Source organism: Eubalaena glacialis, chromosome 14 (genome assembly GCF_028564815.1).
Source record: "Eubalaena glacialis isolate mEubGla1 chromosome 14, mEubGla1.1.hap2.+ XY, whole genome shotgun sequence".
Lineage (NCBI taxonomy): Eukaryota > Metazoa > Chordata > Mammalia > Artiodactyla > Balaenidae > Eubalaena > Eubalaena glacialis.
Genome location: NC_083729.1, coordinates 17826923 through 17899011, shown reverse-complemented (window position 1 = coordinate 17899011; position 72089 = coordinate 17826923).

Below are 72089 nucleotides of genomic sequence, written 5' to 3'. Positions count from 1 at the left end.
CAAGATAGTGCTTAAAAGCTAATTTACAGAGGTATTATTTATCGTCCCCATTTTACATTTAGGGAACTGAGTCACATTAGGGTTAGATCATTTACCCAAGCTCATCTAATTATTACCTAGAAGGCCCTAGGGTTAGAACACAAAAATCTGATTCACTGATGGATGTGCTTCCAGTTCAGTACCTTACACATAGGGAGGTTTAATAAATGCTTCCGTGAATCACACTACCCAGTCAGAAGCCTGGGTTTCCCACTCTGTGGCCTCATTTAGAGGTGTGGCTCTTCCTCTTCTCATACAAGACCATGATGTATCAGTGTGCCAGAGCGGGTGCTGGACCCAGAGGAAGTGCCTTCTCACTCCAGTTCTCAATGAAGGCAGTCTTTCCATCTGCTTTCATTACAGGGATTACAGACACATAATATGGTTTGAAGAGGCAGCACATAAGAAAAAGACAGCAGATACGGAGGCCAAGGTGGCAGCCTTCCAGGGGATGGCAATAATTAAAGCTGGTGCATGAAGCTTTCCCAGACTAGATTTCCCTAGCACAAGGGTTAGCCTAAAACTTCAATGCCATCCTTTTAAAGGGTACATGCATAGATAGAACCATCACATTCAATGATGCCTAAGAGTCTCAAGAACTAAATGGTGCTCCCCATCACACATTTTCCAAGCAATGCTGTTCAAGGCAAGCCTGCGAACTGCTGAATTCAGCTTTCTGGGGAACAGCAAATTACCAGGAGTTAGCATGTTGTGGTGTGTAGGCCATGTGAATACCAAGGCCTATTTGCAAACACTATAGAAAAGCTAAATTGAGTTAATTTCAATTTCTTGAATTGAAACACTGAATTAAAAAACAATTTAAATGTGTTGCTCTTTTAGAAAAATATCAATGCTTTAAAATTAATTTCATTTTTTAAATGTACCATTAACTTAATAAAGCCTTTTGGGCTTTTTAAGCTAATTGTCTTTGAACTCATTTTAAATTCAAAAGTCTTTATAATTTTGATAATATTTTAAAAACTATCCTCACTATAGCAGTTCATATTATAAACTTAAAAGGATACAGAAAAAACTAATGAGGGCCTTGTGCAAGAATGATACACATATTTTTGAACCATTTGTATTATTTTTGTAGAACAGTAGGAGTTATCCCACTTTGTTTAATGAAATCATATGTGTGTATGTATCTATATGTATATATGGACAGAGTAAAATTTCTAAATTCATGGAAAAAATTCCAAAGACTCTACACTAGAATGTTATCTCTAGGGAATAGACAACATGAGGATTTTTCTATAATTTTTATACTTTTATTATTTTAACTTGATTAGTGCTAGCAAGTTGTTACAATTTCTATAACTGACAAAACATATAATTTAAAACATATTTTAAGCTCCAAAGCCAACAATTTGTTTGAATGTGATCAGTTCATTTTGCCCACATGGGAACAGGATTTAAGGCTCTTCTTAACAGTTTGGCCACATATTATGAACATTTTCCATGCCATGAGTCTTCCACAACAACAATATTTTAAATAGTTTCATAATATCCCACTTTATAAATGTATAATCACTCACTGTCAAATTTCAATGCGGACACATGTTCATTGAGAATAATACAGAAGTGAGGTTGGAAAGTAAATGGATTCTCTTCTCACTTTCCACTCCTTTAGAGGAACACATTTTTAAAAGTTTAACGTATGTTTTTCTAGACCTTTTACTATTTACATACAAATTCAAACAGTATAAGAGAGTATCCAATGAAAAGAAAAAAATTCTTTCCCTGTCCCACACCTTCTTTTAACTGTTCTATTTTTAATGCTTCTAATACTAATTCAGATATGATTTACCAACTTAAAATACCGTTTGTTGATTTGCTTAGTGTATGAGACATACCTGTCACATACACGACTTCCTTTTCCTTTCAACTGTCAATCGTCTTGTTTTAGTTTTAAGTCTATTGTTTTATTTTCTAGTTGTGAAATTATATTAAAATATCTATTTCTTGACCCATCTACATACAATTACATTTTCCTTGCTCCTTGAGGGCTAGGGCTGGTCAAGGGTTAGGGACCTGGATTCCACGTGTTTTGCACGGCATCTGCACAAATGTACCAGGATTCTAGCTCATTCAATGGCCCAACTCTTCCTTCTAGAGCAGCTCTAGATCCTAGTCTCACAGACAGCGGACTCTGCATTCTGACTGGTAAAAAACCCACAGAGAAAGGATAGGTAGGGAAGATGTGTAGCCAGTGTTCCTGGTTTGTCTTCTTCCACTGTCTTGAATCCATTAGGACCCAGATCTGACTTCTTTGCATGTATGGGTACAAGGCCCACGGAGGCTTTAAGACAGTGAATAAAGAATGGATTTATCCTTTTCTTTAGACGCGCTCATGAGCAAGAAGGAGGATGAGGTCAGATCTGTCACCAAATACTCTTCAATATTCCCCAAATTAATAACTGTCTTCAAAAGGGTAAGGTTACCAAGCAAAGGGCTGGGATTTTCTGGAAATAGTTTTTCAGAGAAGCATTATTTCAGTGGCTTGATCTGTCAGCCTGGGATCACGCACAGGTTGACAGATTTTTCAGACAGAATGGTGTTCCAATACTCCCGCTAGTTCTGGGCAGGAAGGCAGGGAGGATTTGGGGAAACAGCAACTATTGTGATGGAGAAAGAGCTGTCCTGCTCGCCCTTTTAGAAATAATCCTCATATCTGTACAGCACTTCTCAAACCATTCTCAAATCCATCCTTAGGTGGATTACACAGGAGGTTCACATCAGTCATACCTAACCTACCCATTCTTCAGCCAGTACAAGCAAGGTTAGGATCACTTACACTGCTTGTTTAATCATCAAGGATTTCCCCCACCTCGTTTCCACTGTGTTCCAGTTCTGCCGTTTCTTAACTGTAGCTAATTTCCCACTATTGGCTCCACGTCTGCTTTTCGGCAAAATCCTTGGAGATTTTTATGATTGCATTTCCTCTCTCTTACAGTTGTTTTACCATCTAATTGCCTGCCTCTTCCTTTTTTTGAAATGACTCATCTATATCAAGTCTTTCCAAGGCATTCTACTTGGTGTGCATAAAAAAACAACTCTCTTTTCATGTTCGTCTTCCATTGGCTTATGTGACATTTAATTAAACTACATCATTACAAGAGCATATATACAGGCATAAATGGTTGGGGTACAATCACAGCTGACATGGCTGAGCATCCCACTCAATTGGTGGAAGTGACAGTGTTAATATATATCAGAAATTAGCCAACTAGCAGAGAGCCTTCAGCATGCCGTGCCGTCAGTCAGTATGATTTACCAAAGACATGGAAAGGATTCATTAAATAGTTGGTTAAGGGAGAGCAGTTCAGAGAGCTTGCACTTCCATGAATTCTACAAAGATTAGTCATGAGAGCTCTTTCTGCATCACAGAGGGCACTGCTCTAGCTGGTATCCCTGGGACCTGAGTCTTGATTAGCCTGTATGTGGCTAGCACCTCGGCAGACCCATTTTGCACGTGGGAGGCTGGGAGGATGTGGGGATGGTTCAGACTCCCCTGAAATTGTCTTCCAAATTTCAGAGTTCAATGAAATTGAACTAAATCAGGATCACTAACTTGTGAGCTGAGCGTAGCTCCAATGATATCTATTGTGGTGGGTAGAGTAGTGCCTCCCCCTAAGATGTCAATATCCTAATCCTTAGAATTTGTGAATAAATTAGCTTAAATGGCAAAGGGAAATTAAGGTTGCAGATGAAATTAATGTTGCTCATCACCGTACCTTAAAATACGGAGATTATCCTGGCAGGCCCAATGCAATAAGAAGGGTCCTTACAAGTGGGAGAGAGTGAGTTGGAGGGAGATGTGACCCTGGAGAAGCCCGGAATAGTTCAGTGTCAGGAGGATTCAACCTACCGTTGTTGGCTCTGAAGATGGAAAGGACCACAAGTGAAGGACTGTGAGTACCCTCTAGAAGCCGGGAAAGGCAAGAAAAACAAATTCTCCCCATAAAGGAATGTAGCCCTGCCAACACCTTGATTTTAGCGTCCTGAGACATGCCTCAGACTTCTGACCTCCAGAACTGTAAGATAATAGGGTTGTGTTTTTTAAGCCACTAAGTTTGTCATAGTTTGTTATAGCAGCATAGGCAACTAGTACATCTACCTTCTTATTTCTGTGACATCTTCCGCTTTCCTAATAAAGGAAATTACATTTATAGGATTTATTTAATGTAAGCTCTGAATTTTACAACCCCTTCCTACTCCCCACTGTGTTTAAAAGTAGTTTTAAAGCTGCTGCTTGTGACTAGAGGAATGTAAAATAAAGGGCCAAACCTCTTTAAAGCATTTCAAACATTTTGTTGTAACTATCCAAGGAAAGCTTTGAAACAGCAGTTCTCTCGTGGATGGAAAAAGAGCAAGGAGCATGAAGTGCTCTGTGACGTGCCATGATTGATAAGCCAAGGTCCTGGGTGAGCAAGTGTCAGGCCTTGTTTAGAGATGGGAGGGCCTCTCAGGGCAGCTGGCATCATCCCCTGCTGTGCTCAGCTGGACTGGTCCCCAGAGTGACCTTGCAAACACCAGTCACCGCCAGGTTTATCTTGGTCGGTGTTGTCTATCAGCACAGAACCTCTTCCATTTAGACGGCAAGACCCCAGGGAGTTGCAAGAAGAAGCAACGCCAAAGAGAACGCACAATGTTAAGTCACTGGGGCTTTGCACAAACCACCAGAGGAACCAGAAGAAGGGAGCAAAACATCCCGCGACAGGTACAAGGCCTGTTGTGATGGGAAGATAGAGGACTGTGAAGAAGTGCAACTTTCCCCAACTCAAAATCCAACATAAAGATAAGATACATGTGCAGACAAATAACTTACCAGTGGTGGTGATTAAATCCTGAGTGAGCGCCCAGGTGGTCCATGTTTTGGAGTCAAAGAAGGGACTTTCACCCTCAGCTCGGGTGTGTGTGTGTTGGGGGCCCAGTCGTAAGGAAGGAGATAAGCAGAAGAGGAAGATGCTCAGAGTTCTGGATGGGTGTCAGAGTGTCAGCACATACACTTGCTCAGGTGACCCCTGGTTGACCAAGAGGAATGATCGGGAGATTCTGTTATGGGACTTGTCCTGAGTGAGGAGTTTGGGTAAGCAGGCTCTCAGCAAATTGTAGCAGTTCTCTAATTTTGAACTAAGAAAATATACTTGGTCTCATTAATAGAGATTCTGTGAGATTCATGAGAATAGGGGTGACATATATCAGCATTTCTGAAATATTAAGAATTTAGAGATGGGAGAGAAGGTTGCCCAGGATGGATGTGTGGCTTGGGACAAGGCATCTCACCTGAGACTTGATTTTTCTTGTATAACATGGGGTCAAGGGGTTTCCCCTGTAACCTCAGACTTAAGAATAAAGTGAGATATACATAGACTATTTGGTAACTTTGAAGTACTTTGCTTAAGTTATGATTAATATTTTCATTGCTGTAAATAGATTGACTTTAATTCATACCAATTTATCAGAATTACCAAAGTTTATAACAATTTTTCTGCCAAGGTATTTTATGGTCAGAGAACGAATTGGTTCCTTTTTGACCCTGTGACCTTCTTTAGTTGCTATCTCATATCTATTCTCCTTCTCTTGACCAAATCCCATGTTTCCACTTTCTCACCACCCCATTCACTCATCTGTCCCCATCACACTGGTTTATATATCCCCGTTGGTTTATCGAAATTACTTTGGACAAGGTCACTAATAATCTTCTAATTGTCAGATTCTATAATAATAGTAACAATATTAATCATGGGGATAGCTAATGTTTATTGAGCTTTCATTATGTCAGGCATGTTTCTAAGTGATTTACATGTATTAACTAACTTAACTTTATCCTGTGAAGTAGGTAATATTATCAATCAGATCAAGAAGGAAACTGTGGCACAGAGAGGTGTCTCTTGCCTAGGTCAGAGTTTGCAAGCAGCAGAGACAAGACACAAACCTAGGCAATCATACTCCACTGCCACACTTGCAACCATCATGCTATGCTACCTCTTACATTTAGATAGTGAGACCTTCTAAATGTGAATATTGCTTTCAGTGACAATCCTTGGTTGGGAATGGGGGATTGAAAAGCAGAGTGGGTGTGGGTGTATTAAAACAGTGGAGCTGCACTTAAGTCTAGGGATGCTCCTGTTCTTGGTATTGAGAGGTCTACAGATGAGCCAAGGTTGGCAGCCTTTCTGAGAGTTCTTGGTCTGGGGCTGTGACTGGGCAAGTGCGGAAGGGCAGGCTGAAGAGGCTGTAATGGGGGGCCAAGGAGATCCTCACTGGGCATTTGGATGAGTCACCAGCAGGGAGGAGCAGGCAGGGTCAGCAGGGTAGTTCATGGGAAACCAGGGGGACTTTCAAAACCTCTTTGTGGCACCCTGGGGGCTTCAGGATCTGTGGTTTCCTAGAGCATGAGTGTCCCTGTCTTCAGGCTTCGTGATGATGATAAACAACTTACGTTCCTTGGTGGTCCTCACATCTTCAGGACTTGGGTTAAAATGGCAAACTGGCACTTCTAATAGAGCAGACAGTATCCTCCTGTACCCTTGTTAACTTCCTCTTTGCCTCCCTAGGGGTACAGTGAAGCTGGACAGAAAAAGCAGAGCCCATTGCAGTCTGCCCGTGTACATGTCTGCATCCTACAGAGATGTGAGAGAAAAGGAAGGAAGAGACATTTTGAAATGCTATTTTGAGGGAAAAGCCTCAAAAATGAAATAGAGCTTTAATCAACTAGAATACAGATGTGTTAGCTTGCCTGTTCTGGGATAAGTTATTTTTTCAGATGTACATAAAGCAATTTAGCCACTCATAAATTTGATGAGTCAAGACATAATCCCTTAAAAAGCAATGTTGGGTAATTTGCCTGTTATTTTATGGAAACCATTTAGTAACCACATAATGTAAGTGAGAGTCGACAGTGTAAATATACCTCACACTCCCAATCAATGGGGAGTCACTGAGAGGATTCAGGGAGCACCCTGGGGCAACTTCACGTACCATGTCTGTGAGTGTACAAATCTGTGTGCGTGTGCACGTGGATGTGAATGTAGGCATGGATGAAGGCCACTCTGTTTGTGTAAAGACATTTTATTTTGTCAACAGAATGAAAATAATTTGACATGGCAATTCTGACTCTTCATGACTGGGAAAATGTTGGTTTTTGTCTCCAGAATAAAGTACCTCGGGTCTGGAAATCTTACAGCTAATTAAATAATTTTTTCAAATGGACACCAAACAGGACAGTGTCTATTTTGGGAGCCCAATTTCTTCCATGAATTTCCTACCTCCTCCCAAAACCCACACCCCTGTTGGAAACATGACTGAGATGCTCTGCTAGTCCTATGGAAGTCCCCCCAATGTCTGTTCTCTGGGCAGAGGATCAAATTACCTACCATGATCCCTTCTCACTCTCTTCCTCTTAAGAATAGAACATTACCCCCACCCTGAGATTTAGCTGGGAACATGTACACATCTACAGAGATGGAGGTTGATTACTCAGCCTCCTTATGGTCTAGCTGTGGCATGTGATTAAATTTTGACCAAGAAAGTGATAATAGAAGTGATATAGGTAAACTTCTGGACTGAGTTTTCTAATGAAGCTATGTGTCTTTCTCTCTTTCTTTCCCCCTCCCCTCTGACTAGGAAATGGTAATTGAAGCTGCTCCCTTGGACCCAGAGATGGAAGCTTCAGATTGAGGATGGCAGAGCTGCTCAAACTTCCTGAACTGTTGGATGAGACAGAAATGAACTTCTCTTTTATTTAAGCCTCTGGATTTTGGGTCTCTTTGTTATACCAACTTTCCTGTAACCTAACTAAAGGATTTATATGCAGGGCCAATTTGTGCCCTAAAATATTCTGGTTGACATCTCCCCCCAAAGCCTAGATCTACTCCCTGAAGACTAGAGAGAGCTGCATGAGAGCAGAGCTCAAGACATTGTGGTTTGTTTAAACTATGACTCCTTGGAAAGTTAAGAAATGGAGTTCATCGCAGTAGCTGGGAGAACATCACCAAGAAATTCACCATCAAATGTTTTGTTGTTGCTGATTGTGTAACTTCTTATTTTGAAATAATTTCAAAATTATACAAAACTTACAGATAGGTTGCAAGAGTAGTGCAGGAACATTTGCAAACCCCCTTTTTGGATTTACCAACTGTTGTGTCCATTTTACTTTCTCATTCTCTATTGTGTGTGTGTCTACTAATATATTCTTTTTTTCTGAATTACTTGAGAGTGAGGAGACTGTCTTTATGATTTTTTACTTTTTGGAAAAACATAGCCCAGTTATTTGTAGAATGTTCCTCAAACATGATTAGATTTAGGTTGTATATTTTGAGCAGGAATGTCATAGAAGTGATGCTGTACCTTCTCAGTGCCTCATATCAGAAGTCAAGTGATACCCATTTGTCACTTTGATCATCAGGTAAAGGTATTATCCACCAGGTTTTTCCATTGTAAGGTTACTCTTCTTCTCTGTTTATTTAGTAAATAATGTGTGGGCAGATACTTTGGGGCCATGTAAATATCCTGTTACTCATCACACTTTTACTACCAGTTTTAACATCCACTGTTACATTTTATATACTAGGAATTTTTAACAAAGACTTACTTGAAGAAAGTGCATTGTCCCAAAAAGGTGCTTAGGACCATCTACCTTGGAAGAAAGAGACCTGGAGTCTAGTTTCAGCCCATCAACCCCAGACTCTGATTTCCTTTTTTGTAAAATGGATGGTCATGTTCTTGGGTGAAATGACTTCTATCTGGTTCTCTGAATCCAAGGATCTGGCGTTTATAGACAGGGGTACTCCTGGCGTCTTCAGAAGGAGAGTTCCTTGAGGTGCAAAACTGCCACATGCTTTGTAGGATCCTTGGCATCCCTGGCTGTTGTTTACTAAAATTCCAGAAGTTTTCTGCCCTGGAGAGGTTTTAAAATATGGCTGTTCATTGTTTGACACCTCTCCTGTCAAGAGGTGAGGCCCATATTACCCTTCCCTGAATCTGGGTGTGCCTGTGCTCAATTTGGCTAATACAGTACAGCAAAAGTGACACTGTGTGACTTCTGAGCTTTGGTCCTAAAATGCCATGTAACTTCCCCCTTGTTTGCAGGAAGTGTTAATCTTGGAGGCTTGAGACAGCATGTAAGATGTTGGCTTCCCTGAGGGTGCTATGGTATATACAGTTGCTCTGGTCAACAGTCCCAGCTAAGCCCAACTTTGAGTCATCTTGGCCCAGGTACCGAACATGAATGAAGAAGTCTCTACATGATTCCGGCCTACGGTTATTTGAGAACTTCTCAGCTATTTGAATTGTCCTAGCTGAGATCCTGGGTTGCTGTGGAGTAGAGGCAACTATACCCCTTCTGAATTTTTGACCCACAAAAATGTGAGCATAATAAAATGGTGGTTGTTTTATGCCATTTTAATTTGGAGGGCATTGCTATGCAGTGATACCTGGGACATCCATACCTTTCCAAGTCCCCCTGAAGGACTGTACCACCCTCAAGTGGGAGCCACTGTGGATTCTAGCCTAATGCTTTCACTTTCTACTACTTGTCGACAAAATATATTTTAAGTCAAAATATTATGATACAGTGAGTGTTGTCTGTCTCTCCTATGTGTCCTCTGAGGGAACAAGGTCATGACTTCTTTGTGTTTTTTGGTAATGTCAGCAACCCTTGTTTACTCTCTAAAGTTTTTTAGGAACCATGGCATGTTTATGGGACACTGATTACTTCCAAATAATAAGTACTTATAATAAGCAATATCAGTTGTACTGTGCTTTTGGAATAGCTGTGCTCCTGAAAGGGTGGTAATAAAATGAATTCTATAGAGGGAATCCTATTTCTCTAGAGGCTTGACTTACATATTTGAAGATGTATTCCAGAATCTTCTGTCTCACTGCCTTGACATTAAAGACTGGGTAAGTGAGGACAGTGAGAGCTTTGAGTGATCCCTGTCTGGACTTGACATAGGTACTGTAACTGCCTTCTCTTGACATCTAATGGCTGCCAAACCTGAGAGGGAGGTGGAACCCTAAACATTCCCCATTCATTCATTCATTCATTCATTCAACAAACCAGGAATTGTATTAGGTTTTGGTGATAGAGCACTGAAGAAGGCAGGCACAGTTCCTTCCCTCATGGAGCTTACATTCAACCTAGCAGGATGGACAATAAGTGGGTAGTTTACAAGTTCAGTGATTACAGTAACACTGTGCCTCTCACTGTCTGTAGCAAAGGACCTGTTTGTTCTTCCTATCTATGGGTCATCTATCTAGCATTTCTGATTTCTCACCTGTCACAGGTAGATATATCCTATTACACACGACTGAATACAATTTGAGCCACTGTGATTTACCACTAAGTCTGACAACACCCAGACTAGTCTGTATGCTGTTCAAAAAAGATGAATCCACAGATTACTGGCTGGATGTTGTGGAATGTCAAATTGCTATCCAAGTATTGACATATTTGCTTTTAATGTCTCTGTTCATCTCATTGCAGATCACTGACAAATAGTTCATACTCTAGCCCTGGTCCACAGACCACACTTTGAGTAGCACAACTGTAGAGAAGTAGTATAGGAGGGTATCATGTTGTCAGTTGCCCTTCTTCACATATTTCTCAACAAAAATTAGAAAATTGGAGGGAGTTTTCTCACAATGTGACTGTCTTATGTTCCATCTTATTTTTTAATTCCAGCTTGATATGGGAGAATTAATGAGCAGAGGCTGGGAGTCATCACCTTACCTCTTAGAATCCACCTGTTGCTACAAGGACATGCAGGTTCCTTTCACGTTGTTCCCAGGATCATTCAGTTCAGGGCCTGGCAGGGATGATGCAGACAGAGTTAACTTTCGGTATTCCAAGTTCCTACGTACCTAATACTGATATCATGATTCTCTAATGCTGGGTACCCTCTCAGGAGGGTACAAGGAAGAAAGTGACTCAAAACAGCTTTACATCATTCCACTTATGAAATTCTCAGTGATATCATCTGAATTTTACAGGTAAAGAAATGGTAACATACTAAGTAAGGAACTCTCTTGGGTGAAAAGATAAGAAAAGGAACACTCAAATTTTGAATAATTTTTTTTCCAGGATTAAAAAAACTGGAAAACAAAACCAATTTCAAAGTGTGGAGGAGGGTAGCTTTTCATGAGCTAGAATTTCTTAATAATTCCAATTATAAATATTTTTCTTATGAATAATTTCTCCTTAAAATTAAATAATCCAAAATGCAATGAATTATGCAGCAGCTAGGCAGAATATTACACTTACACCCTAGCTTGCTTTGTGCAAAATGAGAAAAAGAGTCTGTTCTATCCCAGATTCTATCTACCAGCCTGAGGTGAGAGGGCCGGCCTTGGGAGTATTCATGGGGTGAGGCCTCTGGGGAAGATCATGTAGCCCCTCTATTTCTCATGTCTAATCTGGCCACAGGGCAGAATTTCATAACAGAGCAGGGAAATCAGCTAATCACTGACACCTTGCCAGCTGTGGAGTACATTCAGTGAGGAATTGGAACTGGCAAATGAAGTCCTGCTGCTTGTGTCCAGATCTATTTACCTGAAAAAAATCATTCCCACCGAAAAAAAAAAAGAAAAAGATCCAAAGAGCAAACAACAACATCCAAACCAAACAAGAAATTTAAAGGCCACTATCAAGCGTCTTTTCTCCTGCTTTTCCTTCAAAATACCAGTGTTTATTTAATAGACCCACAGCCCCAGGGTGGAAACAAACAGATCAATCACCAGAGTGTTCCATCGTGCCCATCATCCTGACGTCCGTTGATGGTATTTATCTGAGTCTGAAAGTCATCACACAGGCAAAGGTGCAGCTGATGTGGCATGACATTGGTGCTATATAAAGGGCTGAGAGTGACAGCATGAAGGTAGAGGGAATTATGCCTAAGCATTCCAGGCAGCCAGCCCACCTCCCAGCCCTCCGGGTACCCACTGCCTCACCCGAATTACCTTCTGGTCATGACCATCATGTCCCATCATCCACTTTAATAGCAGTTGGTACTCTGCTTGCTGCCTGCTCTGCCTGTCGCCAAGGCTCAGAAGAACATCTCGTGGGGCCATCTTTCTCTGCTGGGATGAACTCATGATGTTTTTGTTTTTGTTTTCTTTTTTGTTGTTTTGTTTTGTTTTTTGCTCCTAGCATGGAGCTGTGCTAATTTCTCAGAGAGCATACAAGTTTCCGCAGGAAAAGAGTCTGCCCATATTTGAAAGACAAAGACTGAGGCTTGAGATTTTTGACCTAAACAAAACTCTTACATAAGCCAGGAACTTAAGGACACTAAAGGCAGTGTGAGTCCTCTGCATTTTAAATGCTGGTTTATGAATGAAGAAGGATAACTACCTACGACATGGGAGCCAAATCAAAGCTAGTACTTTATGTAGCTTAAATAAACGAATTGCCACAAAAAGCTTGAGCTTGTCCAAGTGGCTGGTGGGCTGTTTGCTTGAGTTGAAAGTCATTCCCTGGGAATTTGGGCAGGGTCACTGTGGAGAAATCCATCAACATTTTGGTGATGAGCAAATGGTCATCATCTACCCAGGGTCTCAGAGTTGAAGCTCCGGTAGGAGCCTCTGTCTACAAACTGCGTCTTTTGGGAGCCACCTGTGTGTTCTTAGGACATGAAGGTTTATAAAGAAAATGTCATAGACGTTCACAACCCTCCAAGAGCTTTGTTTCCAACCAGGAAGGAAAGCACATCGCTGAAATCTGTCAAGCATGAGGTGCACAGAACAGCATGGACTGGGGGCCTTGACCCCTTAATTCCAAGTATTGCCACAGAGGACTTAGTGACCTACTAGGGTAAGTAAAGCATGTTGGGTCCCCCTGGAAAGGAGATCACAAATGATCTAAGCCAAGGGGTAGTAGTGTTACTGACCCTTTCGAGTCCCCAACAAGGGTCCTTCTGCCTGGTGCTGTTCAGGCCAATAGAATGAGATGGAGTTTAGTTCAGAAGCAAATGAAAGTTTTATTCTTCGATTAAAGAATAGAGTAGTGCGAGCTCCGGCTCTAGAGTACACGTTCTCTCTCTGTGGGCGGGGCTGCTTTACAGGGTTCTCGTCTGGGGAGGAAGGGGCGGAGTTCTCGCGGGGCTGGCGGAGTTCTCGCGGGGCTGGCGCAGCTCTCGCGGGGCTGGCACAGCTCTCGCGGGGCTGGCGCAGCTCTCGCGAGTTGGGTGCTCCGTCTCTGCACAGGGCCCGCCCCCGCCATCTTGAATTGAGGTGTCTTGAGCAGTGCTGACGCACGCTGTACCCTGAGCTGAAGGGCCGGGAACAGCCTCCTAGCACGGGAAACTCTGGTCTGAAGAGTGCAAGGTGCAAGGCCTCTGAACTCGGCACCCTATGAGCAAGTGAAACTACACTAAGCGCAAAGGAAAAAAAAAGGTTAGACTTTATCTTATTACCCAGATTCTATTTTGATTTCCTGGGAATTGTTCATGGGCTTTGCCGGTGACGGTAGGGATAATAACACTGTGCCTGTTCCCTGTCCTGGCGCCAGTCTTCTAACCTAGGGAAGGAAACACACCCTCCAAATCACAGAACCCCAAAATTATTGCAACTCAAGCTGTCTGGATCAGTATCATTTTTCTCATCTAAAACACGCACTGATTTGACATCCTTAAGGGCCCACTAGCTAACTCACTAGCTTTTGCGGTTGCAGGAACTTATGACATTGCAAGGTGGGCTGCATGTGCACGGGCGGTCGGGGTGGGCTATGAATGGGGTTAGGTGTCCTGTAGGACCCTGAGAGCAGAACTGGAAACTTCAGCTCTGCTACCATGGTGAGCAGTGCTGTTAAAGCTTGCCCAGTGCACACCTTCAGGAAGACTTCTCTCAGGGATCAAAACTCTGGTAGTTTTAAAAGTAGCATATCCATTCATTCATTTACTCATTGATTCTTGCATTATTTAATTCAGTAATTCAACAGATATATATATGTGTAAACAGTCTGCCAACCCCTCTTTCTAGGATATGTATGGAGCCCCCCATTTAAGTTCTTTTGGAAGGTTTACGTATCCTGTTCACTCATTCATTCATTGATTCACTAACGTTCTTGCCCTATGGAGCCTGCATCCTCTTACAAGACTCTGTAGGAGAGAAGTACTAACAGTTCTTTACCCAGGATCTCTGGTGTGGAGCTGGGATGATTGGTGGCTGCTTAGGACGCAACCTAAGCTGTAAACTCTTCCCAGAGTCAGGCAGGGTTCATGTCAGTATTTGCTCTGGAGGAGATATGTTAGGAGGAGAGGCAGTGATTCATGGTTTTTTAAAACTTGTCTGTAGATGTTTTGAAAGTTGCAGCTGTGTACCTATGAAAACACTAAGCAGAAGGAACAGTCTTGTCTTGGGTTAGTTTTGTCATCACCCACCCTGTTGTTTACCCTGTGTTGTCAACCCTAGCTAACTTCTCTCGTGTTTCCTTGTTATTCTTCAAGCTTCAGCTCATGTGCCCCTCTTCCAGGAAACTTCCTGATTATAGCAGAATGGTTTCGTACAGCCCCTCTGAGCATCTCCGTCCCTTAGTGTCTGCATATTTCATGGAGGCATAGAGGTCTTCATAGTTCATAGAGGGCATATTGTTTCTCTCTGTCTAGACTCTGGCCTCCTTGGAGAGCAAGCGTCAAGTGCAGTCCCTCCCGTCCAATTCTTGAACAGTGGACACATTGTTTCAAGGGCACTGATGACTTCTTGATACTTCAATGGCTGGCCAGATATGTAGTTGGATCACACCCTGAGGTTACCTTGGCTTTCTGTACAAGTAAGAACTTAACCCCGGCAGCAGTGAGGCCCATCTTCAGCTGTTTCCACTCTGTATGTTTAGTCGCTAGTGGTGCCTTGAGGGCTGCCGTTCCCTCCTCTGCAGATTTTCCTGTTGGAACTTTGCATGTGTCAGTTTGCCTGCAGACACTACTGTGGTGTCACACTTGTGACTTGATGAGAGCGATTTTCCTAACTGAAATAATTCTGGTGATTAGCTCCAGCTCCCTTCCGCCAGCCCATACAGCTGGGATGGGCTGCAGTGTCTACACACACACACACGCACACACGCACACACGCACACACGCACACATGCACACACGCACACACACACGCAGCCTGAGGGTCCGGTTTCCTGGGTGCTTTAGGACCCACTGGAGCTCCCTCTGTAAGCCCTCCCTCCCTTCCTGAGTTAACAGCAGTGTCCCAGATACATGCATAACAGGTTTCCAATTTATTTCTTTTCAACAGCGCTTGGCAAACATTTCTTCCCGCTTTCTCTTTTTATTGCTTGCCTTTACTTTATCTGCTAAATCCCTGCTTGTGGGTCTCCAGCTGCCTTTATAGCACCTGCCCTTGGGGTCTTAATGAGGAGCAGGTGGATATTATCAGGTCACTTTCAGGGAAGAGGATGGGAAGGGAACCTATTACCTGCCAAGGCATTATATAGGTTATCTCATTTAAAACCATCCTCGGTGCAGTAAATATTATTTCCCTGACTTTATAATGAGAAAATCTATCCCCAGGAAAGCTCCCAAATATCATTCTTTTGGAATTCCCTATAAGAGTCAATCTCTCTTCTGCTTAAGTTCTTTCAGTGGAGTCCTAGGATCTGTTACAGAATAAAGATCATATTCCGTAGCCCGGTATTCAAAATCCCTCATGGCCTGGCCCTAATCTACATTTTCTGTCCCATTGCTCACCACTTGATAAATATTCAGTTATAATCGAATTGAGTTTTTACTCTTCTGCATAAGTACACAACTCCTTCCCACCTCTATACCTTTGCTCTTGAGATTCTCCTCTTTAGAATGCCCTCCTTACACCATTTACCCCACATATATAGATTATGCTTAATTTTGAAGAAGTAGCTGAAAAATCACAGGCTCCACACAAACCCACTTGACCTCCTCAGCTGGAAGTAATCACTCCCTGCTCCACCCTCCGTGGCACCTCACCTGGATCTCTCCCTTAGTCCTTTTTACCATTGCCTCATCTGAAGCTGTAATCTCCTTGAAGGTGAGAATCACATCTGATTCTAATTTATCATCCCACAATATGTCCAGGGCAGTACCTTTCTCAGAGTTTATGCTTTAAAAAAAACTAGTTGTTGAATTAATGACTTGGGAAAAGTCATTCCATCTTCTTCAAACTACCATCTCCATCTGTGGTTAATAACTAGTACTAATTAAGAGACTAATGACTAAAACTTATGAGACACAAAAATTGCTGCTACAGCTAGATCCTTTTTGACCCACCTCCTAGAGTAAGGGAAATAAAAACAAAAATAAACAAATGGGACCTAATGAAACTTAAAGGCTTTGCACAGCAAAGGAAACCATAAACAAGGCGAAAAGAGAACCCTCAGAAAGGGAGAAAATATTTGCAAATGAAGCAACTGACAAAGGATTAATCTCCAAAATATACAAACAGCTCATGCAGCTCAATATCAAAAAAACAAACAACCCAATCCAAAAATGGGCAGAAGACCTAAATAGACATTTCTCCAAAGAAGATATACAGATTGCCAACAAACACATGAAAGGATGCTCAACATCACTAATCATTAGAGAAATACAAATCAAAACCATAATGAGATATCACCTTACACTGGTCAGAATGGCTATCATCAAAAAATCTAGAAAAAATAAATGCTGGAGAGGGTGTGATGAAAAGGGAACCCTCCTGCACTGTTGGTGGGAATGTAAATTGATACAGCCACTATGGAGAACAGTATGGAGGTTCCTTAAAAAACTAAAAATAGACCTACCATATGACCCAGCAATCCCACTACTGAGAATATACCCAGAGAAAACCATAATTCAGAAAGGATCATGTACCACAATGTTCATTGCAGCACTATTTACAATAGCCAGGACATGGAAGCAACCTAAGTGTCCATCAACAGATGAATGGATAAAGAAGATGTGGCACATATATACAATGGAATATTACTCAGCCATAAAAGTAAATGAAACAGCTATTTGTAGTGAGGTGGATGGACCTAGAGTCTGTCATACAGAGTGAAATAAGTCAGAAAGAGAAAAACAAATACCATATGCTAACACATATATATGGAATCTTAAAAAAAAAAAATGGTTCTGAAGAACCAAGGGGCAGGACAGGAATAAAGACACAGATGTAGAGAATGGACTTGAGGACACAGGGAGGGGGAAAGTAGGCTGGGACGAAGTGAGAGAGTGGCATGGACATATATACACTACCAAATATAAAATAGATAGCTAGTGGGAAGCAGCCACATAGCACAGGGAGATCAGCTCGGTGCTTTGTGACCACCTAGAGGGGTGGGATAGGGAGGGTGGGAGGGAGATGAAAGAGGGAGGCGATATGGGGATATATGTATATGTATAGCTGATTCACTTTGTTATACAGCATTAACTAACAACATTGTAAAGCAATTATACTCCATGAAGATGTTAAAAAAAAAAAAATTGGTGCTAAATGACCAGCTTTCTGAAAATTTTGCTTAATGAGGCTAGCTATTTTTATACTTTCCAAATGGTTTAATCTTTGGTGACTATCTTTGTATTTGGTTAAATAGACATGGGTCTCCTTTAATGTAAATTTCAAGTTTCAAAATAGTTAAAAAAAAAATTATTTTTTTGTCAGAATAAGACATGTACAAATCAGAGTCAAAGTAAGCTAATCCCTTTATCTATAGACAATTGGTGGTTATGCAAAAATGTACACATGAAAGGGGACTTCCCTGGTGGTCCATGCTTCCACTGCAGGCGGCAAGGGTTCGATCCTTGGTCGAGTAACTAAGATATCTACATGCCGCCTGGCTTGGCCAAACAAAAATGTACACGTGAAATATGAAATATGCTTACCAAAAACTCACTGAGTGTTAACTTACCTCTTTTGACCCGAATTTAACCATTAATGTAGTCAATAAACATTTATAAGTACAGACATAGATCTTTCCTAAATTTCAGGCCTATACATTCATTATCAACTCAAAAACTCTATGTGGATGATCCACAACCCCTGAGCCCCAAGATACGTAAAATTGAATGTATAATCCCATACCCCTGGCCAACCATGTCAAGCCACATATAACCTGTTCTGTCTGCTCTATGTGGATCAAATAGCAGTGCTCACACCATATCCTTTGTAAATCCGGTAATTATCCTCTATTTTACTTCTTCGCTCTTTTTCCTCAATCCTGCTCAACCAATCAGTTATTCAGTGCAATTTATTATACTTCAGAAATATCTGTAATATGTTGTGTTGCTCCTTGTCTTTACCTCCAGTAAGATGTGTGTTTTTTTGACTAAAACAAAACATGGCCAATGTTATTAATAATAAGCAACGTATTAAGTGTCTACAAATTCTGACAACATATGAGGTTTTTTCTAGATATTTTCTCATTTAACACCAACAAGAGCCCTTTGAAGGAAGGCATTTCAAGCAAAATTTATCTTAAATGGGGAGAAGGAGACTTAGAAAGTTGAATTTCCTGAAGCTTCACAATTAGTAAGTGGCAAAATGGGATTTAAATGAGTCTCTGTGACTCCGAAGTCTAATCTCTTTTGCTAAACCACATTGCTTCTCAGTGCAGAAAATGATAGCTTTGATTAAAAACATTCATTGGTTTATTCGCAGATTCACTGAGCATGCATATGTGCTGCGCTTTGTATTAGACTGATGATATAGTGATGGATCCATTCCTAGAGCAACTCCTGGGATCATCAGGATTAGGCGAGGCTCTGCTGCTATAACAAACATCTGGAACATCTCAGTCACTTCAAAATCACAAGTTTTATTGCTCACACACCCCACTTACCTGCTGATGGTTGGCTGGGGCCTCTGCTCTGTGTCATCCCCTTTCTCACTCCAGGAGCCAGGATGATAGATCAGCTAGTTTCTGGAACATCCCTGGTTACCTTGGCAGTGGGTTAATAGAGTTTGGTGAAACAAGTGCTGGCTCTTGAAGCTTTTAACCACAAGTGTTGTCAGCTGGTTAGAAATGCATACTTCATTGGCCAGAGAGAGTCACAGGGCCACAAACAAGAAAGCAGGGAGGTATGGGGCAGGGCAATAAATAATGTTGAGTAGTAATGTAGTTTACTACATAAAAATATGAAGTTAGTCATATACACACTACTGGGAAAGGAAGCTTTAGTCTCAGTTCCTTTCATTAGAAATATGCCGAGGAAGGAAAGCTTGCTAATATGACTAATCATTGTTCAAGGTGCTAATTATGCTCTTTGGCACTTCCTGCTGCCCTGAGGTAGACAGGCCTAGATAGAGCTTGCCCTTAGGAAAGAGTTAGTTCATGCCCCTCTCTCTATATTCTGCAATATTTGATAGAACTGGCAAACGGAGGGGGCACCTTCTTTGGTGCCTGAACATCCCTTTTACTCTTTGCTCTGGTCTGCCTTTCTTTATGTGGCCACTAAGATGGTGGTAAGAGGCCAAGTTTAGACTTCGCAGCAGTGGGAGGGAGGAACTATGAGGCCCTGTTTAGGCCTTGAGCCAAACCCACTTTTCTAACCCAATTTTTAGGAGGGTTCAGCATTGGGATGCTCTTAGAGCTAATAGCAGAATGGTACTTTGGGAACAGTAGCCAAATGGATATCCCATTTGATTACTGCTCCTTGAGACTATATTCATCAGAATCTCATCAGGGAGAAACATTGATTAATAGGATTCAATATTTTCTTTTTTGGATTCTTGCCTAACATGCCAATGGAAGCACACACACACACACACATTTTATGGGTCACAGAGGAAAACAAAATGATCAGTATATTCTGCAGGTAGGTAAATCAGGAAAAGATGAGTTCTTTAGGTCCTGAAGAGTGGGAGGAAGCAGTAGGGCAGAAGAAATAGCAAATACACAGAGTCAAGAAGGAGCATAGCATCCTAGGCAAATAACATGTGAATACAGTGGATCCAGAGCAAAGGCTTTTTGGTGGGATTTGACAAAAACTAAAGCTGAAAAGGCCAGATTATTAAAGGCTGCTAGAAAAAGAGAAACTTAATCCTGTATTTTTCATTTCAGAATCTCTCTTACTAGACACTTAATCATTATTCAGGGAATGAATGAATATATGTGTGTGTGTGTGTGTGTATATATATATATGGAGAGAGAGTTATATAATATATACTGTATATAGGTTATTTGCTGTATGTAGGCATTAGATTATTATATCTCTATAAGAACCCAATATAATAAATTACTATTGTTATATCAATAGTAAAGTTGGGAAAACAGGCAGAGAGATGCTAAGAGTTTGATGTACTATGTATCAAATATGCCTTTGGCTGCAAGTAAAATTATACTTGTTGTGAGATAATAGGAAATATTATTTATTTTATATTATAAATTTATATTATAAATTTATATTAATAACATTCTATTCTATTATATTATTAATTTATAATCTCTACAGAGATTATAAATCTCTGTCCCAGGTGTTCAGCTGTAGCCCCACTCCCAACTTCTCCAGAGAGAGTAGAAGGTCTGGAAACGGAGTTAATAATTGATCATGCCTATGTGGGTAAGCCTCCATAAAATCCCAATAGTAGGGGTTTTGGAGAGCTTCCAGGTTGAAGTATTTCTCTAAGTTCTTCGAGCTATTCTAGCAAATTAATTGAACCCAAGGACAGGAAGTTTGGTCAGAAGCACAGGTGATAGCCAGGGCTTGCAACCGGTGTCTGAAGTGGGGGGTGGCATGGGGTAGGAACAGTCTTGTGGTACTGAGCCCTTAGGCTGTGGGATCTGACACTATCTCTGGGTAAATAGTGTCAGAATTGAGTTGATACACTTGTCTAAAAATGTTTTAAATAATGATAAAAAGAAAGGAATGTTTATTATTTCTTGCAAGAAGAATTATGGTGGTAATTCCTGTCAGGGCTAATTTTGCAGCTCAGTAATGTTATTAGGGTCCCAGGCCCTTTCTACTCTTCCATTCCTGACCCTTGTATTTTCTCCCCATGGTTACCAAATGACTGCCACAGTTTCAGGCATCACATGAAAGCATGATGATGTCAGCTGACAGAGAGGGGTGCTTACTCTCTGCATGTCCTTACTAGGAAAGAAATTCTTCATAACTGACTATCTTTAGGAAAATATCTCAATAGCCTTTTTGGTGTGGCCATGAGAACATGATCTATCTGAAGGTGGCAAAACAGAGAGATTACATTGCTCTGTTTATGGTGTTAGATAAAATTTGGGATTGCTCTGTTTATGGTGTTAGATAAAATTTGGGGTTGGGGCAAATAGAGAAGTAAGAGAGAGAAAATGATTCAAACAAAAAGGACATTGATCTGAGCAACAATACATGGGATGGACTTTTGAATCAAAAGTCTGGGAGGCTGAAGGAATATTTTGAGAATTAAAAAATTTTAAATTTTCAAACAAAGTGTTTGTATTCCTGTGCCTATATTATCTCTATTTTCCTGATTCCTCTCTAAATACTGAAACTCGTAGAAATTCCACATGTTTTGGAAAGAAAGTCAAGAAAAGGGACTGAATCCCCAGCCTCAGTTGGCATAAAGCTCTGAATTTAGATTAATATTGGGAAGATTTAGAGTTCACTCGTTACAGGAATTTAAAGCTTAAGCCCTGAGAATTATCAGAAATCTTGAGGAAGACATTGCAATTTCCATAGCATATGAGATAGAGTCTTAGGATAATTTTATTTAATTTTCAGAAGACAGGAAGGCTTCCAATGTGGGTCACAAACAAAATGTTGCATTAAATATTCCTAAACGTCAATCTTTGCCCATATTTCTGATAATTCCCTATGTATAAATTCCCAGAAGAGCAATTCTGGACAGAGGTAGTGGACAAATAGAAAGTCCTTGAAATGCATTGCCAAATGCTGTGACAGGGTTAACCTCCTGTACCTTTGCCAACACTGGATGGTGTTGCGATGTTTCAAAAACCTTGTGTCTGAAGATTTTTAAGTGCCTGTGTACCAACCCTGAGAAAGTGTCCATGTTTTGTTCTGGAAATTCCTGCCTACCTCCAGCCTCAGCCATATCCATAGCCTGAGTGTATTTGACTGTTTCTCTGATCCAGATGAAGCAGAAAAATGTGTGGGGAGGAGGAAGGAAGGAGCATGAGATGAATGAGGATCCAGAATGGTTAGCGTTTAAGAAATAGCAAGCGGCACAGTCTTAAAGGAAATGAGCCCTTTTCCTGAGACATTTGAATTTCTGAGAAGGATCTTTAAGGATGAGATATGTTAGCCCCAAACCTGAGGTTGGGTGCTGTCTCTGGAGGGTATTCTAATTTCCTCTTTATCCTCCTCACCCACCACCTCAACTGCCTGTAAGCACATACATGCACCACAGTCCTGTGCCACTGTCTGAGGCAGCAAAGCTACTGCTTTGTCCTGAAAATGTAGATTGCATGGGAAGAGTCCATCAAAACTCATTTCTTCTGAGTAGCTTTCAAGGAAGGACCCAGAGTAGCAAGGGTTTGGTCATTTTGCACTGACCAGCACTCTCTTTTTTTCAGAGGGAATCCATCTTTTGCCTTTGGCCACCTGTATTAGAGGCAGATCCACTCACAGAAAACAGAATCCAGTACAGCAGTGGAGGCTGGGCTGAATTTAGGCTCCAGGGGAAAAACCTAATGAGTGATAACACTAGGAAAATTGGAGTAATCAGGTGGTATTTTGTTTCTTTTCTACATGTGTCATATGATTGCTCTGTGCATCTAGGGGACATGCAGGGTGTGAGAAATGTTGCCGGGCACCAGATAACTTGACGTCCTCCCACAGGGAGTTTCTGTGTTACGCCTTCCAGAGGAAATTCACCAAGCTCCAGAATCCAGTTTGCCTAAATTAATTTCCTTTAAATATATATGCTAGTGAGGTTTGGGAATTATTAACCTTAAGCTATGTCTCTTCAGATGTAATGTTGGCATCATCATCCTCATCTCTCACCATCACTCTCATCATTTTCTTTGCCATCTCAATTTCCCTTAGAATCATAGAAATCCAGAGTTGATTTACTCACAATCATCAGTTCTATTCCTCAGTCCACCAATAGGAGGTTGCCTGAGGGCAGAACTCACCTTGGGAATCCTAGTGTGCTTACCAGGCACAGGTAGGCACTCAGCATATATTTTACCAGATGAATGAGTGAATGTATGCAGAAATGAATACCTAATGCCGTCATTATTCATGCAAGGTGCCTCTTTTGTTTCATTTAATTTTAGTTATTTTCCTTTTAAACTGCCATCCCATTCTCCTTCTTGCATAGGTACTCTCACTAGTGTAGATAATGGATGTCCTCCCAATTCAGAGAGTGATTAAATCTTTCTCTCTTTATAGCCTTATGTTATTCTATGCAAAACTGGCTGATGATTTCTGACTGCTGCGGAGAGTTTCATAGTAGGCTTATAGCACATTTCATGTTTCTATTCTCTAGGTATGGGCATCTAGGTTGGCTCCAACTTCCTGCTGTCAAAGTAACGTGGATGTGGACATCCTCACAAATGTCTTTTTATGGACCTGTGAGAGGGCTTCTCTGGGCTATCTGCTCAGAGATGCGATGATTGGGAATCATGGTCTGTGTATGTTTAATTTCACTAAGTTTTACCAGATTCTCTCCAGAAAGGCAGTGCATAACTATTTCTATTTCCAACATTAGTTTTGCCTACTTTCTAATTTTGCCTATCAGATGGTTACAATAATGATTACCGAGTCTGAACATCTATTATTAGCCTTTCAGATCCCCTCTGAGTTGCCTATTCTTATCCTTTATCTATATTGTATTGGCTTCCTATCTTTTCTAGATTATTTACAGAAATCCTTCATATATCCAGGTGGTAATTCCTTATTAATATCTTCCAGGTTTCTCTTATTATTGCCGTCACACAGAGTGGCATTTGAAGTACAGGAATCTTTTTCTGTTTAGTTTTTTTGTCTCATGATTTATATATTTTGAATTTTGTTTAATAAAGCCTTTCCCACTATAAGGTAAATATCTGTCCAATCTGAGGTAACCATATATTCTACATTTCCTCTGTTAATAGTATTGCCTTTCACAATCTGCTTTTTTAATCCATATATATATATGACAGAGACAGGATCACAAATCAGGGATATAACAAATAGACCATTAGTCAGGTTTTGAGAATTAGCTCATTATTATATTTTAAGAAAATAAACTCCAAGCAGATTAAAGACCTAGCTGTCTTCCTTTTGGTATATATTCTATCTTCTGCTGTTGGTTGTTCCATTTGTTGTCTTTTTAAAAAATAGCCCCTGTTGTCTTCAAATACCTCACTTTTCTCTGTGAGCTTACTTTTTATATCCTAGGGACCACCAGCTGTCTTGGCTAATAGTACCATCAGGGTGGAGGAGCAAACCTTAGATCCTAGACTGTTCCTCTTGGTGATGTGGAAACTCTGGTGCTGATATTTATGCTCAGTCATTTTTTATAACCTTTCCAGAGAAGTTCCCAGGGCTCCCTTCCAGGGTATCCCCCTCTGTGATAATAGGCATAGGGTGGTTGGGGAGATGTAAACAGCTGTGTTCCTACCCTGGATTAAAGCAAGCCGGAAGATAATATGCTGGGGCCATATTGGGATTCATAGTGGTATAGCAGCTGTCTCGCAATGGAACCCTGGCCTGCTCCACTTTAGGCCACAGCCCAAACTTAACCATCACTCTTCTGTCTCCCCAGAAACTTCACACACATTTTGCTTAGTTTTTGACCACCTTTCTTAAATATGCAAGCTTCCTTTTTCTCCTCTGGCGTCTTCATAGTTGGTTGGGGAGGGAGCCAACAGCCTGTACTTGTTAGCCATGATGTGGAGGATTGGAAGCCTGTCAGAAATTTGTCACATAGGACATCTGGTATTGGAGATTTGTGCATGTCAGGCATAATTGTGGGATGCTTTATGAGCTTTTACTGTATTAAATTGTTTTATTCAGATTGCATTTGTCATCTTTTAAGTTAAAAAAAAATCCTCCCAATATTTAGTCTTACTCATTGGACATGTAATTATAACAACAGTTTTGTTGAAAATAATAATGTGAAATTGAAAAGTAATCTCCATTAAATTCTGTGTGCTCATAACTAATCATTAATTTGATCTTCCAACATCTCTGTAAGAACAGTAGGATCTCTATTGTTTTACAAAGAAGAAACCAGGGTAAGATTGCATGTCATATAGTCAAACCCACAATAGGTATTGGTGACACTTCCTGAGACACAACTGTGGAGGTCTTTGTTAAAAGCCTTGTGCTTCAATGACTACATGCCACAGAGTCTCCTGGTTGGGTCCTGCAACCATGCTGGCGCTATTTTTCAAGCTGATGGAAGCTATATCCAACATTCAGCTTTCAGTAGAAAGGAGGAACCCACCGCCCATATCGCCCCCACTTAAGATGTATGGGGAAAGAGTCTAGGTATGAAAACCCAGAGACATGGCTTCCAGCCCTGGTCACATGTCCACCTGAATGCATGACTTTGGGCCAGTTTCTCTTTCCTGGGCTCAGGTTTCCTAAATATGAATGAGGAAGCTGACTTCATACCTTTCCCTTTTCACTCAGCTCTAAAGAGTTTGGGGTTTGTATTAAAAGGACCAGACACCATGATCAAGTGGGATTTATCCCAGGGATGCAAGGATTCTTCAATATACACAAAACAATCAACGTGATACACCATATTAACAAATTAAAGAATAAAAACCAAAGGATCATCTCAATAGATGCAGAAAAAACTTTTGACAAAATTCAAAAACACCCATTTATGATAAAAACTCTCCAGAAAGTGGGCATAGAGGGAACCTACCTCAACATAACAAAAGCCCCATACAACAAACCCACAACAAACATCATTCTCAATGGTGAAAAACTGAAAGCATTTCCTCTAAAATCAGGAGCAAGACAAGGATGTCCACTCTCACCACTATTATTCAACGTAGTATTGGAAGTCCTAGCCACAGCAGTCAGAGAAGAAAAAGAAATACAAATTGGAAAAGAAGAAGTAAAACTGTCCCTGTTTGCCGATGACATGATACTATACATAGAAAATCCTAAAGATGCCACCAGAAAACTACTAGAACTAATCAATGAATTTGGTAAGGTTGCAGGATATAAAATTAATGCACAGAAATCTCTTGCATTCCTATACACTAACAATGAAAGATCGGAAAGAGAAATTAAGGAAACAGTTCCATTTACCATGCAATGAAAAGAATAAAATATCTAGGAATAAACCTACCTAAGGAGGCAAAAGACCTGTACTCAGAAAACTATGAAACACTGATGAAAGAAATCAAAGATAACATAAAGAGATGGAGAGATATATCATGCTGCTGGATTGGAAGAATCAATATTGTGAAATTGCAATTACAGGTTGCATTTTCAACCTGTAATGTGACCCAAAGCAATCTACAGGTTCAATGCAATCCCTATCAAACTACCAATGGCGTTCTTCATAGAATTAGAACAAGAAATTTTACAATTTGTATGGAAACACAAAAGAACCAGAGTAGCCAAAGCAATCTTGAGAAAGAAAAACGGAGCTGGAGGAATCAGGCTCCCTGAATTCAGCATATACTACAAAGCTACAGTAACCAAGGCAGTATGGTACAGGCACAAAAACAGAAATATAGATCAATGGAACAGGATAGAAAACCCAGAGATAAACCCACGCACATATGGTCACGTTATCTTTGATAAAGGAGGCAAGAATATACAATGGGGAAAAGACAGCCTCTTCAATAAGTGGTGCTGGGAAAAATGGACAGCTACATGTAAAAGAATGAAATTAGAACACTCCCTAACACCATACACAAAAATAAACTCAAAATGGATTAAAAACTTAAATGTACGGCCAGACACTGTAAAACGCTTAGAGGAAAACATAGGCAGAACACTCTGTGACATACATCACAGCAAGATCCTTTTTGACCCACCTCCTACAGTAAGGGAAATAAAACCAAAAATAAACAAATGGGACCTAATGAAACGTATTAGCTTTTGCACAGCAAAGGAAACCATAAATAAGACAAAAAGACAACCCTCAGAATGGGAGAAAATATTTGCAAACGAAGCAACTGACAAAGGATTAATCTCCAAAATATACAAACAGCTCATGCAACTCAATATCACAAAAACAAACAACCCAATCCAAAAATGGGCTGAAGATCTAAATAGACATTTCTCCAAAGAAGACATACAGATGGCCAACAAATACATGAAAAGATGTTCAACATTCACTAATCATTAGAGAAATGCAAATCAAAACCACAGTGAGATATCACCTCACACCGGTCAGAATGGCCATCATCAAAAAATCTAGAAACAATAAATGCTGGAGAGGGTGTGGAGAAAAGGGAACCCTCTTGCACTGTTGGTGGGAATGTAAATTGATACAGCCACTATGGAGAACAGTATGGAGGTTCCTTAAAAAACTAAAAATAGACCTACCATATGACCAAGCAATCCCACTACTGGGACTATACCCTGAGAAAACCATAATTCAAAAAGTTACGTGTACCACAATGTGCATTGCAGCACTATTTACCAGGACACGGAAGCAACCTAAATGTCCATCGACAGATGAATGGATAAAGAAGAGGTGGCACATATATACAGTGGAATATTAGCCATGAAAAGGAACAAAACTGAGTTATTTGTAGTGAGGTGGATGGACCTAGAATCTGTCATACAGAGTGAAGTAAGTCAGAAAGAGAAAAACAAATACCATATGCTAACGCATATATATGGAATTTTAAAAAGCGGTACCGATGAACCTATTGGCAGGGCAGGAATAAAGATGCAGATGTAGAGAGTGGACTTGAGGGCACAGCAGGGGAAGGAGAAGCTGGGATGAAGTGAGAGAGTGGCACTGACACACATACACTGCCAAATGTAAAATGGATGGCTAGTGGGAAGTTGCTGCATAGCACAAGGAGATCAGCTCGATGCTTTGTGATGACATAGAGGGATGGGATATGGAGGGTAGGAGGGAGGCTCAAGAGGGAGGGGATATGGGGATATATGTATACATATAGCTGATTCACTTTGTTGTACAGCAGAAACTAATACAACAGTATAAAGCATTTATACTCCAATAAAGATGTGGAAAACAAAAAGAGTTTGGAGTTTGTAATTGGAGGTTGGGGTTCAAGCAGACCCTGTATTCCATACAGAAGAACTGAATTTACTTCCTTTCCAGACCAGAAAGTCTAAGCATCAGTGGTTTGGAAGGGCCTTTAGATACAATCTAGACAGATGCTGAGGCTGGGATTCCTTTTGCAATTGTGTGAGTCTAGCAATGCATTAGAACTAGACATCTTTTCCAGCATATTCTTATAAAAGGGGAAGACTAAGCCTGTTTGCTCCAGGTGTTCATTGTCTTCAGCCTGCCCCAACTTCTTTGCCTCTCTTCTTTCCTGCTTTCAACACTTGTAGCCATCCAGTGGCTTCCAGAGCTGCTTTTGCAAATGTGCAGGCTGGCATGGGCCATGCCCACAGAAGGTGCTCCCAGACTGTCGGTTTGTGAGGTGCTCATTGATCCCATCCCATTTTTGCGACCATCATCTATTATTATCAACTCTGTCAACACCTGGGCCAGTTTTCATATTTGAAATCCAGGCAGATGTTAAGCTTTTAAAGTCCCCAGTTGTGGAAGGAGTTTGAATGGGATAGGAGGAGACTGGATGATATGCAGCTCTGGATGGAAGGATGAGAAGAGTGGCAGAACTGAGCAAAAATCCTGCCCCAGGCAGAGAACCTCTTATGTCAGTGGATCAGTAGGAAATAAGTGGCGATCTCAGCATCCCAGCTTTTTGGGGTTATCCTGAGCCCCCTGCTGTGGCCCCACTGACTGTTCTCTGTCTGGAGGCAGCAGAGAGGTGAAGGAGATCTTTAAAACTGTGCAGCAGACGGCCACTCCATAGGAGTATCCGTTTTGACAAAATAAACTGTGGATTTGTCCTAAGAACTCAGGCAGCAGAGACTGCAGCCTTCTCCCTGGTCTCATGCTTGAAGACTTTTTCTCCCAGTAATGAGAGTGCCGAGTGAGCAGGCCTTCCCCGACAGCGCTGGCAGCAGGACAACTTGTGCCGGGGATGGATTTTTCTTCATTGATTCTAATCTTCTTCCTGACTGTCTGTCTTGGCTGCTCTGACATATTGAATACTGAATAGTCCCTGAGTAATTCTTGAACATTTGGGGATCATTTTTATTTTTACAAGACAGTAGATTCCAATGGAGTGATTTATACATGTACTAGAAGAAAAAGAAGAAAAAAAAATAAAGTGGTTTCATTCTGGGAATAAACACAGATTCAGTGATGATTAAAAACAACACTAAACAAAAGGTTCAGACCCAATCTTCAATAATTTCATAATTTTGTAAGGATGCACAGAATCATGTAGAGATGAACAGTAACAGATAAAGGGCTTTCACAGCTATGACTTCAGCCATGATTGATGAGAAAATGCTACTGGAGGGAGAAAAGGAAAATGAATATTTATTAATAGAATAAAGTGTCGGGGGCTTAAAATCTAAGGAGATCCATCATTTCATATTCAAGGCTGGATGCGTTCAAAACAGAAGGTTCAATACAACGACCCCATAGCTGAGCCATAGACCAGAAAAATTCACAGGCGCTGTCGTCATTCGGACCATGGGGGACTTTCTGGAGATGTTATTCCCATTTCAGCTTCCATTAACGTCACCTGAACAGGGCAATATCACATGAGTTATCACTTCAAGAATGCTATGACAGTGTCTGCTTCTGGGTCAGCTGAGGGCTGGACACCGGGGAGGAGGTGCACCAGCCCTGAGTGACAGGCGGAGACCCGACGACATTGGAACAGCCCTGGGGCTGAGTGGAGGTGAGAAACAGGCTCAGGGAGATTTGGGCTGTGCCTGAGTTCCACAACCAGCAAGTGACTGAGGCATCACTTCATCCAGTTCTTCTGACTTTAAACCCTCTGCTCTCTCAAGTGTCGGGTGCCTGCCACAGCCGTGTGGCTGACAGGGTCTTGGTGCTGTGGCCGGGTGTCAGGCCTGAGCCTCTGAGGTGGGAGAGCCGAGCTCAGGACATTGGACCACCAGAGGTCTCCCGGCCCCACGTAATACCAATCAGCGAGAGCTCTCCCAGAGATCTCTGTCTCAACGCTAAGACCCAGCTCCACTCAACGACCAGCAAGCTCCAGTGCTGGACATCCCATGCCAAACAACTAGCAAGACAGGAACACAACCCCACCCATTAGCAGAGAGGCTGCCTAAAATCATAATAAGTTCACAGACACTGCAAAACACACCACCAGGCGTGGTCCTGCCCACCAGAAAGACAAGATCCAGCCTCATTCACCAGAACACAGGCACCAGTCCACTCCACCAGGAAGCCTACACAACTCACTGAACTAACCTCACCCACACGGGGCAGGCATCAAAACCAATGGGAACTACGAACGTGCAGCCTCTGTAAAGGAGACCCCAAACACAGTAAGTTAAGCAAAATGAGAAGACAGAGAAGTACACAGCAGATGAAGGAGCAAGGTAAAAACCCACCAGACCAAACAAATGAAGAGGAAATAGGCAGTCTACCTAAAAGAGTTCAGAGTAACGATAGTAAAGATGATCCAAAATCTTGGAAATAGAATGGAGAAAATACAAGAAACATTTAACAAGGACCTAGAACTACAGAGCAAACAAACAGTGATGAACACACAATAAATGAAATTAAAAATTCTCTAGAAGGAATCAATAGCAGAATAACTGAGGCAGAAGAACAGATAAGCGACCTGGAAGGTAAAATAGTGGAAATAACTACTGCAGAGCAGAATAAAGAAAAAAGAATGAAAAGAATTGAGGACAGTCTCAGAGACATCAGGGACAACATTAAATGCACCAGCATTCGAATTATAGGGGTCCCAGAAGAAGAAGAGAAAAGGAAAGGGACTGAGAAAATATTTGAAGAGGTTATAGTTGAACACTTCCCTAATATGGGAAAGGAAATAGTCAAATCAAGTCCAGGAATCACAGAGAGTCCCATACAGGATAAATCCAAGGAGAAACGTGCCAAGACACATATTAAGCAAACTATCAGAAATTAAATACAAAGAAAAAATATCAAAAGGAGCAAGGGAAAAGCAACAAATAACATACAAGGGAATCCCCATAAGGTTAACAGCTGATCATTCAGCAGAAACTCTGCAAGCCAGAAGGGAGTGGCAGGACATATTTAAAGTGATGAAAAGTAAAAAATTATAACCAAGATTACTCTACCCATCAAGGATCTCATTCAGATTCGATGGAGAAATTAAAACCTTTACAGACAAGCAAAAGCTATGAGAATTCAGCACCACAAAACCAGCTTTACAACAAATGCTAAAGGAACTTCTCTAGGCAGGAAACACAAGAGAAGGAAAAGACCTACAATAACAAACCCAAAACAATTAAGAAAATGGGAATAGGAACATACATATCGATAATTACCTTGAATGTAAATGGGTTAAATGCTCCAACCAAAAGACATAGACTGGCTGAATGGATACAAAAACAAGACCTGTACATATGCTGTCTACAAGAGACACACTTCAGACCTAGGGACACATACAGACTGAAAATGAGGGGATGGAAAAAGATATTCCATGCAAATGGAAATCAAAAGAAAGCTGCAGTAGCAATTCTCATATCAGACAAAATAGACTTTAAAATAAAGACTATTACAAGAGACAAAGAAGGACACTGCATAATGATCAAGGGATCGATCCAAGAAGAAGACATAACAATTGTAAATATTTATGCACCCAACACAGGAGCACCTCAATACATAAGTCAAATGCTAACAGCCATAAAAGGGGAAATCGACAGTAACACAATCATAGTAGGGGACTTTAACACCCCAGTTTCACCAATGGACAGATAATCCAAAATGAGAACAAATGAGGAAACACAAGCTTTAAATGACACATTAAACAAGATGGACTTAATTGATCTTTATAGGACATTCCATCCAAAAACAATAAAATACACTTACTTCTCAAGTGCTCATGGAAAATTCTCCAAGATAGATCATATATTGGGTCACAAATCAAGCCTTGGTAAATTTAAGAGAATTGAAATTGTATCAAGTATCTTTTCTGACCACAACGCTATAAAACTAGATATCAATTACAGGAAAAAAACTGTAAAAAATACAAACACATGGAGGTTAAGCAATACACTACTAAATAATCAAGAGATCACTGAAGAAATCAAAGAGGAAATCAAAAAATACCTAGCAGCAAATGACAATGAAAAGATGATGACCCAAAACCTATGGGATGCAGCAAAAGCAGTTCTAAGAGGGAAGTTTATAGCAATACAATCCTACCTCAAGAAGCAAGAAAAATCTCAAATAAACAACCTAACCTTACACCTGAAGCAATTAGAGAAAGAAGAACAAAAAAACCCCAAAGTTAGCAGAAGGAGAGAAATCATAAAGATCAGACCAGAAATAAATGAAAAAAAAATGAAGGAAACAATAGCAAAGATCAGTAAAACTAAAAGCTGGTTCTTTGAGAATATAAACAAAGTTGATAAACCATTAGCCAGACTCATCAAGAAAAAAAGGGAAAAGACTCAAATCAATAGAATTATAAATGAAAAAGAAGTAACAACTGACCCTGCAGAAATACAAAGTATCATGAGAGATTACTACAAGCAACTGTATGCCAACAAAATGGACAACCCGGAAGAAATGTACACCTTCTTAGAAAAACAAAACCTTCCGAGACTGAACCAGGAATAAATAGAAAATATAAACAGACCAATCACAAGCACTGAAATTGAAACTTTGATTAAAAATCTTCCAACAAACAAAAGCCCAGGACCAGATGCCTTCACAGGCGAATTCTATCAAATATTTAGAGAAGAGCTAACACCTATCCTTCTCAAACTCTTCTAAAATATAGCAGAGGGATGAACACCCCCAAACTCATTATACGAGGCCACCATCACCCTGATACCAAAACCAAAGATGTCATAAAAAAAGAAAACTACAGGCCAATATCACTGATGAACATAGATGCAAAAATCCTCAACAAAATACTAGCAAGCAGAATCCACCAGCACATTAAAAGGATCATACACCATGATCAAGTGGGGTTTATCCCAGGAATGCAAGGATTCTTTAGTATGTGAAAAGCAGTCAATGTGATACACCATATTAACAAATTGAAGGAGAAAAACCATGTGATCATCTCAGTAGATGCAGAAAAAGCTTTCCACAAAATTCAACACCCATTTATGATAAAAAACCTTTAGAAAGTAGGCGTAGAGGGAACTTACCTCAACATAATAAAGGCCATGTATCACAAACCCACAACAAATATCGTTCTCAATGGTGAAAAACTGAAACCATTTCCACTAAGATCAGGAACAAGACAAGGTTGCCCACTCTCACCACTGTTATTTAACATAGTTTTGGAAGTTTTAGCCACAGCAATCAGAGAAGAAAAAGAAACAAAAGGAATACAAATTGGAAAAGAAGAAGTAAAGCTGTCACTGTTTGCAGATGACATGATACTATACATAGAGAATCCTAAAGATGCTACTAGAAAACTACTAGAGTTAATCAATGAATTTGGTAAAGTAGCAGGATACAAAAGTAATGTACAGAAATCTCTTGCATTCCTATACACTAACAACGAGAAATCTGAAACAGAAATTAAGGAAACACTCCCATTTAGCACTGCAACTAAAAGAATAAAATACCTAGGAATAAACCTACCTAAGGAGACAAAAGACCTGTATGCAGAAAACTATAAGACACTGATGAAAGAAATTAAAGATGATACAAACAGATGTAGAGATATACCATGTTGTTGGATTGGAAGACTCAACATTGTGAAAATGACTATAGTACCCAGAGCAATCTGCAGATTCAATGCAATCCCTATCAAACTACCACTGGCATTTTTCACAGAACTAGAACAAAAAAGTTCACAATTTGTATGGAAACACAAAAGACCTCGAATAGCCAAAGCAATCTTGAGAAAGAAAAACGGAGCTGGAGGAATCAGGCTCCCTGAATTCAGCGTATACTACAAAGCTACAGTAATCAAGACAGTATGGTACAGGCACAAAAACAGAAATATAGATCAATGGAACAGGATAGAAAGCCCATAGATAAACCCACGCACATATGGTCACGTTATCTTTGATAAAGGAGGCAAGAATATACAATGGGGAAAAGACAGCCTCTTCAATAAGTGGTGCTGGGGAAAATGGATAGATACATGTGAAAGAATGAAATTAGAACGCTCCCTAACACCATACACAAAAATAAACTCAAAATGGATTAAAGACCTAAATGTAAGGTCAGACACTATAAAACTCTTAGAGGAAAACATAGGCAGAACACTCTATGACATAAATCACAGCAAGATCCTTTTTGACCCACCTCCTAGAGTAAGGGAAATAAAAACAAAAATACACAAATGGGACCTAATGAAACATAAAAGCTTTTGCACAGCAAAGGAAACCATAAGCAAGACGAAAAGGCAACCTTCAGAATGGGAGAAAAGTATTTGCAAACAAAGCAACTGACAAAGGATTAATCTCCAAAATATACAAACAGCTCATGCAGCTCAATATCACAAAAACAAACAACCCAATCCAAAAATGGGCAGAAGACCGAAACAGACATTTCTTCAAAGAAGATATGCAGATTGCCAACAAACACATGAAAGGATGCTCAGCATCACTAATCATTAGAGTATTGCAAATGAAAACTAAAATGAGGTATCCCCTCACATCGGTCAGAATGGCCATCATCAAAATGTTCACAAACAATAAATGCTGGAAAGGGTGTGAAGAAAAGGGAACCCTCTTGCACTGTTGGTGGGAATGTATATTGATACAGCCACTATGGAGAACAGTATGGAGGTTCCTTAAAAAACTAAAAATAGAACTACCATATGACCCAGCAATCCCACTATTGGGCATATACCCAGAGAAAACCATCACTCAAAAAGAGTCATGTACCACAGTGTTCATTGCAGCACTATTTACAATAGCCAGGACATAGAAGCAACCTAAGTGTCCATTGACAGATGAATGGATAAATAAGATGTGACACCTGTATACAATGGAATATTACTCAGCCATAAAAGAAACAAAATTTAGTTATTTGTAATGAGGTGGATGGACCTATAGTCTATCATACAGAGTGACGTAAGTCAGAAAGAGAAAAACAAATACTGTATGCTAACACATATATATGGAATCTAAAAAAAAAAAAAAATTGGTTCTGAAGAACCTAGGGGCAGGACAGGAATAAAGACGCAGACCTAGAGAATGGACTTGGGACATGGGGAGGGGGAAGGGTAAGCTGGGACGAAGTGAGAGAGTGGCATGGACATATATACACTACCAAATGTAAAATAGGTAGCTAGTGGGAAGCAGCTGCATAGCATAGGGAGATCAGCTCAGTGCTTTGTGACCACCTAGAGGGGTGGGATAGGGAGGGTGGGAGGGAGATGCAAGAAGGAGGCAATATGGGGATATATGTATACATATAGCTGATTCACTTTGTTATACAGCAGAAACTAACACACAATTGTAAAGCAATTACACTCCAATAAAGATGTTGAAAAAAAAAAAAAGAATGCTATGACAACAATTACCTTCACATTTTAGAATACCCAGGGCTATGTGGTCTGGTCATTCACCTAGAAATTAATAAATCATGTCTGCATACTTTCTCTGTATATGGTAGTTATGGTCTCTGTCCTTACAGCTTTGGAATTATTAGTAAGATATTTTTTCCCTCCCATGACTTCATCAGTTCTCCCCAGTACCTTATAAGTGCAGTGTTTAGCCAACCAACAGCACCTCTTCAAATCTTCTTGCATATTTTGTCCCCATTGATCCCCTTCCCTGTGCTTGTTCTATTTAGTTCAGTTAAGACTCAGAAAAGACTGTTTCCTTTTGGTGAAATGTTACTCACCTGACCTGAACATCTTAAAAAAATTAAAATTGGAAATCCAAGGAAGGCATTGTGGATCTCTTTTGTGATGACATTATTTTTCCATGTAAGCAGCTTGTTCAGACAATTAACAATAGTGATACTGTGGCTTATTGTTTTGACAGGGAAGGAGAAATTGCCTGATGGCATTTAACTTCCAATTTAACTTAAGGTATTGAAGTTGTACTGGAAGTCTCAGTGTGTAGAGCTAATGGGTAACCCCCAAGCACATCACCCCTACCCACACAACCATGTGCACACAGTGTTCTCAGCTACCCAGGCTTCCTTGGGGTCTATATTACTTTATTACAGATTATGGCAGTGGTGGCTTATTGGTCTTATAAATCCACCTACACTAAGCTTTTGAAATCACTGTCCTGATAGATGGTCTGAGTCTTTAGACTGTCACACTTATGTTATTTCTGGTTATGACTATTTCTAGGCAGCAAATCTTGGACTAGAGGAGCTGGCTATTACTGGTTTGTTGTATATGTTATGCCAGAAGAAAGGTTGCTATTCTGCTAGACACTGTGTTTCCGTTTATTTTAAACCAGTGATTGTACCAAATCCTTAGCAATAGATATAGATGAGTTATCTCTGTTGGCCATCTTTGGGAGAAGGCCAAGAGAGTATGGATTGTATTGTTAGTTCTTTTACGACATGTACATTTCTCACCTCCAGAGGTAGACTGGGAAGTTTGGTCCCTAGGAAAGGGCTGGATCTAAAGAGGGTACCCAGAAATAGTTAATGGGTTAACTAATTAATATGTTTTTTATTTGGACACAAAGTAGTATTGAAGGTTTATTCTGTCTGGAAAGGAAGACTCAGATCCACTGATAATTATGTAGCCATGGCCAGAAGGCATGTGCTCAGGGAGGCTGCACATTTCAAAGGATACAGTTAAAAAAGCTTCTGGGTTGAACACAAAGATGAATTATCCCTGCATAGTTTTCTGGGATGGCTACAAATAGGGTGTTGGGCAAATGAGGAAGAATGATGAGAGATGATGCTAGAACGGGGTAGTTAAGGGTGAGACCCAGAAGACCTTGATATTTTCTGGCTAAAGACTTTCAGCTGTGTCCTACAAGCAATGAAACATTAAGAACTTACAAGACCAAATAAAATAGATAATGCCTGATCATATTTGGATTTTAGAAAGATTACTTTAACAATTGTCGATGGATTGGAAGGTGGCAACAGTGGAGGAAGGAGAGGAATGATAAAAGAGTATTTCCATAAGCTAAGACAATAGCCATGGTGTTATGGACTTAATTGTGTCTCCCAAAAATTCTTAGGTTGAAGCCCTAAATCCTAGAACCTCAGAATGTAACTGGATTTGGAGATAGATCCTTTAAATAGGTAATTAAGTTAAAATGAGGCTGTCAGGGTGGGTTTCAATGCAATCTGACTTGTGTCTTTAGAAGAAGAGGAGGTTAGGACACAAGATACACACCAGGGATGTTCATGCACAGAGAAAAGGCCATGTGAGGACACAGGGAGAAGGCAGTCATCTGTGAGCAAAAGAGAGAGGCCTCAGGAGAAACCAAACCTGCTGACACCTTGATCTTGGACTTCCAGCCTCCAGAACTGTGAGAAAATAAATTTCTGTTGTTTAAGCCACCCAATCTGTGGTATTTTGTTGTGGCAGCTGTATTAGTCAGATTTCTCCAGAGAAACAGAACCAACAGGGTATGTCTGTCTGAATGTTTGTTTATCTATCGATTTATTGTAAGGAATTGGCTCACATAATTATGGAGACTAAGCTGGAGACCCAGGAGGGATGATGGTGTAGTTCCAGTCTGTATAAAAAGGCCTGAGAACCAGGAGAGCAGATGATAAAAGTTCCCAAAGCCAGCAGGCTTGAGACCCAAGAAGAGCCAATGTTTTAGTTCAAAGTCAAAAGTAGGAAAAGACTGATGTCTCAGCTCAGGCAGTCAGGTAGGAGGAGTTTCCTCTTACTTGAGAAAGGGTCAGGCTTTCTGTTCTATTCAGGCCTTCAGCTGATTGGGTTTGGGCCGCTCATTAGGGAGGGCAGTCCACTCTACTTAGTCTACTGATTCAAAGGTGAATCTCATCCGAAAATGCTCTCACAGACACACCCAGAGTAATGTTTGGCCAGAATATCTGGGCACCTCATGGCACAATCATGTTGACACATAAAATCAATCATCACAGCAGCCCTAGCAAACTGTTACACATAACAATAGCCAATGGAACGCATAAGAGGAGATGGATTTGAGAAATATTTTAAGTGGAATTATAACGACTTGGTGACTGATCAGATGTGAGGAGTAAAGAAGAATGATGAGTCAATAATATCTTCAGTATTCCTACACCAGATGATGGAGTGGGTGATGTGCAGGGAAAACGTAATGCATGCACACACACACACACACACACACACACACACACACACACACACACACACACCCCAAACTTCTATTACACATGTATAAAAGTTAAGGCATAAATTGAACTTTAATCACTTACCCAGAGTTCACAGTTCTTTGTAGCTATTAGGAACAAAGCTGTTAAACTGGATCTATGCAAACTAATACTAAAGGTAAAAATGATGCATTGAACTCATGAGAGAGACCTTGAGCTCTATAATCAGAACATTGTAACTCATTTTGCATAGATTTTATTTTCTGTTTTGTATTTTTCTCCCCCAGCCCCCATTGGATGAGAAGCCCTGCATTAGAGAGGAATATGAGTGTAAGTGTGTGCTTTGATTTGCATACAGGAGAGAATTCCAGCCAGGCAGGTTAACCGTATGTAAAAATGGTTGTCAAAGCCTAGTTTTGAGGGAAGAGAGAGCAAATCTATAGGAAATGGTACATGAACTTAAAGGCACAAAGATCTGGGACCATTTTGACCGAGAACAAGCAGACACACACTCAGTGGTCTTGAGGTCATTGGTGTTTGATATCTGAGTCATCAGTAAATGGTTACATGTGATGGTCAGGTCTACTGTTTAATTAGGTAGAGAAACAATAGGCAGGTTTTGGAAGTAAACAAAATATAAAAGAGGTTTGCAGTAAAACTCAATTATGATGTTAAAGCCATTGGCAGGGGAGTGAAAATGTTGACTGGAGTCCCCTCAGGATTGGACAAAGGGGCCGGAGTGGGGTCAGCGAGGGAGAAGGGAGACTTCACATGCCCTGGTGCCCCAGACCTCTATGAGCAGCCCCGCTGCACCTGCCAGGGGAGGTGCCGAGCTGCAGAATATATGCCCTGAGTGTTTTTCTCTCCGCGATTTCCCACCCCCACCCGCACAGTCCATTGGCTGGTGCAGGTGGGGGATTGATGAGCCTCAACAAACAGAAAATATGGGGGGAATGAAACACATCCTGTCATAAGAGGCTTTTGCCTTTCCTTGTTATTTGAAAAGCTGCAGCTTCACCTTCAGTCCAGTTGCTCTTCAGGTGGTCTCTTGGGTGAGATGAATTGGTGGGCAGAAGGGTGGACGCCTGTTTGTTGAGAGAGTGATGGCTTAGTTTTGAGGAGTCACTGGCATTCGGCTGTGCAAGGGACTGCTCCCTCTTTGATCTTTCATCTGTTAGTACAACTGCAAGTGAAAACTCACAAAGAATTGCATTACAAGCCATTTTTTGGTAGAACTTACATGTGATACAGGGAAGTTGGTTCTACATAAGCTGCTGACAGCCTTTTGTGAAATAAATTTACCCTTGATTACAGGTCTTTTAATCAAGGGTAAATTTATTTTTACCCTTTGTGGGGAGGGGGTGGGAGCAGGGAGAGAAGGTAGAAGAGTGGTGAGCAGATATAAATGCAGGGTAAGTCATTTGTCCTGTTAATAGAAAAAGCAATAGCGGTATTTATGAGAATTTATCTCTGCAACACACATATATACATACATGAAAGTATTTACCATGTGAGTGAGCTTGGAAGCAGACTGTGCCCTGGTTGAACTTTCAGGTGACTGCAGCCTTGGCTGATGTTGATTGCAGCCTTCTGAGAGACTTTGGGTTGGAAGATCTGGCTAAACCACACCTGGATTACTGACTCACAGACACTGAGATAATACACTGTGTTGTGTTAAGCTGCTAAGTTATGGGGTAGATTGTTACACAGCAGTAGATAACTAATATACCACCTAAGATTTTGGATAAGCATAACTTCAACTGGAGACTAAGCCAATTACAGCAAAGAGATTTCTGTTGACACTAGAAATACTCAAATTCAAACTATTGTCCCCATCCTCCCACCCCAACCCCTACCTGCCCAGGATTGCATGTGGCCCTTGACAGGTTGCTATGCCACATCTTAGTTTAGCCAGGTTGAAGAAGTAAAGTGATGGTCAAAGTTACTGATTTCAAAGACTCCTTTGGTTATACGTTAATCTTAAGACTGTTTTTTTGGTAAGAAATTAGACCTAATTATTACAGTGAATGGTACCTAAAGCTGATAAAGAATCAGCTAAGCCACACTTAACAGCCCATTTAGGAACATCAGGTTAAATAAACCATTAATAGGAATGAGCCCTGCAAAGATAGAAAAAATATAAGTTAAAGCATAACAGCTCCTTTTTAAAGAACCTCTTTTTTTTTTTTCATTCCCACATCCAAATATGACAATTACTTCTTGGCATTTTTCCTGCTTGGGGCTTAAGATGGTCAGCTGTCCTGAGGCCATGGTAATAGTTGTACTGTTAAGTTACTACTCTTTACACTCAGATGCAATCCCAGGCCTTGGAGCTCTGCAAAAATTTGTATGGACGTCTGGACAGAAAATGACTCTCCTGATACCACAAAGTTGCCAGCTCTGGTACCTGCTTTGTTTTTTCTTCTTCTTCTTCTTCTTCTTTTTTTTTTTTTTTTTTTTTAGTATGATTGATGCTCTTTTTTCTTCTTGGGGGTGAGAAGACTGACATCCTACTTAGTCTAGAAAACTTAGTCTAGAACTGTGCTGTTCATTAGAAATATCCAAGCCACAAACTCTAGCCCCATATGTAATATTAAATTTTCTAGTAGCCACATTAAAAAAGAAACAGTTGAATTTAATATTAATAATTTATTTAGCCCAATATATCCAGTGTCTTATCACTTCAATGTGCAATAGTTATAAAAATCATTAATTAGATAGCTTACATTTTTTTTCATATTAAATCTTTAAAATCCAGCATGGATGTTATTGTACTTACAACACATATTAGTTCACTCCACCCACATTTCAAGTGCTCAATAGCTGCATTTGCTTGATGGCTACTGTACTGGATGATGCTGGTCTAGCGTGTGTGCAGAGCAGCCCTTGCCTCTCAGGCTACTTAGGACCCACCTTCATGCCACTCTGCAGCCTCCTAATGAACTGCCCCATTCTTTTGGCCCCGTGGTCTTGCTATCCTGTTCCCTCCTCCTCTGTCAGCTCTTTCAATTTTCCAGCTTTCTCATGCTGTATAATTTGGCTATACTTGGGGATGATAATTCAACAGCAGGTTCTTGGGATGCTCCTCTAAAGCTGTCTTTTGAAACAGGAAACATAATAGGATATACATTATGGCAACATTCAAACTGTTCATCAATTATCCATTACATCTGCCATCTCCCTTCTGCCAATCGAGGTAACTATGTTGTTACCAAAAAAAAAAAAAAAACCTTATTTTAATTATAATCCAATCAGAAGACGCATCCATCATGTAGAGTGCTTTGGCATGTTCTAAGAATTTAATTTTTGCACAAATAGTGGAGCAAATGCTGCAGAGAGAAAGGGGCTGGCTTCTTTCTTCATTAATTCAGTCATTCAAAAAATACAGAGCACTGGCTAGGCGGAGGCATTGTGTTTGGTGGGGGACACAAAGTTATATAGATCCTGGCCCCTGCTCTTGGGAAAATCACAACCTGAAAGTGGAGTTGAGCCCTGAGAAGATGCCCAGCATGGCCACGTGCCTTCACGAGGGCTCTAACTGGGGCGATGGGGAGACATCTTGGAAGAGGCGAACTTGCGCTAAGTATGGAAAGTTTGGGTCGGGTTTTGATGTGTCACCATGGATGAGAAGGGAGAGGCGCAGAGATGATTTCAGAGACTGGCATGATTCTGTGACACAGAGAGGCAAAACCATACATTGAAAATATGTGCATGGATATATCTTTTTGACAGGCTGAAATGGCGAGGGGCTGGGAGGACCCTGTGAGCTGTGAGCTTACACAACTAGTTCAAGCTAGATTGTGGTAGGATTTTCCTGCGGCACTAGGAGACTATATCGCATTTTCTCGGCTGGGTGGAGCCAAGGAAGATTCTAAGCAGAGCTGTAAGAAGATCATAGCTGTGCTTTTGGAGGATGGACCTGAAATGTGTGTGCATTTGTGCACAGAAGTCTGGGGGGAGGAAGCAGCGGGGAGGGCTCCAAACGCTTTGTCTCTCGTGGGAACAAACAATATTAAAGTAATGGGTTTATGCATTTTTTGACCTTTAAAAAATGGTATTTTCAGCAAACTTCCTCCTCCCCACCTCGCCCTTGTTAAATATTTCATCTCAACTGGAAAATACCCACAACAATACTTTTTTTTTATGGTTTTAGCCTTTCAGTAATAAACCAAAACAAACAGTGGGGAGCTTAAAAGGCCTTTCAGCTGAGAAAGATGAAAGCAGATGCCTCGGGTTTAGATTATTGTTAGAAAGCACAAGAGTCCGTTGCTTCTGGAAATCCTGTGAGGAAGAGCGAGCAGGAGGAAGAGCTGGTGCCATGACCACCCCATCCCTGACCTGACATTCTGGTGGTATTTCTTACTCACCCAGGGTCTGTACATGCGTCCAAGAATCTCATTATCTGAAGTGGGATCTTGCTTCCCCTCCCTGTAGCTGGAACCCTCTTGTTTTTCAACCTGTAGGGAAAGCCCCAGGGAGGGAGATGAAGACACAGGTACTCATTTTTTCACAAAACTACTGAGGAAACAGCAATGCCTTTATGCTTTAATGATCTGGGTGCAGCAACAAAGGTAGCTTCAGGCTGGAAGGGATGGTTTCTTAATGCAGCTCTTTGCTTAGACCACTGACTTAGGTGCATTTGTCACTATAACATTGAATTGTCCAGAGCTCCAGTTTTTTAGCAACAAGCAAACATGCATTCCTTGTCTACTTACACTGTTCCTTCCCACAAGCCTTTGTTCAATCCATTCCTTCCACCCAGAAAAGCCTGCCAACTCATGTTCAGGCAACATTTGTGTGGCCAACATTTAATGAGGACTTACTGTGTGCTGGAGCCCAAGGATTCAGAGGCAAATAAAACGTAGTCTTTCAAAAGTGCATGGGCAAGTACACAGGTGCTAAAATATCTTGTGACAAGTATCATGATTGGCAATGTCTTTAAGACTATGTGGGGACTTCCCTGTGGTTAAGAATCTGCCGGCCAGTGCAGGGGACATGGGTTCGAGCCCTGGTCCAGGAAGATCCCACATGCTGTGGAGCAACAAAGCCCGTGCACCACAACTACTGAGCCCTTGTGCCACAAGTACTGAAGCCCACGCGCCTAGAGCCGGTGCTCCACAAAAAGAGAAGCCACCACAATGAGAAGCCCACGCACTGCAATGAAGAGTAGGCCCCCCTTGCTGCAACTAGAGAAAGCCCATGCGCAGCAGCAAAGACCCAACACAGCCAAAAATAAATAAAAATAAATAAATTAAAAAAAAAAAAACCTTTAAAAGAAATAAAAGTCTATGTGGACTGCCAGCCTGCAAGGTCAGGAAGTCTTCTCAGAAGAGAGAATGTCTTCTTCTCAATTAATGACTTAGGAGCTAACCTCCTTCCAAGACCCATCCACATTCAGCACATCTCTCCTGACCTTGTGTCTTGTTTCTCTGAGCATTGCCACTTGTCCCTCATGTGCTTTTTTTTGTTTCCACACATAAGTGAGATTATGTGGTATTTTTCTTTCTCCATCCGACTTATTTCACTTAGCATAATGCCCTCAAGGTCCATGTGTGTTGTTGCAAATGATAAGATTTCCTTCTTTTTCATGACTGCATAGTATTCCTCTGTGTGTGTGTGTGTGTGTGTGTGTGTGTGTGTGTGTGTGTGTGTGTGTGTACATACCACATTTTCTTTATTCATTCATCCTTGGTGGACACTTAGGTTGTTGCCATGTCTTGGTATTGTAAATGATTCTGCATCGAACCTAAGAGTGCATATATCTTTTCAAGTTAGTGTTTTTGTTTTCTTTGGATAAATACCCAGAAGTGGAATTGCTGGGTCATATAATAGTTCTACTTTTATTTTTTTAAAGAACATCCATACTGTTTTCTGTAGGGGTTGCACCAATTTACATTCCTATCAGCGATGCCTGGGAGTTCCCTTCTCACCACATCCTCGCTAACACTTGGTATTTCTTGCATTTTTGATAACAGCCGTTCTAACAGGTGTAAGGTGATATGTGGTTTGAATTTGCATTTCCATGATAATTAGTGATGTTGAGCATGTTTTCATGTACCTATTGGCCATCTGTATGTCTTCTTTGGAAAAATGTCTATTCAGATCCTCTGCCCATTTTTAAATTAGATTGTTTGTTCATCGTTAAATTAGATTGTTAATTTTGTTATCCTTTGCTGTACAGAGAAGCTTTTTAGTTTGACGTAGTCCAACTTGTTTATTTTTGCTTTTATTGACTTTGCTTTTGGTGTCAAGTCTAAAAAATCATTGCCAAGGCAGATGTCAAGGAGCTTACCACCCATGTTTTCTTCTAGGAGTTTTTTTGTTGTTATATTTATTTCTTTTTCTGGTTATGTTTATTTTTTAGACTGTTGCCTTTCTCTTTATTGGAACAAACAATTAAAGTAATGGGCTTATATATATTTTGACTTTTTAAAAAAGAATAATTTCAACAATTTCCTTATCCCCCAAGTCTTTGTTAAATATTCTTTATGAACTAGGTAGCATATGATATCACTCGGGGGAGGGGTGTCCATCAAGACTGGGTTAGGTTAAGTGAGATCATTCCTTCATTCTCTCATTTAATAACCACATTTTAAGCACCTATATGTTTTATGAACAAAACAAGTCATAGTCCTTCCCTCATGAAGCTTATATGGTAGTGGTAGCATAATACAATAGATAAAAATATAAAACAAACAAACAAAGAAAACTTGGTAAGAAGCACTGTGAGCCAAAATAATGAAAAATAAAGCTTTGGGGAAGGTGGGCCTATGATTTTTCTTTCCTCATACTGTGCTTATTTTCATAAATGTATATGTTGGCTGCCTCCGTGGTCCACAGGGAAGATTTGATGCTGATGGATGTAGTGCAGGGGATTATAGGAGTGGCTCTGAGCCACACAGGGGGCTGTGTTGTGGATGAGTAGTGGGCACAAGCTTGGATCTGCTCTTAGGGAGTCCTGCTGAGTTGATGTTAACTCTCAAGATGTCCTGAAGCAGACACCTAGGCATCCAGAGCCCCATGAGGGTCCCCCAGGGTCACACGCCTCACTTCCTCAGAATGCTGCTCCCTTTCCTGCAGGGTGTGCTGGGACATCCCCAAGCTCCTCCTGTGCTTTCCTTGTAAATGCAGCAGAGTTTGGGGCCATTAGAGACGCCAGCCAAAAAAAGTGAGCAAGTCAGCTTTAATTTCTGACAAAGGTATAAATTAAAAGTACAAAGTATGTGCTTTGAAAGAAGGTAAATTTGAGTGCTGGGGAGAGGAGGATTTAATGCAGGATGATAAAGCCACACCCGCCATCCCCATGATGACCAGAGCCTGGTTTCAAATGGATTTCTCTCTCTTTCCCCAAGTGACAGACAGAAAGGGCCAGGCAGGCTACCCTGAGTAGTGAGGAATGTTTGCCATTTGCTTGGTATAGTTGGTATAAAGAACCACCAGATAACTTATCATATTAAAGCAATTTATGACCTTGTGCGTCTGGTGGAAGACATTTTTTTTCAGTTTTATTGAGATATAATTAACATATAACATTGTATTAGTCAAAGTGCACAGCATAATGATTTGATATATCTATACGTTGCTAAATCATCACCACAATAAATCTAGTTAACATCCATCACCTCACATAATTACACTTTTGTGTGTGTGTTGAGAGCTTTTAAGACCTACTCTTTTAGCAGCATTCAGATATACAAAACAGTATCGTTAAACTGTAGTCACCGTGCTGTACATTACATCCCCAGAACTTATTTATCTTATAACTGGAAGTTTGTACCTTTTGACCCCCTTTTCCTTTTGAAGTCTGTTTAAAGTGAGGCTTAAAATGCTCCTCGTTCTTTTTTTATATAGCTCGAGCTTTAGCAGTAAGCTGTGAGGCTTGAGTAAATTCCAGAATTGGGAGAGGTGTCCCACAGTTGGAGGCTGCAAAGAGCAAGACACTGTGTGTGGTGACATGCTCTGCCTCTCTGGGTCACTCTCAGGACCCCAGCCAGAGTCTCCCTGGACCAGGCCCAGATGGAACAGCCTGACCAGCTGGCACAGCGGTCGGCCTTTCTTGTGTGTTAGATGTGAGATGTGTGCGGTGAACCATCTGACAGCCAACCAACATGCTCTAATTGGTGGCCGCTGGGTGCCCTCCCCATGCAAGATTACCATGGGGCTAGACAGCCTGAAGGAGTGAGGCGGATGCCACGCTCGATGCAGGCACCGCGCCCCGGAGGGCTTGCTGATGGCCGTGCACTTGCAGCTGGCCTTGGACAGTGGTTCTCACCCTTTGGTGTGAAATAAGAATTTCTGGAGGTTCTTGTTAGACTGGATTCCTGGATCCCACCCTGGGAGATTCTGATTTATTGGGTCTGAGTTGGGGTCTAGAAATGTGAACTTTTGGCAAGCACTCCTGGACATCCTGCTGTATGTAGATGAAAGCAGTTTGAGAAGCCCTGCCTTTATGCAGCTCAGCCCTATCTTTTTTTTTTCTTTTAATCTACTAGGAGCTTTACTTTTTTAAACCACTTTACTGAGATATGATTGATATATAAAAAGTGGTACACATTTAATGTATACCACTCGATGAGTTTGGGAATAAGTATACACCTGTGAAACCATCACCACCATCAAGGCCAGAAGTATACCCATTACCTCCCAAAGTCTCCTTCCATCCCCTTTATTATTATTATTATTTATTATTATTTTGTGGTGAAGAACATTTAAGATCTACCTTCCTAGGAAATTGTAAGTATACAGTACACCACTGTTAGCCATAGGCGTTGTGCTGTATAGTAGATCTCCAGAAGTTATTTATCCTACATAACTGAAACTTTGTATCCATTAATCATCATCTCCCCATTTCCTGGTAACCACCATTCTATTCTCTGCTTCTATGAGTTTGACTATTTTAGATTCCACATATAACTGAGATCATACGGTATGTCTCTTTCTGTGTTTGGCTTATTTCACTCAGCATAATGCCCTCCAGGTCCATTCATGTTGTCACAGATGGCAGGATTTCCTTCTTTTTTAAGACAGCCCAGTCTTTGGTGGGAGTAAATGCTGCAGGGTCCCAGGAGCAGGACTGCTGGAGTCAGCTTTTTATAAGAGTCTAGCCTTTCTCTAAAGGAATTATAGCCCTAATTCCTACAGCAGTGGTCCCCAACCTTTTTGGCACCGGGGACCGGTTTCGTGGAAGACAATTTTTCTACGGACGGGGTGGGGTTGGGGGGTGGAGGGGAGGGTTCAGGAGGTAATGAGAGCGATGGGAAGCGATGGGGAGCGACAGAGGAAGCTTCGCTCGCTTGCCTGCTGCTCACCTCTTGCTGTGCAGCCCGGTTTCTTACAGGCCACGGACCAGCACCAGTCTGTGGCCCGGGGGTTGGGGACCCCTGCCCTACAACTATGACCACGGTGAGGTGGTTCACAGTCAGTGTTGGCAAAGGTGTCCCCTCCTTGATACAGAAAAGGAAAGCCACTCAAAGGAGACAAAAGGAGGAGCTTACTGAAATACTACAATCATTACTACTGCTATTACCAATATTTAAAATTGTGATTGTTTATTGGGAGCTACTATAGCTCATGTACTGTTCTGAATTCTCTGCCTCTTTACTGTGTTTAATTCTAATGAATAATCTTTGAGGTCTGTATTATTACCCCCAATTTACAGATGAGGAGACTGAGGGAGAAAGTACATAATTTGTCTGGGGTCGCGCAACTGGTAAATGAACAGTTCATGACTAAGGAACCCCAGTGTGGAGGCCTCCTACTGCATGAAAATGACATGGGACTGGAACAAGAGAACGCTTTCCACTTCTGGTCTTTAATTTTCTCACTCATAAAATAAGGGGTTTGGATTTTATGACCTCTCAGCTGGTCTGACTTTGTTTGTCCAACCTGTGCAGTCAAACAGGGCCCTGCGATCCGAAGGGTCCTAGGCTTGGTTTCATGCTCTGCTGTTGCCATCTTGAAATTGCTAATAATTTTTGAACAAGTAACCCCATGTTTTCATTTTTTACTGGACCCTGCAAAATATAAAGCTGATCTTGGCTCTCAAGGGCTCTTCTGGTTACACTGTATTTTTTTCTCAACTCCTTTATAGATCCTTAACAATTCCCTGTGCATCCTTGGCCCTGGAACAGCCTTTTGCAGAGGCAACGGAGCAATGGGCTGACCTGAGCTTCACAGTGAGTGGAGTTTCTGGGCTGGTGATGAGTGCACACGGTGTGTCTGCAGGGGCTGATGGTAGACGGCTGGTGAAGCAGAGCACACAGAGCGCTCTTAGTGGCTAAGGGTGGTATCTCATACAAACAGCCACGTCCCTAGCCAATCGCAGGTATTGTGAGTGTTACCACTAAGTGGCCCATCTACAGCAGTCCCTCGGTGCAGAAAACGGATGAGGGCTCACAGTTGAAGTTAATGAATTCAGTTCTCCCAGAGAGGCAGTTTGGGCCTTTGCTGGCGGCCCCTCACTCCTTCTTTGGCCCTGGTCCCCACCTCCCCCACTTACTCACCAGCAGCCCTGCTCCCAACACTCTGGACTCCCAGGGGTTTATCCCCATGCATGTTGCCTGGAACAAGCTTTCCAAAGCATTGTTTTCTTCCTGACAATATCTAGTGTTACTACTATACACACAGTGCACAAATTCATCACACTTGCTGCTGGAAAGGTTTGGCTCAGGAACAAGTGAAGGAAATGGTTATTGAGTGCTTATCATGTGACCTCCTTACTCTCTTCCCCCAGCTCTTCCTCTAAGTAAAGTCTTAGTCCCACTTAACTTCTAAGGAAAAAAAATTAAAGGGTGCTTATCAGGGTTAATAACTTAGATTCCTATCAGCACCAAAACAAAAAATTCAGACACAGACAGTCCATCCAAAGTGTAGGATAAAAGGTTCATTCTTCACACCTTGATGCTTATAGGCAGAACAGAGATAAGCCATGAGGGAAGTGTCTGCATGTTCCTGTGTGTGAGTGAGTGTTAGTGTGTTTGTGTGTGTGTGTGTGTGTAGACTAGGAAGGCAAAGAAAGAGATGACCAGTTATCTTGCCTTAAGTGAGGCATTTCCCCTTCCTTCCTCCCTCTCTCCTTCCAGGGTCTAGATCTTTTACAAATTATGTTTTGAACAGTTTCCCCCTCATCTAAGCTTAGCCATCACTTCCTCCCAGAAAGCTGCCTGCACCCAGCCCCGGTCTGGGTCAGAGGTCTACTTTTATCCCCCAGAGCATGCATACCTAGTAGCCTCCTTGTGCTTGCACCGCTCCAAATTGCAGTTGTTTACTTACTCATATGTAGCCTCAGGGGCTGGTATCTCCATACGGGCTGGCAGTGGGACTGTCTTGTTCACTGTTGTAGCCCCAGTGAGGATTAATAAATGTTTGTTAAAAGCATGAATAAACAGCATGAGGAGGAGCTCATGGCAACAACTGAGTCCTGGTGTCTCAGGTATGAAGACAGATGTTTTGAGTGGGGTACAGTGGGGGCAGCTCCATCTGCATGGCCCAGCCAGGAAAGGTGTTTATAAGTCTGTGTTTCTTCAGTGCTTACCGGGTGCCCCATGCAAAGGACTTCACTTACATCACTGTGTTTAATCTTTATAACAACAAAATGGGTCCTGATTAAGATTTTATGGAGAAAGTAACTGAATCTTGAAAGATGTTTAGGCATAGAAGACAGAGAAGGGCTTTCCATTCATAGAGAGCAGATTGAGCTTTGTCCCAGGGGTGTGAAAACAGCTCAGGTGAGTGTGTCTGTGGCTGGAAGTCAGAGTGGTGGAGTGAAATGAGATGACAATGCTGAACTTTACCTGAGCCCTGTGCTCCTGGAGATAGCTTTTAGGAAGTCTCCCCACCCTTTTGTGTTCCAAGAAAATCTAACCACAAGAACAACCGCCGTGATCTCACATATTCCTAGATAGGCCCATCTCAATTCTTCTTCATGGCTTCCGTAGGACTTGCCCATGACTCCCCGGTTTACCTGTCTATTATCAAATTCAAAGCCGCTTCCTGTTCTTTGATACGTTCCTCATTCATTCTTCCTATTGCAATAGCCTGAATAAAATCATCTCCTTAGTTGTCTGACACGTTTTGTCCTGCACAGGGGTTACATCTGGCAAGGCAGAGAGGGAACAGATCATGGGGACCTTGTAAGCCATGGGCAGGAACTTGGACTTCCTCCTGTATGCATGGGAAGGCAGTGATGGGGCTAAAGAGCTTTTAACCGAAGAATGGAAAAGTCAGACACTCACTGTAGAAAGCTCATTCTACTTTCTGTATGTGATAAGGATTAGAGGGAGAGTTAACTAAGACAAAGAAATTTCAAATTCTGATAAGAAAGGATGGGGCTCTGAGCTCGGATGCAGTGGGCTATGGGTGATGTGCCAAGGGTGGTACTCTCCAGGACATATATGGTACCTAGATGTGAGACCAAGGGAAGGGTCTAGGAGGGTTCCCATTTGTGTCAGGGTGGTGTCAGTTCACTGACACCATCAGCCATCATGAGAGAGGTGGTCCTTAATCTGGACAGTGGAAAATGATCAGCATGGAGAGCCACAGGTAGGCCAACAGCATGTAAAAGGTTAAAGCAGGTTATGATAGCACTATCAGACACAGAACTCAGAAGCAGATGCCTGCAAGGCTCTGCAAATGTCCTTATAAATGGAAATTAGGGGGAGGAGGCTTAAGGCATACATAGCCTCCCTTCCTCTAACTGGACCATGGTTTTATTTTTTGCCAAACTATAGTTCTGCTTCCATTGGAAAAGAGATCCCCTAACGTTATGAGCCCAGCCTAAATAGCGTCAAGGAAGGCTGCAAGGAAGACGGAAGATGTGGACATCAAAGCACCCAGAGAGATGGCTGTTGTAGTTTTCACTCGGTCCCTCCACTGGTCCATTGTTGGTTAGTGATAATGAGGCCTAATTGGAGACCTGGTTCTGGGCTCCCTCAGCCTCTCACCTGCAAATCAACACTAAGGAAATGTGGGCATTTTATGGCAATCAAAGGGAGAGTTGTTTTTATGGTAGGTGCCACACTTGAAGGCAGTGGATGATTCAGGTGCTTATTCCTCAGGGAGAGAGGCACCTTTGTTATATGTCTTTACAAGCCTGTGCTCAGGCTGGAGCTGTGAACTGTAGACAGCCTGGTGAAACGTTCTTCTCAGTTGTTCTCAAGATATTGGTGTTTTTTTTTTTTTTAAGTGTTTTTCACACATTAATACCATTTTCAGGCTTTAAAAAAAATTCAGTGTTTTATTGCTTGAAAGCTTAATGTAGATGTAAGCACTTTCCTGGATTCTCAGTAAGAAATGTTACACAGTGATGATGATTCATGCTACCCTGGTGTCACGAATCTGGGCCTACAGAAAACCCTTCACATAGAGCTCTGACTTCATCTCTTTCCTCTGAGTCTGATATCGCCCCTGTGCATGGTGGCGGCCCAGGGATGCATCAAGCCTAGGCTACACCTGGAGATTCCCCTCAACCCAGTGCCTTCAGGACAGTTCATTTGCTGGTAGCTTCCCAGTTGCTTCTGAACCCAGTCTTCTGCCCTGATATCCAGGCCCAGAGAGCCAGCTGTTCACTACATCTCACCACCTGAATTCTCCGTAGAAATCACAAAACCTACAGATCTCAGCATCTCAGTATGGAGTTAGTCATCTTTCCTATCCTTGAAGCCCTCTCCCTCCAAACTGCAATGACTCAAACGTCAAAAGGGAAGCATTCTGAGAGAGATTTCTAGAGGAAGTGATACTAAACATAAAGGATACAGAGATATTAGCCAGGCAAACCCTGCAGAATGTGATTGGGCCTGCAAGTAGGTCAGGAATTTGGCAAAGGGCTTCTTCCTGGGTCTGGGGTGGATGGTCAAGCTATACAGCTACTCGTCCAAGATGTCCTCCTACTTGAAGAAGCCACACACAACAAACAGAGTGCTGACACTGAGGTATTGATTGTGCTCTCACAATTCATCTCTCCTTCTCTTCCCTTTCTTCTCTATATTTTCATTATTGATTGGAAGCCTGTTACAAAAATCTGAAGGTCTTGACTTTCTATTAGCAATCTTCATAATTTCAAAATATCCTCTCCTATAAGTAACCAGAGAATGGCAACTTTCCCAAAGTAATACCCAGGTCAGTGACTAAATCCTGTAAATCAACAGAACTGAAGAGGGCCAGGGACTTTGTATGAATTTGTAAGATACAGAGAGAAAAGGAGAGACTGGGGGGTGGGGAAAAATTAAGATGATTGACAAAGGTCTTTTTTTTTTTTTAATAGACCTTTACTGGAGTATAATTGTTTCACTATACTGTGTTAGTTTTTGTTGTACAACAAAGTGAATCAGCCATATGCATACATATATCCCCATATCCCCTCCCTCTTGAGCCTCCTTCCCACCCTCCCTATCCCACCCCTCTAGGTGGTCGCAAAGCACCGAGCTGATCTCCCTGTGCTATGCTGCCTCTTCCCACTAGCTAACTATTTTACATTTGGTAGTGTATATACGTCAATGCTACTCTCACTTCACCCCAGCTACACCCACCCCTCCCCGTGTCCTCAAGTCCATTCTCTATGTCTACATCTTTATTCCTGCCCTGCCACTAGGTTCATCAGTACCATTTTTTTTGTTTTGTTTTTTTAGATTCCATATATATGTGTTAGTATACGGTATTTGTTTTTCTCTTTCTGACTTCACTCTGTATGACAGACTCTAGGTCCATCCACCTCACTACAAATAACTCAATTTCGTTTCTTTTTATGGCTGAGTAATATTCCATTGTATATATGTGCCACATCCTCTTTATCCATTCATCTGTTGATGGACGTTTAGTTTGCTTCCATGTCCTGGCTTTGTAAATAGTGCTGCAATGAACATTGTGGTATATGTCTCTTTTTGAATTTGGTTTTCTCCTGGTATATGCCCAGTAGTGGGATTGCTGGGTCATATGGTAGTTTTATTTTTAGTTTTTTAAGGAACCTCCATACTGCTCTCCATAATGGTTGTATCAATTTACATTTCCACCAACAGTGCAGGAGGGTTCCCTTTTCACCACACCCTCTCCAGCATTTATTGTTTCTAGATTTTTTGATGATGGTCATTCTGACCAGTGTGAGTTGATACCATATTGTAGATTTGATTTGCATTTCTCTAATAATTAGTGATGTTGAGCATCTTTTCATGTGCCTCTTGGCCATCTGTATGTCTTCTTTGGTGAAATGTCTATTTAGGTCTTCTGCCCATTTTTTAATTGGATTGTTTGTTTTTTTGATATTGAGCTCCATGAGCTGTTTGTATGTTTTGGAGATTAGTCCTTTGTCGTTTCATTTGCAAATATTTTCTCCCATTCTGAGGGTTGTCTTTTCATCTTGTTTATGGTTTCCTTTGCTGTGCACGAGCTTTTAAGTTTAATTAGGTCCCATTTGTTTATTTATTTATTTTATTTTCATTACTCTAGGAGGTGGGTCAAAAAAGATCTTGCTGTGGTTTATGTCAAAGAGTGTTTTTCCTATGTTTTCCTCTAAGAGTTTTATAGTGTCTGGTCTTAAAAAGTCCAGGACCAGATGGCTTCACATGCGAATTCTATCAAACATTTAGAGAAGAGCTAACTCCGATCTCAAACTCTTCCAAAAAGTTGCAGACAGAGGAACACTCCCAAATTCATTCTACGAAGCCACCATCACCCTGATACTAAAACCAGAAAAAGATATCACAAAAAAAGACAATTATAGACCAGTATCACTGATGAACATAGATGCAAAAATCCTGAGCAAAATACTAGCAAACAGAATCCAACAACATATTAAAAGGATCATATACCATGATCAAGTGGGATTTATCCCAGGGATGCAAGGATTCTTCAATGTATGCAAATCAAACAATGTGATACACCATATTAACAAATTAAGGAATAAAAACCATATGATCATCTCAATAGGTCGAGAAAAAGCTTTTGACAAAATTCAACACCCATATATGATAAAAACCCTCCAGAAAAATGGGCATAGTAGGAACCTACCTCAAATAATAAAAGCCATATATGACAAACCCACAGCAAACATCATACTCAATGGTGAAAGACTGAAAGCATTTCCCCTAAGATCAGGAATAAGACAAGGATGTCCACTCTCGCCACTCTTATTCAACATAGTTTTGGAAGTCCTAGCCATGACAATAAGAGAAGAAAAAGAAATAAAAGGAATACAAATGGGAAAAGAAGTAAAACTGTCATTGTTTGCAGATGACATGATATTATACATAGAAAATCCTAAAGATGCCACCAGAAAACTACTAGAACTAATCAATGAATTTGGTAAGGTTGTAGGATACAAAATTAATGCGTAGAAATCTCTGGCATTCCTATACACTAACAACGAAAGATCAGAAAGAGAAATTAAGGAAACAATCCCATTTACTATTGCAACAAAAATAATAAAGTACCTAGGAATCAACCTACCTAAGGAGACGAAAGACTTGTACTCAGAGAACTATAAAACACTGATGAAAGAAATCAAAGATGACATAAACAGATGGAGAAATACACCATGTTCTTGGATTGGAAGAATCAATACTGTGAAAATGACTATACTACCCAAAGCAATCTACGGATTCAATGCAATCCCTATCAAACTACCAATGGCATTCTTCACAGAATTAGAACAAAAAATTTTACAATTTGTATGGAAACACAAAAGACCCCAAATAGCCAAAACAATCTTAAGAAAGAAAAACGGAGCTGGAGGAATCAGGCTCCCTGACTTCAGCATACACTGCAAAGCTACAGTAATCAAGACAGTATGGTACTGGCACAATAACAGAAACATAGATCAATGGAATAGGATAGAAAGCCCAGAGATAAACCCACGCACATATGGTCACCTAGTTTATGACAAAGGAGGCAAGAACATACAATGGAGAAAAGACAGCCTCTTCAATAAGTGGTGCTGGGAAAACTGGACAGCTACATGTAAAAGAATGAAATAGAACACTACCTAACACCATACACAAAAATAAACTCCAAATGGATTAAAGGTCTTGTTTTTACTTAGTAATTCCTCTTTCTTTCAGAGCTTTGATTTGGGACTTAAGGTGTGTGGGTCCATGGTAGGGGAGCCAGCAGCAGCTACTCTATTTATTTGCTCCTCAGTGAAGCCTCTGAGGACAGTAGCTCCTGCTATTTTAGGAGAGGTAATGCGTGCTTGGTGGGAATGGTGAATGGGGAGACTTAGTAAGGAAGGAGATATTTGTGTGGGATAAAGGATTGTTTTTTCAATGTGAATGAAGTATATTAATGAAGAAATATGACCAGTTTTCTGTCTTTTACATGTTCCCAGAGTGATTGTGATCAGTTGAATGATGATATTTCCCATGGCCTTTAATCCACACTACCGTGTCTCCCTGCACAATAGCGTGAAAAGTTGTTTCCATGTGCATGTTATGAACCTACAGTATCTAAAACCCTAGTGCCTGTTGGTGGGAATGTAAATTGATACAGCCACTATGGAGAACAGTATGGAGGTTCCTTAAAAAATTAAAAATAGAACTACCATGCAACCCAGCAATCCCACTACTGGGCATATACCAGGAGAAAACCATAATTCAGAAAGAGTCATGTACCACAATGTTCACTGAAGCTCTATTTACAATAGCCAGGACATGGAAGCAACCTAAGTGTCCATCGACAGATGAATGGATAAAGAAGATGTGGCACATATATACAATGGAATATTACTCAGCCATAAAAAGAAATGAAATTGAGTTATTTGTAGTGAGGTGGATGGACCTAGAGTCTGTCATACAGAGTGAAGTCAGAAAGAGAAAAACAAATACCGTATGCTAATACATATATATGGAATCTAAAAAAAAAAAAAAGGTTATGAAGAACCTAGGGGCAGGGCAGGAATAAAGATGTAGACATAGAGAATGGACTTGAGGACACAGGGAGGGGAAAGGTAAGCTGGGACGAAGTGAGAGAGTGGCATGGACATATATACACTACCAAATGTAAAATAGGTAGCTAGTGGGAAGCAGCCGCATAGCACAGGGAGATCAGCTCGGTGCTTTGTGACCACCTAGAGGGGTGGGATAGGGAGAATGGGAGGGAGACGCAAGAGGGAGGAGATATGGGGATATATGTATATGTATAGATGATTCACTTTGCTATAAAACGCAAACTAACACACCATTGTAAAGCAATTATACTCCAATAAAGATGTTAAAAAAAAAAACAAAAAAAACCCTTAGTGCCAAGTAGCCAGGAGATTGTGGTGTAGAAGGAGGCGTGCATGTGTGTGTATATGTGTGTTTGTGTGTGTGTGTCTGTGTGTGTGAATGGGTTGGTTGGACATGTGTGTGCATCAGTGTAGAAGTGTGAGCTCTGTTTCTGTCTGAAATCATTTGCAAGGTGTTTTGCAAGTGAAGGCCCATTTCTTTATAAAAATAGAATTGCTTTTCTAAGACAGAAATGCTGAGTAAGCAGAAGGATGGCTCTGAGTTTTAGAAGGAGCTTTCTAGAAATTGGTGCAAGGAACTTGCTAATGGTACTGGGAGATAGAAGGAGAGATGCTCAGACCATGCTGTGTTTTGCATTTCAGTCTCTGTGGATCCTCTCTCCCTGCCTATGCATATTTAAAATTCCTTTCAATATATAAATAGGATAATTCTCTCTCCACATCCCCACCAGAGTTCATTCAACAGGCACAAAAAGAATTGCACATCCAGGCCTGTCTTTTCCTGCTTCCTGTTATTACTATTTATTGGTTTTTCTCATCTTCTTCTTTTTTCCCCTCCCATGTTGCTCCCCTTAGATTAAACTGTGTTTCAGGATTGACCTGAGGGAGAAATGCCATTTCTTCAAAACAAAGTTGAGCCTGAGGGAGGTGATCTCCAGGCTTGTTCTGCACTTTGACACCAATCCAGATCTTCCAGAACTCCACTTTGAATAGAAAGCCCTGGGCCTTAGACTATCTGGGCTTTTGCAATCTCCCCATAATGCTGTCCTTTCACAATTACCCATTTGCCCCATGAATGAAGCCCTGGCACTCCCCAGTGTCCCAAAAGCACAGGTGAAAGACAAAATTCATGATGGGAAGGACACTGGGTAAGAACATGAGCTGGGAACTGGGGACCGGTGCCTATGACAGTAGCCAATCAACCCTTTTTCCTAGAAAAATGCTCTAGGAAGCATCTGTTGAGTCTAGTGATCTTGCTTCATGTTGCTAATGTGAATAATTCAAACATTTTGAAAGAAGTTAGACCATACATTCCAAACATTGTCCAGATTTCAGAATGGCAATTAGTGAGGCCTACAGGACGTGTTCTTATAAAGATGTTCTACATCATTTTGCATACAATGAAAGGAGCACTGAATTGGGATCAGAAGACTTGAGTTCTTCTATACTAGCCTGCCTCTGCTAGTGTAAAGTTTACAATTCACTTCCCATCTTAGATCTCACTTAGTTCTCACTTAGGGAGCTGGCTTTATTGATATCCAGTGACTTCTCTGATTACAGCAAAATGACCAACTTTAATAAATTCTTGGGTCATATTTGGTGGCCAAAATATATGTGTAGTTGGGCATAGAATGAGGCACTGACTTGTCACCTGTTATGTAAAAATGTATCAAGGGCAGGAAGAGTTTTCCATTAAAAGTGCAATGAGCTTGATTCTGGGACTCACTAGGATCTCATTCCATGAGTTGGGCTCCCATGAAGAGTGGACAGAATCCTGGAGCGTGTGACCAAGGGAAAATATCACTGCTGTATGACTCAGCGCAGAACCTAGGGGAAGTTAATAGCGATTTCTCTCAATTACAAGTAAGGTGAGCTACAGATGTAACCTTGAAGAACTTTAGAAACAAGCCAGATAGGATATTTCTGAGGGATGAACTTGGGGTGCGACCTACCCCTAGATCTGGTCTGCCTCCTGAGGGAGCTGCTGATTCAGAAGGCTGCTTCCCAGACCAGGGGACTGAAGGAGAGACTTCTGTTCTGGTCAGAGCTGGGGACACAAGTGCAGAGCATGAAGATCGCAGCTGATGTCTCCACCTGGTAAACATTCCACGTGTTTGCCTTCCTCTTCATATACTTTGTTGTCAAATAATCTACTTAGGAAACTGATCTCTGCAAGCCAGGCTGCCCTTGGAGATCCAAGTGATGTGTACAGTTTGTCAGGTTCCAGGCCTCAAGAACAAAGCAAGGACTTTCCTTACAGGCCAAGTCAAGTGGTCCTCTGCATCACTCTGTGAAACACTGAGAGATAGGAGAATTTCAACTCCTTATGTAGAGCGTTTGACTTCGAGGGGATCCTTGCTCTGTATTTCCTCCTGCAATGGCCATAATTTGCATATCTGGCCCACTTATGGCTCATCTGACCATAGGTATGGATAAGCACAGGTTGGCCTGTTCCACTGGGCATCCTGAAACACCAACCTTTCATGGGATTCTGGACACTGACTCCAAAAGTCTTCACTTTCTTATTTATTACAAATATAGGAAAATATACAACCAATACTGAATACAGCTCAAGTGCTGTAGTGAGCTCATTGACATCGATTACCTTATGTAATTGTCCCCAGGTAAGAGTCATTGTCCTTACAGAATATCTCTGGCACCAAGGGGAGTGTGATGGGAGGGTCTGTATCTTCCCTGTGAATTCATTAACAGCACTCAGGGACATCACCAAAGCCCTATGTTGATATCATGTTAGAAATGAGCCAGACCCTCTTGAAGAAAGGCATTTCCTAATAGGGAGTGCAAGAGGTCAGGACCTGATCATGTGGAACCTGCTGTGTCTGGTCAGATAAGCAGCGATTCAGGACCATTTTGATTACTGTGAAAGGACTCTCGGCTTTAAATATCCTAGACTGAATGAGGCGCATGCCCGTGATTGGTTGGAGTACAAATTGTACTTTTTGCAAAGTTATTACATAGTAGACCCCTGATACTCTCTTGATTCTCCAAACTTGCAAATGCCATGATGGTAGAAAATTCCCGAATAAAATACGTATGCAGAACGAGCCAGATAAGGAAGCACCACAGAGTACTCTTGGAATGCAGCCCTGAATGCAGCTCCGCTCACTCACTACTCATCAGTTTCAGCACCCCAGCCTTTCCACACCTGAGCCTCAGCAAAATTATAAATGACCCAAGGCCAGGTGCCCTCAGCGTCTCTTTAGAATCTCCACAATTGTGTAAATGAAATCTGCAAACAGCACAAGTCTATTATACTTTACTAACAAAGCAGACTTGAGGATTTTGGTTGCTGATCTTTTGAACATTCACACTTTCTATTTTTATGTTTGTAGTTTGGTTGGTTTAGGTATTAGAGATAGTAAAGAGCATGGATGCTTGAGCTAAACTGTATGGGATCCAATGCCAGCTCTGCCACTTCCTAGCTGTGTAATCTTAGGCAAGGTACTTAACCTTTCAGTGCCTCAGTTTCTATACATGTAAAATGCGGACAACGGTCAGGGTGTTGTAAGAATTAAATGAATTCATATGCTAACAGCTCTTAGACCTGTGCCTGACAGCAGAAGCACTTTACAGGTGTTAGCTCCTCTTATTGTAAGTCGCCATGGCTGCTAGAGTTGACATCTGGAAGGTGTGCTGAATAGCATGTCCTGCCTGAAAATATGATAATGGCTCTTGTGTTTGCAACTAGTATCTATTAATTAAGAAACCGTCATTTGTGCTCTGTAATTAAATTTATTAAACCCTAACTCCTATCATAACAATAATTAGTTCTTGCTAATTAAATTTATCAAATTCCCCCTGGATTCATATCTTAGGTAAATATTTAGTAGCCCTACACTAATTATTTTAATCAACATGGAGAGTATTTCAAATGACTACAGATAGTTCTAACTGATTAAATTGAGTACAAAATAGTATCTTATGTAATAAATTTGCAGGTGCTAAAAAGAGTGGGAATCAGCCACAGGATAATGTCTCAGGGACCTATCCATGTGAGTTGGTGATTGCAGCATTTCCAAATCTTAGCCAACATGCTAGGGAAGCCTGAGACGGTTTATTGTTCCTGTCCTGATTTGTCTTGTACTGCCAATGTTTTGTGCACAGAGCAAGCTCTGTGCATGATTCAGGAACATGCCATATGACTTGAAATTGGACCCATCAACGCTAGTAATTAACGCAGAAGCGAGAAGCCAGCAGCAGCAGCAGCAGGGCGAATTCCTGCTTCAAAGAGTCTGAAGGAAGAAAGGCAAACTCTCCGAGGTTCCTTCTTCTGCAGGCTTGGTTTCCTCATCCTCAAAGCAAACTGTCAGTTCTTTCTCATCTTGGGAAGTCCTCCCACCCTACCCCACTGCTCCCAGCTCCTTCCTAACAAAGAAGAATCCTTGAATTACAGCCACCTGATTGGCATCCTGTTGCTAGGAAACTGTAAAATGAATGTATCATATTTCATAATAAAAATGCCTCTGACCCATCCTTAGACATGTACAATCAAGTGTGGCCCCATGTGGCACTGGCTAGCACTGACCACCCACCTCTCCTCTCCTCTGCTCCCTTCCGGGGTCATGGTGAGATAACTGGCTCTAGTTAATGGTGGTCACTCTCTGGCCACCCACAGGGTTGAGTTAGGGTTCTGTCCATGGCTAGGCTTGGGAGGATGGCCATCTAGGGCTAGAATAGGGGGCTCAGTCTGTGACCAGTATTGACAGGATGTTCAATTCACAACTGAGTTTCAATACTCAGTCTGGGGTGGAAATTAGAGTGTAGGCTGTTGTGAAGTCCTATTAGGGAAAGAAAAGAAAATGACCATCGAAGTATTGGCAGTTGGATTATATTGTAATACAAATGGTCCACCTCAAGAATAAAAAGAGTGAGTTCGAGTATTAAACAAGCTATGTAAAAAACTAAATCTTTTCAGAATTGTCTCCAGCCCTTTCTTGTAAATGACAAGTAAATTATCATAAACAAGCAGCCAGCTGTTGATGCTCAGGGCACGGTGTCCAGCATCACCCAGGCTATCCTGACCTTCCATTTTCATCAAGTGGCTGGTGAGGAGGGGGCTGATTCCTTGCAGCTTACATACTACATTCTATATTTGTGGAGGAAGTGTCTCGCGTGGGCATGGGAGACATGTGGGTGACACGTTGGACAGTGGATCTACACTTGTGCTCTCAGAGCAGTTCAAATACACATGAGAGTTATAGAAAATGCACAAACTTTATCTCCCCCTTTCATTAAGCTGTCATCCACATTCAGTGTGGATCTGTTTCCTGGTTCTGAATATCACTTCCCCCCCTCTAGCTCTCTTTCGAGTATTTGTGATCTCATGCAGCCACCTTTATGATAGATGAATCATTCCTATGGCAACCGCAGTCATCATGAATCCTCTGAGTGAGCTGGCAGGAGAAAACAGCTGTCAAGAGAACAGAGATCCTAGGGGGACCAAGGGTAGTAGAGAAACCTGAGAGCATTGAACTGATGGAGGTAGGATCAGATCATGTCAGAGCCAAAAAGGATGAAATGACCGAGGGCCCAGAAAAGGGACTGGCTTTGCTCAGTATCACACAGAGCTAGAACTCAGGCCTCTTTTATTCTTGTACCACGATGTACAAGTAAATGAATGAGCACAGACTTGCCATGTGTCAACAGAAGGCAAACAGGCCATATAATAGAATCTTCATGTGTTCTTCGTTTGAACCCATTGGCCTGAACATTAAGTTTTGTTCAGAGAGTCTGATGCTTCAGGACTGAGACTGCATCTGGACCTAAGACATGTTGTCTCTAAAAATATCATTCTTTTCTATCCCATTTCTTTTCCAGGGGATATGCTCACTTGTAATGGGTGGTAGCTGGGGGGTCTCTGGCCAATGGACACAGCTCTGTAGATAGCAATGATAAAGCCTATTGGATATGGCCCCCCAAGTGAGGGCATTGTGGGACCTAGCTATGTCCTTGCTGTGCTTGGCAGAACATGCAGATATCGTTTCTCTAATAGTACCTTATAGATGGAGCTGTGAGAAGATCTACCTGAATGGAGCTGAGACTAGGTCACATAAACACCTGGATTTGTTCCCTGGTGACCACCACAAGGGCATCATTCACCTGTTGCCTACCTGTTAGTTCTGAAGAGTCACCATCAGTATCTCAGCTCCATGCATGAAGATGCTCCCCCATCCCTTCCTCACCCAAAGATGTCCAGGGAATCCTTCTTTTAAAGGATGAATCCTTCTTTTAAAGCCTTATTTTATGTTTTGAACAATTTTTATCCCAGATTGTGACCGAAGAATAGGAAGAAAGCTTACATCTTCTAAAAGAATCCACTACAAAAGAATGTGATGTGCGCAGAAAGGAGGCATTGCTGCTGTTTCATTTCTGTGCCTTGCATAGGAGCCTCCTGAGATGGCGCCCTGAAGCCTGCCCTTTGTTCTTTTCCTTTAAGGGATTAACCAACAGAGATCCAAAGCCCTTGGCTAACTGGGCAGAGAACCATAATGTCTGAGCACATTACTACTCATTCTGAGAATAACTGAGTTCAAACTTGTCCTTATTCAATCCACTGTCATGCAGCTACTGTCCTGCTCATGGTACCCAGTTCTGCTACATACCTAAATCTAACAGATATTTTTTTTAATTCCTGAACTTTAAGCAGAATTTAACATAATCAATCCTACACATCTTCACTTCCTTCTCATGGCTCTCATATCAATATACTTTCCCAGATTTTTCCTCTCTGTTGGCTATATCATATTTTCTTTTGTTGGGTTTTCTCACTGCTTAATCCTAAAGCATTTTTCCCCCCTATATTTATCAGTTTTAAAGAATTCAATGATCATCTATGCCTGCATTGTCCAGTATAGTAAATAACCACTAGCCAGATGTGGCTACTGAGCATTTGGAATGTGGGTATCTGAATTAAGATGTAATAAAAATGTAAAACACACAACAGATTTCAGAGACTTACTACAAACAACAAGAGAATATAGTTATCCACCCCCTGTTTTAGTGACTGTTCCCACCATCATCTTCATTTCCCTTTTCTCTTCTCCATATGGCTTCCTCTTTCCAGAATTACACAAATGTAGACAATCCAGGTGGGAAGGCTATGTACATAACCACCAATCCTATGGTTAAGTCTTATCTGCATTATGAAGTTTTTATGTGGACATCTGTAGTGATGGGGAGCTCACTTCCTTATCAGGCAGGCCATTCCATTGTGGACACCTCTGTTAAAAAGTTTCCCAATATATCAAACTATCATTCGATTTCTCAGAATTCCTAATCATGTTTTAATTCTGTCTCCCGGAGCCATACAAAACAAGTTTAATTCCCTTTTGACTTTTGAGAATGGTTTCATGTCTTGATTGCATTGACTTTTCTCAAGTTAAACATCTCTTGTTCGGTTGATGTGATTTCAAGTCCTCTCAATCATTCCTGCCACTTACATTTGAATACAATGTAGTTTGTCTACTTATTAACAATGTAGTTGTCAAATGGTCCACTGATTTCAATAGGCTAACTGAAGACTACAAGGGGACTCTTACTTTGATTGCCTTAAATTCTGTACCTCTCCTGATACCATTTGGGAGTATGTCCGTTTGTTTGGGAGTCACATCACACACAGATACTGGTTTGTATTGGATTCACTTTCATGTAAATCCACTATACTTTGGATATCCAATTAAGCCAAGCCTCTTCCACCCTCTATTTTTACAGGTTTGTATTATGTATTTAAAGTTTGTGATTATATTTATAGTTTGGCCCATTGTACAAGTAAGCCTATCTAGATATTATTGATTCTGCTTCTTCCACTCACTGTGATTTGTTTTGTGTCTTAGATCAATGTCATCCAAACAATTGATTAGTACACCTATATTTTCACATAAATCATCAGCAAAAGTGTATAAAGGACAGGATGAAAGTCAGAAGTATGTTTTATATTATGAAAGTCTTCTGTTTAAGTTATGGCATCCAATTATTTAACCCTTCACATTACTGGACATGGTCATTTAACCAACTGCAGGTCTAGGTGATAGTGCTTGGTAAATTCTTTTTCATTATCACTTCAAATATTTCCTCTATTCTGTTCTATCTGTCTCCTTCTGGGACTCCAATCACATTTTCATTGACCATTTGATACTTCCCACTCCTCTTAGATTTTCTGTTCTGTTTCTTTTCTTCCCTTTTTTATATTTCTATGTTTCAATTTGGATAATTTCTGTTGGCATTGACACATTGTCAAGTAACAAATTTATTGCTATACAGTTTTCATCCTCCCGATGAGCCCAACATAGGAATTCTTCATCTCTGGTATCACTTTTATTTGTAGCATTTCCATTTGACTTTTATAGTTTCCATCTCTCTGTTGATATTCTGTATTTGTTTATGCACATTGTCAACCTTTTCCATTAGACCAGAGATCAGCAAGTCTTTTTTTTTTTTTTCCCAGCAAGTCTTTTTATTTTATTTTTGGTAAAAGGGCAGATATTAAATATTTTATGCTTTATAGGATCTATAGTCTCTCTCATAACTATTCATCTCTGCCACTGTAGTGTAAAAGTATCCATCAATAATTGTAAATGAATGAGTGCGGTTATGTTCAATAAAATTTTCTTTACAAATATAAGAAGAAGCTGAATTTGTGCTGAAGGCCATAGTTTCCTGATCCCTGCTCTAGATCCTTTAAAATAATAATTGTAGTTTTTTTAATGTACCTATCTGATAGTTCTAGTCATCCCTAAGTCTGCTTATATTGACTACTTTATCTATTGACAGTGGGTTCTTTTCCTTGCTTTTTTTGTTTGTGTCATCATTTTTGATTAAATATCAGAGACAGTATGTTGAAGAACAGAAGAGGCTGAAGTGACTATTATTTACAAAAGGAAATGGGCACGTCTCCTTCTGTTAGGCCATTAGTGTAGAGGATTGAATCAGTCTGGTAATATTTCAACTGAATTTTTGTTTTTGGTAGTTGTTCTTACTACAGTTACCTCTTGTATAACATAGTCTTTAAAGTTGTCTAGTGATGAGTTGCTTTTTTGTGTGCTTTGGGTAAGGAATGGTGCTGAAGGATTTTTTCTCAGTGCTCCTGTTCAACCTTTACCCTTCAGTGGTCTTAATATGAACACATTACAATGGGGTATCTCTTTCCTCATCTTGCCCAGGTGGAAGAATGCTTGTTACTCTGAGGTTAGACCTGTAGTATGAATGGGTTCTCTTATGTCAAAGTGCTTGAATTAACTCATATTTTAGTATTTCTGTTTCTTGTTTAAGAAAATATTGTGATGATGCAAATAAGGGTTTTAACAAATTTGTATTTATAGGTATCTCATGGTCCTGAATTATCAGACTAATAACTTTGAGAAAACAAAAATAATGATTTTAGATGTGATTTTTATTTTTTAGGAGAGAAATAGTTACTCCTAGTAATGCTGTTTCCTCTATAGATTCAATTGAATCATACATAATTGATTCAGTAATATTTTATGGAATCTTGCTAGGGGTTGATGTCAAGACAAGCTACCTCTAGATTCCAGAATCAATCTTATTCCTCTTTAACCTGAAATAATATTTGCTTTTCTATGATCTTCTGTGTCTCCTTCACATTCTCATTGTGTTACAAATATGTAACATAATCACATATTTGAAGTTCATTTTAAAGTTCCTTCACCTAATTTGGCCTAATCTTCCTTCTTTTAATATGTATATTCTTTATAGCCTCCAAATAATTGTAATTTACATTGTTACTATAGGCAACTACATTCTTTGATATATTAGTTCAAGAAAAGTTTTTTCGTTAACTAATATGTGTCAAGTTTTAGGTTTAAGGCTTGAGAACCAAGCTTGGATAAAATTTAGCCCCTGCCTCCCAGTCCAGATGGCAAGGCAGACATGTAACAAATATTTAGCCAGGTGCGTGTGATAAAAGCAATAATAGGAGGATGGCTGATAAACTATGAGTAGGCCTGGGGAAGGAGATTCAATAAGGTTTCAGAGAGTTGGTGATATTCTTAAAAAGTCTTAAAAATGGTAAAGACTTGAACTTGATACATGATACAGGAAAGAATATTCCAGACAATGTAAAACATGTATAAAGTAGCCTCATGCCTGCATTTGCATAAATTCCCACAATAGTGGAACATGGTGGCAGGTAGTGGCAAGAGATGAGGCTGGACAGGGAACTGGGGTCAGACTGTGAAACTCATGATTGCCCATTTAGGAATTTGGACTTTATCCTGTAGGTGATTAGGATTAATGGAAGGATTTTAGATAGAGGAAACACATGATCTGATTTACATTTTTCAAAGTGCACTTTGGCTGAGTGAGTGTAATGAGTCAGTGCAGCTTTATTGTTTGGGCTCTGCAGGCAGGATGAGTAGGGTTCATGAGCTACACAAGGGCCCTCAAATTGGGTGAGACATGGGAGAGGAGACACATTAGCTTCATGGTTGGACAGCTGCCAAGTCAAAATAAAAATTATTTTAATTAAATGCCTATAAATGATGGAATTATGTTAACTACTTAACTACAGCTCAACTAAACTCTAAAACAGTTTCATACAAATTGGGGAAATGTTGTGTAAAATAAGCAGAACTTGTAGAACACAACAATATGGTGACTTTACTTTAGTCTCCCTCTATCCCTTCAAATCTATTCTGTGGGCTAGTTCTTTCTCTTTCTCTTTAGATGAAAAAAGTACAAGGAAAGTCCTATGCTTCTCTAGTTACTCTTCAGCAACTAAAGTTCTTATGGTCAGTCTAGTCTCCCAAACAGTCTTTGTTCAATAACTAGAATGCCCAATTCTATTAGTAACCAATACTACATTTTCATGTATGGTGTTAGAGAATGTTCTAATTTTATTATTTTACATGTAGCTGTCCAGTTTTCCCAGCACCACTTACTGAAGAGACTGTCTTTTCTCCATAGTATAGTCTGGCCTCATTTGTCATAGTTTAGCTGACCGTAAGTGCGTGGGTTTATTTCTGGGCTCTCTATTCTGTTCCATTGATCTGTGTGTCTGTTTTCATGCCAGTACCATACTGTTTTGATTACTGTAGCTTTGTAGTATAGTCTGAAGTCAGGGAGCATGATTCCTCCATCTCTGTTCTTCTTTCTCAAGATTGTTTTGGCTATTCAGGGTCTTTTGTGTTTTCATACAAATTTTGAAATTATTTGTTCTAGTTCTGTGAAAAATGCCATTGGTATTTTGATAGTGATTGAATTGAATCTGTAGATTGCCTTGGTAAGACCAGATACCATAAAGCTCCTAGAAGAAAACATAGAGAGAACATTTTTTGACATAAATTGTAGCAATTTTTTTTTTGGATCTGTCTCTTAAAGCAAAGGAAATAACATCAAAGATAAACAAATGGGACCTAATTAAACTTAACATCTTTTGCACAGCAAAGGAAACTATTGACAAAATGAAAAGAAACTACGGAATGTGGGACAATATTTGCAAATGTTATGACTGATATGGAGTTAATATCCAACATATATAAACAGCTCTTACAACTCAACATCGAAATACAAACAACCCAATAAAAAATGGGCAGAAGAACTGAATAGAGATTTTTCCCAAAGAGGAAATGCAGTTGGCCAACAGGCACATGAAAAGATGCTCAACATTGCTAATTATCAGGGAAATGAAAATGAAAACAAGGATAAGATGTCACCTCACACCTGTCAGAATGGCTATCATTGAAAAGAACACAAATAACAAATGTTGGCGAGGCTGTGGAGAAAAGAAATCCCTTGAACACTGTTGGTGGGAATGTAAATTGGTGCAGCCCTTGTGGAAAACAGTATTGAGGTTTCCCCCCACAATAAAAATAGAACTACCATATGACCCCACAATTCCACTCCTGGGTATATATATGAAAAAAACCACACTAATTTGAAAAAATACACACACCCCGATGTTCTTCGCAGCATTATTCACAATTGCCAAGATATGGAAGCAACCTAAGTGTCCCTCAACAGATGAATGGATAAAGAAGATCATATGTATATATATATCTGTGTGTATGTGTATATACACACACACACAATGGAATACCAATCGGCTATAAAAAGAATGACATTTTGTCATTTTCATCAACATGGATGGACCTGGAGGGTATTATGCTAAGTGAAATAAGTCAGCCAGAGAAAGACAGATACCATATGATATCACTTATATGTGGAATCCAAAAAATACAACAAACTAGTGAATATAACAAAAGAAGCAGACTCACAGATATAGAGAACAAACTACTGGTTACCAGCGGGGAGAGGGAAGTGAGGAGGGGTAATATGGGGGTAGGGGGTTAAGAGGTACAAACTATTAGGTATAAAATAAGCTACAGGGATATATTGTACAACACAGGGAATATAGCTAATATTTTATAATAACTATAAATAAAGTATAACCTTTAAAATTGTGAGTCACTGTATTATACACTTGTAACATATAATATTGTACATCAACTATACTTCAATTAAAAAATGTTCACTACAAAAAAATCAATATTTAAAGTTAATAGTTCTTTTCTCCCTTGCTTTGGGACTTTCTGGGCTGTTGGCTTGTGTAGAAAGAGAGGTTTGGCTTTTTATGTATTTAACAATTATGTTTTTTAATTCACTTTTTCCACTCACTAACTGCCTCTAGATCTTCGAGAGTTGAAACCGGGTGGGGATTGGTGAAAGGATGGGTAGAGTTGGGGAGAGACTGGTTAGAAATGGTAATGAACAAAATGTTCAAAAGTTTTGTAGAAGGTAAGTAAATATACAGCTTGGCCACCTGGATGTGAGGGTGAAAGAAAAGGAGGCACTTAGAATGACTTCTTGTGGGACATGCTATGGTGGTGTCTAACTAGGCTCTACATTTACTCATTCAAGAAACATTAACTGCCTACTTGATATTTAGATCCATATGAATGAGACAGTTCCAATTCTTGAACAGCTCGAGTCTTGGGAAGATTGGTAAATACACAACTAAAATGTTCTGTGATGAGAACTATAACAACATGTTGCTTTGGAAATTATGGGAACACAGTGGTGCATTTCATGCAGATTGGAGTAAAATGGGAAGGGATGTCCTCTGGAGATATAGACCTGCTGATCTTAGTTTGGGAAATATTGATTGTGATTCCTGTGAGGAAGTTGGAAATGGTGTTGGTTATGTAAATGTAGGGCTAAGGAAAGGGTTTGATCTAATATAGACGTTTAGGAGCTATCAGCATAGAGTTATATGCAGAAGTCGATGAGGTATACCATCTAGGGAAAATATTAACTCTCTGGCTCATATGCATGAGGGACAAATTGGAGGCATAGGGAGTATGTAAGAGATAAATAAGAGATGGAGAAGGATGCTGAGGAGAACTGGGCAGAGGAGTAGGAGGAGAACCCAGAGAGGGAGGAGCCCTGGAGGCCAATACAGAAGAACTTTTCAGGGATGAGAGAATAACGGTTACTGTAAATGCTACAAAGAGCTCAAGTGTTGAGTAGAGGAACCAGCATGGCCACTGGGTCTGAGAGACCTGGATTTACCCTAGTTTCTGCTTACAACCTGTGACTTTGGGCAAGTTACCTAAGCATCTAGCAGGAAACTGTGGGTCTTGGTGCTCCTTCTAGTTGCTCTATAGAGCACAGGTTGATGTTTCTTTCTCCTTAGGAGCCATATTCATCATTTGTGCTGGAAGACTACCAAAACTCTGTCCAGAGACACTTCTCCTTCCCACCCTCTGTGTCTTTATTTTCAACATCTCCTTGCACGTTATCTGAATCATTTAATTTCTGACTTCCTTTTTGTTTAAGTCTCTCCTCTCCCAGCTCCTCTCTCTAGGTTCCCCCTCTCCTGCAGCTCCAGGCTCCTGGAATGCGGAGCTGTGCACAGATGTTTCCATCCTGTGAGTGCTTGACTGCTTCTCAGATGGTGTCTCTGAGCAGGTGTTCTTGAGTGTACCTTCCCCTTCCTCTGCTGTTGTATTTTCTATACAAACACCAGATTGCATGGCTGCATCCTTCTTTCTGGAGAAAACCCAACTAATGATGGTGATGGGGTAGGCTGTGCTTTCAGAATGTTAGAGATGGTCTGTGGTGCAAAGGCTTTGCAGAGAGAGCGTGAGGCCAAAAGGCTTAGGAAATGCAGTTGTGTGCTGTGAACTTATCTACTCATGACTTGCTGTCTCTGGTATTTCTTCCAGTGAGCTGTGAGCTGGTGTTCTGCAAGAACCTCTGTTCTCTCTACTCTCTTAGCCTTGCCCTGCATCCCCATGTGCCTCTCTTGGTCTTTTGTAATTGTGCACCCTCAGGTGAGCCTTCCCAACACATTGGGTTCTTTGTCTCCGGACAACATGTGGGGTTAGGAGATGGAGTCAGAGAGTCTGTGGAATTATTGCACTTTACAATAATAGACTTGAAAAGCCTTGGTGAAAATGGGGAGGAGGTAGGGTTACCTGCTGGGCAGACCTTCCCTATGAAGGTCAATGGTGACCTGTTACAGTGGTCTGCACACCGCCCACCCTCCCCGCCATTTTTTCTTGGTTTGTGAGCTTGTCTTTGCTTACTGAGAATTTGTAGCAAAGGACCCAAGGATGTGGAAGAAAATCCCCTGACTTTATTTTTTATTTATTTACTTTACCGCATGATTCCATTTGTATAAAGTATAGAAATAAGACAATCTAACCTTTGTTGTTAGAAATAAGGTTAGTGATTGGGGGACTGGGGTGATAAATAGTGACTGGAAAGCAGACCCAGGAGAGATCCTAGGGTGTGAGTCAGGTTCTCTTTCTTGACCTGAGTGCTGATTATGTGAGTGCTTTTAGTTTGTGAAAAGTCGTTGAGCTGTACACTGATAACATGTATATATTACAAGTTTTTCAAAATCTATAGCTGGGTTTTTAGAAAATTGAAATATAGTTAATTTACAATGTTGTGTTAGTTTCAGATGTATAGCAAGGCGATTCAATTATATATATGTATTCTTTTTCCGATTCTTTTCCGTTATAGGTTATTACAAGATATTGAATATAGTTCCTTGTGCTATGCAGTAGGTCCTGCTTGTTTATCTTTTCTATATACAAAAAGGCTGCTCTTTAACCTTACCTCTTGATTGGCTTTTGGGAATTCATGATTTGGAAAAAGGATTTTCATTCCCATTTTTGTTCCATTTATGACAAGTAAATATCTTTAGTCCTTCATGTGATAGAATAGGTTGCATTCACCTGTCACTGGCTATCTCTCCCTACTGGAAATAGTCATCTGGTTGAAGCTGCCTATGTTCCTTTCAGAGGTGCCTGCAGGCAGGGTGTACTCATGTGCATTAATTTGAATGTTAAGTACAGCTCTGGAGAGTAGGGAAAGATCCCAGGGAGAGTGTGATGGAGTCTGGGGAGCTGAAGGAAAGGAGGGGATAGAGTGATTCACTTACCAACCAGCCTAAAGTTTTAGCCATATCCAGACAAGCCAACTGAGAGACTAAAGGCAGGAGTGGAAATCAGGCCTGGCAGGTCTCAATGCTGCCAGTATGGAGTGCATTTTACAATCCAGGCCTCCCTTACTTCACATAGCAGATCATCTGAAAATTCACATGCGACACTCTCTCTTTTAAAGACTCCAGCAATACATTTATCTATAAAGCAAAGAGTGTGCCACAAGGAAGAAAGTTTGACCTTCAGAAGCAGACACACCTGAATCAAACCATGGCTTTACTACTTTGTTTGTTCATTCATTCATTCAAAAATATTTATCTAAAGCATTCTCTGTCCTAGGCATAATG